At 36.3% G+C, this 72,089-nt stretch overlaps 1 protein-coding gene across 13 annotated transcripts; it reads left to right on the top strand.

The window, feature by feature from the left end:
* The first annotated feature begins 24,969 nt into the window (after positions 1 to 24,969).
* PWWP3B (PWWP domain containing 3B) lies at positions 24,970 to 55,202 on the top strand. Of its 13 annotated transcripts, none has more exons than XR_004282482.1 (5): positions 24,971 to 25,132; positions 27,807 to 27,992; positions 32,160 to 32,335; positions 33,061 to 33,159; positions 34,529 to 34,649. XR_004282482.1 is itself a non-coding variant. In XM_032330307.1 (4 exons), the coding sequence occupies exon 4, from the start codon at positions 51,643 to 51,645 to the stop codon at positions 53,731 to 53,733; it is 2,091 nt and encodes a 696-aa protein (XP_032186198.1). In that variant the 5' UTR covers positions 24,992 to 25,132; positions 27,807 to 27,992; positions 48,772 to 48,906; positions 51,426 to 51,642; the 3' UTR covers positions 53,734 to 55,202. The 13 variants fall into 13 exon arrangements, 5 of the variants coding, with proteins under 5 accessions (XP_032186198.1, XP_032186199.1, XP_032186202.1 ...); XR_004282481.1 differs by having other exon boundaries at positions 24,972 to 25,132; positions 34,524 to 34,649; XR_004282483.1 differs by having other exon boundaries at positions 24,972 to 25,132; positions 32,202 to 32,335; positions 34,524 to 34,649.
* The last annotated feature ends 16,887 nt before the right edge of the window (positions 55,203 to 72,089 follow it).

The following is a 72,089-nucleotide window of genomic DNA, read 5'->3' on the forward strand; positions in this document are numbered from 1 at the left end:
GTATGGATTTAATTCTGGACTCTTAATTTTATTTCACCGATCTATGTATCTATCTTTATTCTAGTACAACACAATCTTTATTACTGTAGCTGTCACCTTTGTGAGGGGGGGATCCTGGTGATCGGAGCAGAAGTGATGGGACTACTGACTGATGATCAGTAGATATCTTTATTTCTTACAATCACTTCTTTTATACCTTCCACAAGATCCGAGTACAAACAAAATATAGATTTATGTGCAGGGCGTAGGCTACTACGTGTGAGATGTGATTTATGCAGGCAATCAAGTGAGACAAGTGAACAACAACAATTATCTCTTAGCTTTAAATGACAATATCTCTTAGCTTTAAATGACAAGAGCAAGTTAAGGACTCTCCACACTTATCAGATCTATCTAAAGGAGGGCATGAAAACACTCTAGGGATCTTCCTATGTTTATTCCAGACATGGGGCCAGAAACACTCTTGCCCTCCATCTCCTGGAGTTTTCTCACAGGATTCTACACGACCCCAGTCACATTGGTGAGGAACTGGGTTGTGTTCCAACAGTGGCTTTGTAGTAAGTTCTGAAGTTGGGAAGCTGAGTTTCCCAACTTTGTCCCTTTCAAGATTTATTTGGCTAGGCAGGGCCTCTTGAAATTCCCCTTTAACATTAAGATCAGCTTGTATATTTCTGAAAAATAAAAAAAAAGACAGTTGGAAATTTTATAAGGATTGCATTGACTTTGTGCATCAATTTGAGGAGTAATGTCATCTTAGCAATATCAAATTTTCTAGTCTGTGGACTCAGAATATATTTCTATTTATTTAGGTCTTCTTTAATTTGTTTCAGCAATGTTTTATATTTTCAGTGTACAAGTCTCACACCCCTTGATAATATTTATTCCTAAGTGCTTATTTTTCTGCTAATTTAAGTGGAATTTTTTCCTTAATTTCTTTTATTTTTGGAATGTTATTGCTAGTATAAAAAAATACAGCTAATACTTGAGTATTCATCATGTATCCTGCAGTTCTGCTGAATTTATTAGCTCTACTAATGGTTTTTGTGAACTTTTAAGGAGTTTTTATACCATATCATCTGTAAATAGAGATAGTTTTAATTGTTTTCCAACTTGAATGTCATTATTCTTTTTTTTTTCTTTTCTAACTATTCCAGTCAGAGCTTCCAGGAAAATGTTGGATAAAGTGGTGAAAGTGGGTATCTTTGTCTTGTTCCTAATAATAAGAACCATTTTGTGATGTTAGCTGTGAATTTTTCCACATTAAGAAAGATCCCTTTTATTCCTCATTTGTTAAATGTTTTTATCATGAAAGGTGATAGATTTTGTCAAACACTTTTCCTGCACCAATTACAGTGATCATTGGGATTTCTCTTCATTCTATTACTGAAGGTCATCCTATTGTTGATTTTTATGTGATGAAGTACCCTTGCATTCCTGGGATAAATCCCAGGATTTGGTCATGGTTTATAATCCATAACGTGCAGCTGGATTCAGTTTACTAATATTTTGTTTAGAATTTTTGCATCCATATTCATAAGACATATTGGCCTATAGTTTCCTTTTTCCCTTTTTTTGTAATGTTCTCATCTGACTTTGTTATCAAGTTTAGCCTCACAGAATAAATTAGGAACTATCCTTCTGTTCAAATTTGTGGAAGAATTTGTAAAGAATTTGTGTTTTTTTTTTTTTTAAATGTTTGGTAGAACTCCCCCATTGAAGCCATCTATTACTGGCAGTTTCTTCTTCCTTGGAGATATTTGACTAATATTTAATCTCTTAACTTGTTACAGACCTTGTAAGATTTTCACTTCTTGAATCAGTTGTGCTAGTCTGTTGTGATTCTAAAAATTTTTTCCATTCCATTTAAGTTATATAATTAACTAGTATATGATTATTCATAACCTCATATCCTTATTTTCTGTAGTTTAGTAGTAATGTCCTGAATTTCACTTCTGATTTTATTAAGTTGAATATTTTCTTTTTGTTCCTAGTCAGTCTAGCTAAAGGTTTCTTAATTTTGTTGATTTTATTAAAAAACACAGTTTTGGTTTTATTTTTCTCTCTATTGTTTTTCTATTCTTTATTTCAATTATACCCAGTATAAATTTTATTATTTCTGTCCTTCTACTATTTTGAGAGTATGGTTTGTTTTTGTTTTTCTGTTTCCTTAAGGCATAAGGTTGGGTAAGTATCAAAAATCTATAAAGAACTTATAAAACTCAACACCCCCCAAAATGAATAATCTAATCAAAGATTGGCAGAAGACATGATTAAACATTTTTTCAAAGATATCCAGATGGCCAGACACATGAAAAGGTGCTCAACATCACTCATCATCAGGGAAATGCAAGTCAAAACTACAATGAGATATCACCTCACACCTGTCAGAATAGTTAAAATAAACAATATAAGAAATAATAGGTGTTGGTGAGGATGTAGAGAAAGGGAGAAACTTCTGCACTGTTGGTGCAGTGGCAAACTGGTGCAGCCACTGTGGAAAACAGTATGGAGTTCCCTCAAAAAGTTAAAAATTGAACTACCCTACAATCCAGCAACTGCAATACTACAGGTTTACCCAAAGAACACAAAAATACTAATTCAAAGGGATACATACACCCCAATTTTTATTGCAGCATTATCTACAATAGCCAAATTGTGGAGGAATCCCAAGTGTCCACTGACTGAGGAATGGATAAAAAAGATGTGGTAAAATGGAATCTTATTCAGCATCCCCCCAAAAAAAGAACGAACTCTTGCCATTTGCAATGACATGGATGGAGCTAGAGAGTATTATGCTAAATGAAGTAAGTTGGTCAGAGAAAGACTAATACTATATGATTTCACTCATATGTGGAATTTAAGAAACAAAACAAACAAGCATAGGGGGAGAAAGAGAGAGGCAAACTAAGAAACAGACTCTTAGCTATAGAAAACAAGCTGATAGTTACCAAAAGGGAGGTGGGTGAGGGCACAGATTAAATATGTTATGGGGATTAATGAATGCACCTGTTGTGATAAGCACTGGGTGCTGTATGTAAATGTTGAATCACTATGTTGTACACCTGAAACTAATGTTACACTGTATGTTAAAAAACTAGAACTTAAATAAAAACTTAAGGAAAAAACAATTTAGGTTATTCAATCATTTTTTTTAAGTTAAACAGCTATGATTTCCTACAATTTGGCTATTAACCATCATTTTTGCTGCATCATATAAGTATTGGTACATTGAATTTTCATTTTCATTAATCTCAAAATCTTTTCTAATATATCTTGATATTTCTTCTTGATTCATTGGTTAAGTGTTTATTCTATAATTTCCACACATTTAAAAATTTTCTACTTTCCCTATTGTTAATGACTTTTTTTGTAATTTGTTTTTATTTATTTTTGGCATAACAGTATTCATTATTTTTTCATCACACCCAGTGCTCCATGCAATCCGTGCCCTCTATTATACCCACCACCTGGGACCCCAACCTCCCACCCACCCGTCAATTCAAACCCCTCAGATTGTTTTTTAGAGTCCATAGTCTCTCATGGTTCACCTCCCCTTCCAACTTCCCCCAACTCCCTTTTCCTCTCTAACTCCCCATGTCCTCCATGCTATTTGTTATACTCCACAAATAAGTGAAACCATAGGATAATTGACTCTCTCTGCTTGACTTATTTCACTCAGCATAATCTCTTCCAGTCCCATCCATGTTGCTACAAAAGTTGGGTATTCATCCTTTCTGATGGAGGCATAATACTCCATAGTGTATATGGACCACATCTTCCTTATCCATGCGTCCGTTGAAGGGCATCTTGGTTCTTTCCATAGTTTGGCAACCGTGGCCGTTGCTGCTATAAACATTGGGATACAGATGGCCCTTCTTTTCACTACATCTGTATCTTTGGGGTAAATACCCAGGAGTGCAATTGCAGGGTCATAGGGAAGTTCTATTTTTAATTTCTTGAGGAATCTCCACACTGTTCTCCAAAGAGGCTGCACCAACTTGCATTCCCACCAACAGTGTAAGAGGGTTCCCCTTTCTCCACATCCCCTCCAACACATGTTGTTTCCTGTCTTGCTAATTTTGGCAATTCAAACTGGTGTAAGGTGGTATCTCAATGTGGTTTTAATTTGAATCTCCCTGATGGCTAGTGATGATGAACATTTTTTCATGTGTCTGATAGCCATTTGTATGTCTTCATTGGAGAAGTCTCTGTTCATATCTTCTGCCCATTTTTTGATATGCTTGTCTGTTTTGTATGTGTTGAGTGTTAATGACTTTTAAAAATATTTTACTTGTTTGTTTTAGAGAGAGAGGGAGAGTGAGTAACAAGCAGACTCTTCACTGAGCATGGAGCCCCACATGGGGCTCAATCCCATGACCCTGAGATCATGACCTGAGCTGAAACCAAGATGCAGCTGAACCATGATGCAGAGGCTCTGCCACTGAGCCACCCAGGCACCCCTACTGTTAATAATTTTTAATTTTATTCAGATAATAAAATTCAGAGAAGATACTTTGTATTATCAGAGAAGATAATTTGTATGATTTAAATCTTTTTAAATTAATTGTTTTTATTATAGACATCCTAGTAGATGTGAAATGGTACATCATGGTCATTCTAATTTGCTTTCCTTTAATGTCTAATGGTGTTCAAATTCTTTTCACGTACTTGTTGGATAGTTGCATATTTTCTTTGAGTAATGTCTTTTCAAGATTTTTGTTGATTTTAAATTAAGTTCTCTTCATTGTTGAGTTGTAAGTATTTGCTTTTAAATGTTTAGGTAAACCCCCTAGATAGATATTTCTCCTTGATAGAACTCTGAGCAAACAAAATAAAGGCATACTTTAACCTGGTTGTCCAGGGAACCATAAGACAGATTAAAACAAAAAACCACAATTCTTTGAAAATATGGCTCATTCTACCCTTTCCAGTATTAGGAATCTATAACGGGAATATGGCCTGTTATCTTCAATGCTACCACTCATCTGGAAATATAAGACTAGAGCCAGGGTAAGTTAAAATGCCCCATAGCTCTATTACCAAGATACAGGGATTTTTGTCATTGTTGTGGTTCTTGATTAACCATTCATCTGGTTGCTGTAAACATTAGATTAGTTTCCAAAGTTCCAATAAAGATCATTCTGACACTTCTTACCAATTTGTGTATTGCTTTTGTGGAGAAACAGAATTTTGGAGTTCCCTAAATTTTCATTTTTATTGACATCACTCTTACTTGGAAATTTTATTTATTGTTGATTCTAATTGGAGTGTGAAATACTGTGTGAAAAGTTTCCAGTTATAATATTTCTCAAGGTTAACCATATTATCTATTTTAGCATTTAGGACAATCTTTTAAATATTCAAATTAGTGATAAATTTAGGTATTTTATATATATATATATATGCATACACACACACACACACATACAATGGCCTTCAAGAGTACAGTATTACCCTTTTACAATGCTGGTGGGATTGCAAACTGGTACAGCCACTGTGGAAAACAGTATGGAGTTTCCTCAAACAGTTAAAAATAAAGCTACCTTATGACCCAGCGATTACAATACTAGGTATCTACCCAAAGGATACAAACATAGTGATCTGAAGGGGCACCTGCACCACAATGTTTATAGCAGCAATATCTACAATAGCCCATCAACAGGCAAATGTATAAAGAAGTCACTAAAAATAATGAAATCTTAACCATTTGCAATGACATGGATGGAACTAGAGGGTATTATGCTAACTGAAATAAGTTAATCATAGAAAGACAATTATCATATGATTTCACTCACATGTAGAGTTTAAGAAACAAAACAGAGGATCATAGAGGAAGAGGCAGAAAAATAAAATAAGATGAAATCAGACAAGAAGACAAACCATAAGAGACTCCTAATTATAGGAAACAAACTGAGGTTTGCTGGATGGTGGGGGGGGGATGGGGTAACTGGGTGATGGGCCTTAAAGAAGGCACTAGATGTAATAAGCACCAGGTGTTATATGTAACCGATGAATCACTTAACTCTACCTCTGAAACTAATACACTGTATGTTAATTAATTGAATATAAAATTTTTAAAGATTTTATTTATTTGACAGACAGAAATCACAAGTAGGTGGAGAGGCAGGCAGAGAGAGAGGGGGAGTAGAGAGCCTGACACGGGGCTCGATCCCAGGACCCCCGGATCACAACCTGAGCCGAAGGCAGAGGCTTTAACCCACTGAGGTACCCAGGCACCCCTGAATATAAATTTTTTTTTAAAATTTGAAGGGGCACCTGGGTGGCTCAGTCAGTTAAGCGTCAACCTTTGGCTTAGGTCATGATTTTGGGGTCCTGGGATTGAGCCCTGCACCAGACTTCCTACTCAGTGGGGAGTCTGCTTCTCCCTCTCCTTTAACCCCTCTCCCCTGTTTACGCTTGTGTGCTCTATTTCTCTCTCTCTCTCTCAAATAAATAAATAAAATCTTTAAAAACATTTTTTTTAAGAGTACAGAGTTAGTTTAATTGGAACTCCTAGTTCCACCAAAATGGAGTAACTCTTTTATTCCCAGATCCTATTGGTTACAACTAAAAGCCCTAGACCTACATAACATAACAAAGAAGCATAGAAAGGCTCTGAAATGTCTAAAAATTACAGGTTGTTTGGAACCTCAGAACTTGAGGAAGACAATGAGGTAAGTTCCCTAAGTGTCTTTTTTGCCTCCCATATTTACATTAAAAAAAAAAACACTACAGAAGGACCCAACACAGAAGCACCCAAAAAAACACAGATAAATAAGCTTCAAGAAAATTCCATTCCCTCTAAGGAAAGGGCCAGGAAAGAGTGATCACCAACAGAAAGTTTTTATCAATACCTATCTTACTACAACCAAACACCAGTGGAAAAATCTATTCCTCACAGTTTACCAGGGATGGAGAAAGTGTTCCTTCAGCACATTCTTCTACCCCATAGAAGCAAGTGAGACTGAACATGGTGCTACTATTTCAGATACTGCCAGGAAGAAGCAGATGACACTCTGATTCCCTTGCCAGCTGCTGTTGGACAGAGTGAGGAGCTAATCTTCCATGTGTCTCCTAGAAGAAGCAAATGCTGTGTAGATTCTCTTGCCTGGGTAGTGTCAGCGGGGTTTAGTGGTGAACCAAATTCTCTTGCCTGGATAGTGTCAGCAGGGTTTAATGGGGAACCAAGCTTCCAAGTCTCCCTGTGAGCAACAAGGTTTAATGAAGTGATGAGAGGCTGGAGCAAATCACCAGTCTGCCTCAATCACCCTGCTAAATAACCCAGTGTTCATGGAGTAAAATGGAGAGATGAACCTCTATATCTGCATGGCAACAATGAGACTGAAGGAGGTGAAGAGAAACAGAGATGTTAGATAATGTACTTGTTTTGTGCCCAGTTGTCAGTGGGGCCTCGTAGGATACTGATACTCCAAACCTACCTGGAACCAATGGTACTGAAAGGGGCAATCTGAGGTAAAGTTACTCAACTGTTTCCCCCACTCCCGCTGTCAACAGTCCTCTGTAAAAGCTGAATTTCCTCCCTAATTCTGAAGTTATTTTTAGTTTTTTAAATTTTGGTAAGTCACTAGTGAAACCATCTGGCCCTGGTTTTCAGTGTGCTGGGACATTTTTGATTGCTGATTCAGCCTCCTTACTTGTTATTGGTCTGCATATTTTCTATTTCTTCATGATTGAATCTTGGTAAGTTGTATGTTTCTGGAAATGTATAGACTTTTCTAGGCTATCCAATTTGTTGGCAGAATTATTCATAATAGCTTTTGTAATTTTGTGTATTTCCATGGTATCTGTTGTAATGTCTTCTCTTTTGTTTATGATTTTATTTGAGTCTTCTCTCTCTTTTCCCTTTTTTCCTAGCTAAAAGCTTGTCAATTTTATCTCTTTCAAAGAGCCAATTCTTAGTTTTGTTAATCTTTATTATTTTCCTAGTGTCAATTTCATTTAATTCTACTCTAATCTTTATTATTTCCTTCTCTCGTCTACCTTCAGTTTAGTTTGCCCTTTTTCTAGTACCTTGAGTTGTGTTAAGTTATTTTTTTAGATCTTTCCTTTTTACTGCTGTGTGTGTTTATAAACTAAACTTATAATCTAAACTTTCCTCTGAGAACTGCTTTTGCTGTATCCCATAAGTTTTGGTATGTTGTGCCTCCACTTTTGTTTGTCTTGACATATTTTTTAATTCCCTTTTTCATTTCTCCTTTTATCCATTGTTCAGGAGTATTGCTCAGATTCCACATAGTTGTAAATATTCCAGCATTCCTCTTGTTATTAATTTCTAGTTTCATACAATCCTGGTGAGGAAAGACATTTGATATTTCTATCTTCTTGAATTTGTTGAGACTTGCTTTGTGCTTGGGAGGAATGTATATTCTGCTGATGTTGGATGGAATGTTCTGTATCTGTCTTTTCAGTCTATGTGTTCTACACTGTTATTCAAATTCATTGTTTCCTTATTGATTCTCTAGATGATCTATCTATTGTCAAGAGTGGAGTATTGAAGTCTCCAATTATTATTGTATTGCTGTTTATTTCTCCTTTTACTTCTGTTAATATTTGCATTATATATTTAAGTGCCCTGAAGTTGGGTGCATAATTATTTACAATCATTTCATGTTCTTGATTAATTGACCCTTTTATCATTCTTTAATGATTTTCTGTGTATCTTGTGACCATTTTTAGCTTAAATACTATTTTGTTTGATATAAGTACAGCTGTCTTTACTTTCTTTTGTTTACTATTTGCTTGGAATAGCTTTTCCTATTTTTTCACTCTCAGACCAAGCTTGTCTTAACACTAAAGTGAGCATTTTGTAGGCAGCCTATCATTGGATATTTTTTAATACAGTTAGTCATTCTATGTCTTTCGATTGTATAATTTAATCCATTTACTTTTCATGTAATTGATAGACAATGACTTATTATTGTCATTTTGTTGATTTTCTGTTTCATACGTCCTTTGTTTTTGTTCCCTCACTTGCTATGTGTTCTTGTAGTTTGCTGAACATTTTAAAGAGGATTATTTTGAATTATTTGTCAGTTCATAGATCTCCATTTCTTTAGGGTCAATTTATGGAGCTTTATTAGCATCATTTAAATGTGTCATTTTTATCTTATTCTTCACAATCCTTTTATCTTTCATTGGTATCTGCACATTTGAATAAGCAGTCTTCTCTTCCAGACTTTATTGGTTTGCTTTGGAATGAAAGGAGCTTCACAAGTCAGTTTAGCTCAAGGTACTATTTGGGTCAGCTGGTAGCATTCAAGGGTAGACAGAACTTGTCATTGGTATCTTTGTTTGGGTGATATTACTGCCTGTGCTCTTGGGGAGTGGAGGGGTACTCCTGCCTGGGCTCCATGGTTGGGTGTACCTATTGGCTGGGTTCAAGCAGGGTTTCATGTTGAGCTCTCTGGTTGGAAGAGGATGTTGGCTGTATTCCAAGGTCAGCTGGGTCCACTAGTTAGTCTCTGCAACCACATCTGATTTGGTGGAGCTTCCATCTGTGCTCCCCAAACAAGCAGATGGTGCCATTGGCTGGACTCTACATTCAAGTGGGGCCACAGGCCAGTCTTCACAGTTGGAAGGGCTTCAGACTATGCTTTGAGATCAAATGGAGGAATGCAGGCTGTACCCGTAGTTAAACAGAGCAACAAACTGGGCTTTGCAATCAGGTAGACTGTTGGCTGTGCTTGGCTGTTGTTCAACGTCACTAGCAAAGGTCTCTGGACACAGATGGGTGGGGCTAGAGACTGTGTCCCACATAGGGGCTAGGTTGCTTTCTTGGTTGTCTAGTCAGCTGGGGCCACAGGCTGTGCTTTCCTATTGCCCAGACTCACTGGCTGAGGTTTCTGCCAGGGTGAGGTCACAAGGTGTGTTCAGTAATAAAGCAAGGCTTTAGGCTTTGCTCTGCCATTGAGTGGGGTTACAAGCTGGGCTTAGTGGTACTATAGGATGGGCTCCAAGGCTTCTCAGGGTCACTTTTCAGTGACCTGGTTATGCAGAACCAGATGCTATCTTCAACATTAGGGCAGGGCTACTGGTTTGGCTCTTTGCCCTAGTAGGTCATTGGATGGGCTCTGCACTTTCCACATGCCTTTGGCTGCACTTCCTGGAGGGTTAGGACTTGGAGACTATGCTTAGCAACTGGGCAAAACTGTAAATTTCCTCCCTTGCCAGGTTGGCCACAGGATGTGTTCCACAGCTTCTGGACATCAGTGGCCATGATTCTCAGAGGGTCAGGACTGGTAGTTGCTTTCAGTAGTTGAGCTAAGGCAAAAGAGTTCCCCTGCCTGGACAAAGACTTACAATGGGCTCCACTGGTATGGCTTTTTTTTTTTAATTTTTTATTTTTTATAAACATATGTTTTTATCCCCAGGGGTACAGGTCTGTGAATCACCAGGTTTACACACTTCACAGCACTCACCAAAGCACATACCCTCCCCAATGTCCATAATCCCACCCCCTTCTCCCAAACCCCCTCCCCCCAGCAACCCTCAGTTTGTTTTGTGAGATTAAGAGTCACTTATGGTTTGTCTCCCTCCCAATCCCATCTTGTTTCATTTATTCTTCTCCTACCCACTTAAGCCCCCATGTTGCATCACCACTTCCTCATGTCAGGGAGATCATATGATAGTTGTCTTTCTCTGCTTGACTTATTTCACTAAGCATGATGCTTTTTGGTTAGGGATCCAAATCAGGAAGAACTACCAACCAAGCTACTTGGCTAGAGGGAGCTATAGCTTCAATTCTGAAATGGGCAGATCCACTGCCTGAGCTCTCTGCTCAGGAACCACTGTAAGCAGAAACATAGCCAGCCCAGCAAGATCTGAATGCTGGTTGCTGTAAGTCCCTGCCCGCTTCTCCATCTCTATCTAATACCCAATGATCAAACTCAACAGAGCCCACCATGGGTCCCCATGAGATGAAACCCACCTCACAGGAAGTGTCCCACAATCCTGGGAGGCTGGATGTCCATCTTGGATTCTCATTTTCTTACTGGAGAAACCGTAAGTTCAGTGGGGCCCTGTCAGTGTGCTGGCCTCAGATAGAGGCAATGTGGTTAAGGTGAAACCACTCTTCTTCTTTTTTTTTTTTTCCTGGCAGAAGTTTTTTATTTGTTTGTTACAAATTCAATTTCTTTAACAGATACAGAGTTATTCAGATATTCTGTTTCATCTTCTTTTTTAATTTTTTATTTCTTTTCAGCATAACAGTATTCATTGTTTTTGCACCACACCCAGTGCTCCATGCAACCCGTGCCCTCTCTAATACCCACCACCTGGTTCCCCCAACCTCCCACCCCCCGCCCCTTCAAAACCCTCAGATTGTTCTTTAGAGTCCATAGCCTCTCATGGTTAGCCTCTCCTTCCAATTTCCCTCAACTCCCTTCTCCTCTCCATCTCCCTTTGTCCTCCGTGCTATTTGGTATGCTCCACAAATAAGTGAAACCATATGATAATTGTCTCTCTCTGCTTGAATTATTTGACTCAGTATAATCTCTTCCAGTCCTGTACATGTTGCTACAAAAGTTGGGTATTCATCCTTTCTGATGGAGGCACAATACTCCATAGTGTATATGGACCACATCTTCCTTATCCATTCGTCCGTTGAAGGGCATCTTGGTTCTTTCCATAGTTTGGCGACCGTGGCCATTGCTGCTATAAACATTGGGGTACAGATGGCCCTTCTTTTCACGACATCTGTATCTTTGGGGTAAATACCCAGTAGTGCAATTGCAGGGTCATAGGGGAGCTCTATTTTTAATTTCTTGAGGAATCTCCACACTGTTCTCCAAAGAGGCTGCACCAACTTGCATTCCCACCAACAGTGGAAGAGGGTCCCCCTTTCTCCACATCTTCTCCAACACATGTTGTTTCCTGTCTTGCTCATTTTGGCCATTCTAACTGGTGTAAGGTGGTATCTCAATGTGGTTTTAATTTGAATCTCCCTGAGGGCTAGTGATGATGAACATTTTTTCATGTGTCTGATAGCCATTTGTATGTCTTAATAGAAGTGTCTGTTCATACTTTCTGCCCATTTTTTTACATGATTATCTGTTTTGTGTGTGTTGAGTTTCAGGAGTTCTTTATAGATCCTGGATATCAACCTTTTGTCTGTACTGTCATTTGCAAATATCTTCTCCCATTCCGTGGGTTGCCTCTTTGTTTTGTTGACTCTTTCCTTTGCTGTGCAGAAGCTTTTGATCTTGATGAAGTCCCAAAAGTTTATTTTCGCTTTTGTTTCCTTTGCCTTTGGAGACATATCTTGAAAGAAGTTACTGTGGCTGATATCGAATAGATTACTGCCTATGTTCTCCTCTAGGATTCTGATGGATTCCTGTCTCACATTGAGGTCTTTTATCCATTTTGATTTTATCTTTGTGTACGGTGTAAGAGAATGGTCGAGTTTCACTCTTCTACATATAGCTGCCCAGTTTTCCCAGCACCATTTATTGAAGAGACTGTCTTTTTTCCACTGTATATTTTTTCCTGTTTCGTCAAAGATTATTTGACCATAGAGTTGAGGGTCCATATCTGGGCTCTCTACTCTGTTCCACTGGTCTATGTGTCTGTTTTTATGCCAGTACCATGCTGTCTTCGTGATCACAGCTTTGTAGTAAAGCTTGAAATCAGGTAACGTGATGCCCCCAGTTAGTGTATAAGAAAGCCTCGGATTTCTGTACATTGACTTTGTATCCTGCCACGTTTCTGAATTGTTACATGAGTTCTAGTAATTTGGGGATGGAGTCTTTTGGATTTTCCTTATAAAGAATCATGTCATCTGCGAAGAGAGAGAGTTTGACTTCTTCATTGCCAATTTGGATACCTTTCATTTCTCTTTGTTGTCTGATTGCTGTTGCTAGGACTTCTAACACTATGTTGAAGGGTGGTGAGAGTGGGCATCCTTGTCGTGTTCCTGATCTCAACGGGAAGGCTGCAAGCTTTTTCCTTTTGAGGATGATATTTGCTGTGGGTCTTTCATAGATAGATTTGATGAAGTTCAGGAATTTTCCCTCTATCCCTATACTTTGAAGCATTTTAATCAGGAACGGATGCTGGATTTTGTCAAATGCTTTTTCTGCATCAATTGAGAGGACCATGTGTTTCTTCTATCACATTGATTGATTTGAGAATGTTGAACCATCCTTGTAGCCCAGGGATGAATCCCACCTGGTCATGGTGGACAATCTTTTTAATGTGCTGTTGGATCCTGTTTGCTAATATCTTGTTGAGAATCTTAGCATCCATATTCATCAGTGATATTGGTCTGAAATTCTCCTTTCTGGTAGGATCTTTGCCTGGTTTGGGGATCATGGTAATGCTGGCTCCATAGAAAGAGTCTGGAAGTTTTCCTTCTGCCTCAATATTTTGAAACAGCTTCAGGAGAATAGGTGTTATTTCTTCTTCGAAAGTTTCATAGAATTCCCTCAGGGAATCCATCAGGTCCTGGGCTCTTGTGTCTTGGGAGGTTTTTGATCACTGCTTCAATCTCGTTACTGGCTATCAGTCTATTCAGGTTGTCAGTTTCTTCCTGGTTCAATTTTGGGAGTTTATAGTTTTCCAGGGATGCATCCATTTCATCTAGGTTGCTTAGCTTATTGGCATATAACTGTTGATAATAACTTCTGATGATTGTTCTACTCCCTTTGTTTTAGTTGTGATCTCTCCCTTTTCATTCATAATTTTATGAATTTGGGCTTTCTCTCTTTTCTTTTGGATTAGTGTGGCCAATGGTTTATTGATCTTATTGGTTCTTTCAAAAAAAACAGCTTCTAGGTTCATTGATATGTTCTACTGTATCTCTGGTTTCTACCTCATTGATCTCTGCTCTAATCTTGATTATTTCCCTTCTTATGTGTGGAGTTGGTTTGATTTGTTGTTGATTCTCCAGTTCTTTAAGGTGTAGAGACAGCTGCTGTGTTCTGGATTTTTCAATTTTTTTGAGGGAGGCTTGGATGGCTATGTATTTCCCCCTTAGGACCACCTTTGCTGTATCCCATAGGTTTTGGACCGAAGTGTCTTCATTCTCATTTTTTTCCATGAATTGTGTCAGTTCTTCTTTGATCTCCTGGTTGATCCAAGCATTCTTAAGCAAGGTAGTCTTAAGCTTCCAGATGTTTGAGTTCCTTCGGAACTTTTCCTTGTGATTGAGCTCCAGTTTCAAAGCATTGTGATCTGAGATTATGCAGGGAATAATTTCAGTCTTTTGGTATTGGTTGAGTCCTCATTTGTGACCCAGTATGTGGTCTATGCTTGAGAAGGTTCCATGTGCACTTGAGAAGAATGAGTATTCTGTTGTTTTAAGGTGGAATGTTCTGTATATATCTATGAGGTCCATCTGGTCCAATGTATCATTCAATGCTCTTGTTTCTTTATTGATTTTCTGTGAAGCCACTCTTCTGACTTTTCTAATGTGGTATTTCCTGGCCTTTGTGGCGCAGGGGTATGTTTCAGTCTCACTCTTGCATTCTGGGACTTTCGAAGTGGTTTCTTGTCTGTGTATAACTGCTAGATGATCTTCTTTTGAGGGGAACTGCTGTCAGAAATGACCTATGTGCATTTTTCTTGAAGTATGTTAGATTCACTCATACAATGAAGTACTATGCACCAATTAAACAAGAAATTACTAATAAATTTGACATGGATAAATATAACAGGATGTTTACGAAAAGAAACCATCCACACAAAAGAATATAAGCTGTATGATTTATACGAAGTTCAAGAAAGATCGGAGAAAACTAATTTATGTTGATACAAGTCTGAAAAACTGTTGGCTCACTAGCTACAACTATTGATTGGAAAAAGGCATAAGAAAACTTTCCATAATGGAATAAGTGTCCTATATCTTGAACTGTGTGGTGGTTATAAGAACGTTTTTATATGTAAACTGATATTGAGCTGTACAATATTTTAATTTTTGAAATGTGTACCTCAACTAAATAAAGTGAAATACCATGGGAAAAAAACATGTTAAAAAGATAAAATTGCTGGGCGCCTGGGTGGCTCAGTGGGTTAAGCCGCTGCCTTCGGCTCAGGTCATGATCTCAGGGTCCTGGGATCGAGTCCCGCATCGGGCTCTCTGCTCAGCAGGGAGCCTGCTTCCTCCTCTCTTTCTCTCTGCCTGCCTCTCTGCCTACTTGTGATGTCTCTCTGTCAAATAAATAAATAAAATCTTTAAAAAAAAAAAGATAAAATTGCTAATTTAAAAATACATTTTGGGAGGAATAGTTAAGATGCCAGAGGAGTATGGGACCCCAAGTTTGCCTTGTCCCTCAAACACCGCTATATAGTTATCAAATCATTCTGAACACCCAATAACTCAATCGGAGGTTTGAGAGAACAAAACCTGCAAGTCTACAGAGAGAAAAATGACCACCTTTTGGAAGGCAGGGGGAGCAGAGAGTTGACTTGGGGGGGATATAGCTGTGACTAGGAGGGATTCAGCTTATGGAGGCTACTGCAAAGTATTATTAGCAGTGGAGCACAACATCTAAACTTTTAGAAGTCTGCTACAGTGAGGACTGGCCTGGCTTAAAGGTGCTCAAGTAGCAAAGTGGGGCAGAACCCTAGGTATGAGAGCATGGTCTGAGGATCCACTGGGTTGCAATAATAAAGGATGGTGCATTGTTCCTAGGCATAAGAGCTGGGAAGCTGGGTGAGAGCAGTGGATCTTGGTGCCGGATTTCTGCTCTCCTTTACCATAAAATTCCAACCACTGCATAGTCTAACAACCACTTTCCTGGGACTGACTGGCAAATGGCAAAAACATGGTGAGACCCTACCCTGGAAGAATAGCACAGGTTTATGCCACAGGAGTCCTTAAAATTTGGAGTTTTGAAACTCTATCTCATGCCTGATTTAAAAAAAAAAAAAAGTACTTCAGACATAAGCAACAAGCAAGGTGAATGCCAGATTCAGATGGAAACCAGGGACACAAGAGGGGTGACTGGTTGCTCTTCTCTGAGGACTCACTGAAGAGGGGGAGGAGGGACTTACAACTCCAGGTCTAGAGAGTGCAGTGCCACAGTATTCATCTCCTCATCAGCACTGAAAGCCTTCAAAGAGTAAAAGAGCACCGTTTAGTGGAAGCCAGAGTGGCTTACATCAAGCCCTATCCCCCCTGTAGCCTGGAGGAGCATTCCCACTGAAATAAGTCCGCCAGAAAATCAGCACAGAGGGCTCCTCTCCCAGAAGACCAGCACAAACCACTCATTTGCACCCAGAATACTGATCAGAGTACTGCAAAGCTGCAGCTCTAGGAGAAATAAAATCTGGCTTCCTTTTTAATTTTATTCTTTCTTTCTTTATTAATTTTTCATTTATTTTCTTATTTTTTCAATTCCTTTTTAATTTTTTAATTATTTTTTAATTTTATTTTACATATGCTCTTCATATTTTTTAAATTGTTTTGTTTTGTTTTTATTTTTATTTATTTTATTTTATTTTATTTTGGGATCTAGATTCTTTTATCAAGCAGACCAAACACACTCAGGATCTGGGGGAGGGGTTGTGTGTGTGTGTTTTTTTGTTTGTATTTTTAAAAATTTGTGTGTATGTATTTCTTTTCCTTTCTGAACAAAATGACAAGACAGAGAAATTCACCCCAAAAGAAGGAAAAGGAAGTAGAACTCATGGCCAAGGATTTAATCAATACAAATATAAGATGTCCAAACTAGAATTTAAAACAATGATTATAAGAATACTAGCTGGGTTTGAAAAAAGCATGGAAGACACTAGAGAATCCCTTACTGCAGAGATGAAAGAATTAAAATCTAGTCAGTCTGAAATTAAAAATGCTGAAACTGAGATAATATATACCTAGGTAGGTTAGTACTAAACACTTAATCATTGTCACTTTGTTTATATGGCTTCATATATGATGACATTAGTCTTCTCCACTTATACCTCTTTTTCAAAAGTTTCCTGGAAATTCTCCGAGGTTTTCATTTCAAGTGAACCATAAAATTGTTTTGATTACTTGTATCAACCTTAGAGGTAGATATTAAGATTACTCACATTTTATATTTGTGAACTCAGGAAACTAAGGTAACATACAAGTTAAGGAACTAACTTACAATCACATGATTAATAAGTGGCAGAGCTGAGAAATAAATTCTTATTTATCAGATTGCCTATTATACTGAGAATATCAAATATGTAAACATCCTGGAATAAACCTCCCTGACAATTTATAAAAGCCAGACAGTGGGCCTTGTGAATATTCTCACACATATATTTTTATGAAAAAATGATGATAACCTCTATTCAATGCACATATAAGAATAATTCTGATATAGCCTTGTCCTTCTTTTATGGGTGCCCTAGAGAGTCAGATGGCTCCTTCTCGCTTTAGAGTCCTCAAGAAAGACCACAGAGGGTCCTGCTCTTGGCTTGTTCATCCCAAGAAGAGCTGTGTCTATACTGCAACTCTAACCTGCTATCTCAGAATGGGACAAGAGTTGGTTGGTTGGTTGTTGTTGTTAATTCCTGTGCACTGTGATAATGCAGTTGTCAGGTCTTCAGCAATTTTACTTTTAAAAAAAAAATCTTACTATTGGGGACGCCTGGGTGGCTCAGTTGGTTAAGCAGCTGCCTTCGGCTCAGGTCATGATCCCAGCGTCCTGGGATCGAGTCCCACATCGAGTCCCACATCGGGCTCCTTGCTCCGCAGGGAGCCTGCTTCTCCCTCTGACTCTGCCTGCCACTCTGTCTGCCTGTGCTCGCTCTCACTCTCTCTCTCTGACAAATAAATAAAATCTTAAAAAAATATATTACTATTAAATCACTCTAAGAGATCTACCTTACAGTTTCACTAGCCATTTACTGTATGTAGGATTTTAGTAACAACTCAGGAACACAAAATCCCCAAAACGAAGCAAACTCAAACTTGTATGCCTGTGAGCAGTGTGTCAGAGGAAGTTCATTTCTCTCCACTGGAAGCACTTTTTCCTTCACCACCATATTCCCACACATTTGACAAGCAATTTCTCAGCCCCCTTGACTCACTGACTAGTTTGTCTTTTTCTGTATCTGAGCGCTCAACTTCAGGAAGTTCTTTTCTCCTGTTCTTGCAATGAAGGTGGGCAGCCAGCATACATTCTTATGGCCATACTATTTGCTTATTATAGGCAGTGTTGGTTATTGGTCCAGGCCTATGACTTAAAATTGTTACATGCTTTGTATATTATCTAATGAAAATTTGCTTTAAATACATTTACCTTTAAGGTATCAAATTTTATTAACTCACAAACAAGGAAACCAAGAAGATGACAAAGTCATTTGAGAGAGAGTGTGCCAGGTCAGAGAGGATTTTGAAATAGAATGATTACAAGTGTGGGAACTAGGGATGCTTACGTAAACAAGTGGGTTTTTATACTATTTAACATTTCCTTTCACAATGTTTTAAACAAATAATGTCCTTAAACACATAATGTTCCAATTATTATCAAGGAAGCTTGTAACTGGATGGTACATGCTATCAGTCAGAAGATAACAAGAAGGTGCATTTAAGTAGCAAATGTTCAGAATATATCTGCCTGAGATTGGGGGTTGGTTTTATCTTCTGGCAATATTGTGTAAATAGGAACATCTATGAGGAAAGCATAAAACATAGTCAACAGAGATTGGAACAGATCACTAAGTAATGTTAGTGCCAGTAATTTTTTTAAAGCTGAAACAAAGACACAGAATATATAGTTGGTCATTTCTTAGCTTGGGGACGATTTCTTTTCTTTGACTGTCATTCCTCTGGTTTCCTCCTCCAAAAAGCAATAATAATTCTCACTTTAACTTACTGTTTGAATAATTATTTTGCACAAATTTTGAATATAACAAAAAGTAGACATATGCTTATTTATATACTGTTATTATCATCATGATCATCAGAAAGTTTTTTATTTGTATTATTCCTTTAAATCAGTTTCCAACATCTAGGAAAATTTTCCAAATAAAATTCCAAAGTATATCAATATTAATGGTAACAAATTAATTTTGTTTATGAACTTCAGCTTTCAGAGTGTGTTCTTTCTACACATAACCTCAGATAGTCATTAAAGTGCATCAATAACATTACTAAATGTACACATTCCTTCTTATTGAATAATTAACAACTTTCAGGATGAGAAACTACCAAGACGTGATAACTTTTGCTGGAAGATTATGAAAGGAATACAAAGCTCTGTTTTATTTGTTTTAAGGATTTATTTATTTATTTATTTATTTGAGAGAAAGAGAGAGAGAGAGCACACGCACATGGGTGGAGGGGCAGAGGGAGAAAATCTTCAAGCGGACTCACAAGTGAGCATGGAGCCCTGCGCAGGGCTTGATCTCATGACCCTGAGATTGTGACATACCCAAAACCAAGAGTCAGGCATTTAACCGACTGAGCCACCTATGTGTCTCCAAAGCTGTCTTAAATGGTCTTTATTACATCAGAAATGCCCTTTACCATTTTTATCTTATTCTTGCCTCATCCAAAGTTATAGAATGAGGACCAAGAAAATCCATCTGTTTGCAGTACCTGTTACTCTGCAGCAGTCCACAGAGTTCACCCCAAATTTCCAAGGTTCCTAACCTGCCGGAAAAGATATTTCCTACCTGAGGCTGAGACCCTTTGGACAACAAAACAAGCACAGTTCCCTGAAAGGTCTATTTAGGCATTGTTCTCAAGTGTAATATTTGTTTCTTGATGGTAGGCTTATTAATTCTAATTCAGTGACTTTACCTTCAAATGTGGCATTTCTTATATGGTTGCAGTTACAAATTTGATTTGATATCTGATAAACTACAGTATTGTTTCAAATACTTTTGTCAAATTCAGATATAGACATTAAGATTACACACACTTTATAGCTGAAGACAATGAGGCACCCCAAAGTTGAGGAACATATTTAAGATTATACAACTAATCTAAGTAGCATAATTGAGAAATAATTCATATCTAACAGTCTGCTTGTCATAATGGAAATATCAAATATGTAATCATCTTGCCATATACCTCCCTGGCAGTATATAAAGAGTGGGCCTTTTGAACAGTCTCCCATATATCTAGAGTCACCATCTTTAAGTCTTTTTATTCCACTGAAAATTCACATTTATGGCCAGTTTTTTACATTAAAATGTCATAATACAGACATATAGGAAATTTTATGTTTCTGGATTTTAATGTACTCCATAGTTTACTACTCCATATTGCAATATTCTGAGGAATTTAACCTGTTGAGTCCCAAAGTTTGATGACATGAGCTAAAACATAGCATTCTTAGCATGGGGCTTTTGGATAATCACTTGGATTTCATACCACTTAAGGAGTGAAATACTGCTGTTACCCTATGATTTCGACAGTTAGAATTTTTAAAAGAGGAGGACAAAGAAGAGAAGAGAAAAGGAAAAGAAGAAAGAGTTTTTTAAAACTCTGCAGTAATAGACTGTCCAAATAGAGAATATCAAGCCCAATACCTTAAACATCCCAATGCAAAAAATCACAATTAGATTTTTCTTATTAATTTCTTTGGGTCCTCCCATAGTCTCTAATTCTTGTTCCACTCCTCTTGAATCAACAGTCTACTTCTTGAAGTTTGTTTCTGGGTTGATATAGTCTTGGAAAACTTGAATTTCCTGTCTTTTATACAATCCATTTCATTGCAGCTCTAAGGCCAACGTTCTTGGGAGTTTCTTCTATTATATCCAACCATCAATTGATAGCTTATGACAAGAATCCTTAGGTTCATGTGTGCAGGGGAGGAAGATACAAGAATGACAGGTTTGGGTTAATTTATTAGAATGATAGAATATATCAGGATAGGAGCCTGGATTTCCCTATTGGATAAAATATGTAAAAATATGGACCTAACCATGACCTTTTCTTAGAGACTTAGGCAATACCTGTTGAAAGTTAGTGTAAAACAATGGAGGACATTAAGATAAGGAAAGGAAAAGTGAATTGGGGTAAATCAGAGGGAGAGACTAAGCATGAGAGACTGTGGACTCTGAGAAACAAACTGAGGGTTTAGGGGGGATAGGTGAGCCTGGTGGTGGGTATTAAGGAGGACACTTATTGCAGGAAGCACTGGGTGTGTTGCATAAACAGTGAATCTTGGAACACTGAAAAAATTTTTAAAAATTTTTTTTATTAAAATTGTACTTAATGTGTATATTATTTGGAGGTAATAAACTTCTGTAATATGAACTGTCTCCAAAAAAAATTAGTATAAACCATTTTATGAATTATGATTGACAAATCTCCAGGGCTTTAAAAAACTTCCTGTAAGGTGTGGACCACAATCATCACTGATAAGCAAGGAATAATGACCTAGTAATAAAATCTTGTACATAAATTTGCAAAAAGTTTTTGTGTCTGCCCATGCACATAAGAACATGCTTCTACAAATCCTGAAGAAGCAGTTGATGAAATATATTTACATCAATAGTATGTTAGCTATACAAAATTAACGTAGAAGTTGATTTTCTCTCTTTGATCTGACAGTTGTTCTATAATGTATATCTGAAAAAAAAATAGTTGCTCTTCTAACACTGTGGATCCAATTACAAAATAAAGGGCACACCAAATATACTTTAGTCTGTTTTTCATTTCTTCTCTTATAAGGTGAGGGAATAAGCCTTTTGTATTATCTTCTAGCCATCTAGAATCTGCCAAAAATGATTTGTGTGTAAGAGACATCTTGACAGTTTTATTACTCTCAATATAGGGTTAGATTTTGGAGAAGAAAATAACAAAAGGGACTGTCTATTAGGAGAAACTGGCAGCTCAATTAAAATTAGAACATAGTTACCTAAGAACAAGGAACAGTTTTATTATAGGGTAAGTTGTTAACGAAGTGAAAATGCAACATTTAAAATAAACATAGCACCTGAAGTTAATAAAATATTGTATGTCAACTATACTTCAATAAAAAGAACTATAAAATAATAAAATAAAATAAAATAAAATAAACATAGCAAAAAGAAGCAGAGGAATAAGTAAAAATTTTAGTTTTCCCTTAAATGCAGAATCTATGAATATGATAAGAGGCAGCATAAAAGGATAGAGGTTAACTATTTTGAGTTGAAAATAAACATACACATGAGGCATACTAAATCTTCTAGCAATCTGTGTAGAATATATGAAAAATTATGTCTATATGATCTCATTGTGAATGTAAATTGTATATTGTAAGATCATTTTTCATTTTAACTGTTTAGTCCTCTCCTTTCTATTATCCCTAGGATGCTCTTCTTTATATTAATGTATTGTTATATGTATATATGTAAGCATACAGACTCAGATACACACAAATGTATTCAAATTATAGAAAGGTTTAACCTTAAGCTTTAAAATATTGTTAACTTCTCAAAATATTATAAGGTGATGCATATACCATATTGATTTTACTATCTTAATTTGAATTAAAGTGAATACTTTTATATGTAAAACTCTAATAAAAATTATTGCATTGCAACTTGGTATGTTTGATGCTTTGTGTCTGTGGATTTTGCTTTTCTTTGGAATTTTCCAGGTATCAAAAATATTCACTTATTATTTTAGAAATCTCAAAGTCAACTAGAGAACTTGGAAATTAAGTCGACATTAAAAAAACCACATTATTGCCATTAAAATTTTGGCTTTGTAGTATTTCATTGAAAACCTATATTATAATACAATCCAAATGGAAAAACTGTAGGTCCACATATTTTGTAGCATTGTCTGAAGTTGGCAAGAACCAATACTTTTGTAAAAACTTGACTTAATATAATTCAGTTTCTCAATATTATCTTAAACATTTAATGAGTAATGGCAACTTCCATAAGCAGCAAAGTCAGTTACATAGGCAATCTAGGAAGTTCAGATTAGTCTTTTATAATACTATAATCCCAAACAATGCAAATCAAGGAGAAAACACGTGGGAGAACTTAGGCGGGTTATGTGTTCCATAAAGCAGACTATTCTACGTATTTTTTATTGTCACCACTGTATAAAATTTGATGATACTCCCCAGTTTGTATTTTTATAAAGTATATAATATACTAGAGTACAAATGATTTTTATAACCATTTTAAAATATTTATAAATAAATGCTTATAAATAAGATGAAAAGAAATGAATTTTGGATATTTACTTCCTAGATCAGACTAGGTGGTCTTCTTTGTGCTCTGGAGTATACGTATCTCTCTCTGTAGAGATTATTTATCCACTACCTGTTTAGTCATGCCACTCTGCTACCATAAGCCCTTAAATGTTCTCTGTTCAACTTTAGGGGATCATGTCGAACATTTCCCAAAATATTAGTCCCAATTTATACTCCAGGAGTGTACAAACCTTTAGTTTCTCCTAATCGTCACCTATACTTGGTATATTCAATATTTTAAATTTTGGTATGTTTATTTTTTAATGTTCCACTGGCTTCTTTTTAAAGCATTTTTTAATACTGAAAAAAATTACAAAATAATACCAAAAACAATAAAAGAGCAACCCTCAGAGTAGAATCTTTTCATTCTTAATAACAGTTTCTCAAGGTCTTCCCATTTTAAATAACAAAGTTTATCAGTTCTCTGTTGTCAATTGTTGCCATGTTTCAAAAAACAATGTTTCTTAGTATTATGTCCTTGATAAACAGCAGAACTGATTCTGCAATTTTGCAAAACTTCTCACGAACAGAAACTGTTTTTAGAGAATTGCAGTATTGAGAAGCATTGGTTTCTGACATTATATTAGAGCTCTTGAGAGAATGTGCTGTTAGAAATCATATCAGATATTATAAGACCAAAATAAATGGACTTTAATCTGGGAGAGATCAAAATGCTTTGTATGCTAAAAGAGCCTCAGAAAAAGCTGACCAGCATTTTCTCCCACTTCTGTTAAGGCTAAACAAATTTTTCTTGCTTGCCCAGTAATGTATTCCCATTCTTTTTGGCATTATTATAATTTTGAGGTTAAAGATACGTAAGTCTCTACCTACAATTGTCACATCTTAGAAATAATGAACAAATTGCAACAACAACAAAATAAATGAAATAGCAGATGAAACCAAAATTCAGAAACCAAAATTCAGCTTTATTCAGAGGGGAAAGTGAATTGCAAAGTACTGCTCATTATGAGAGTGAAATGAAACTAACAGAACCCAAGATTGGAGCAAACTATCCATCAGCCTAGAGGCCTTTCTAGTCTAGAAGTAGAACCTTCAAGGTGCACCATTTATGCTTTCTTCACAGGAAAATGAATATTGGGGATAAGGAAGAACATTGCTAATTTCTTATGGCTAATACCAGTTTCTCTACCCTGGTGGTCATTTCTTTCTTATTGAAATATAAGAACCAGCTTAGGGATATTTTTGTTTATCCAGTCATATGCATTGAAAAACATTTCTATGTTTGTGGTTGATTTTTTTTTTTTACTTTGGCTTATTGTGATTTTACTATTGATACACATATTTTTTTCAATTTTGGTATAACCAGATTTTGTTTCAGGATTTTGTTTAGAAATGGCTTAAGGAAAGAAGTATTAGACCTAAATCAAAGAAGAAATAGATACATTATGCCCCAGATTCAAATACAAAATTGTAAATAATTAATTCTACCTAAAATAAAGTATTCATTCATAACAATCCCAATCAAGACGCAGCATTCTTTCATAGTGGAGCTTGACTAGCAGGTTTCAAATTTACCAGAGACAAAGTATAAGAGAAGGTCTGAAAAAAAATAAGCGTGGAGAATTTTAATGCATCTTTACTTATGAAAAAAAATTTGCTACTTCTATTTCTTTTCTTTTTTGTTGTCAGGAAGTCACCCACCTTAGGGATTTGAATGGAAACTGAACAGACATATGTTGCCATTATGCTTCAAAATTCTTTAAAAGGACCCAATTCTTTCTGTTAACTGTATTGCTGTTTAACTTGTGATTCTCCTCCCTCTAAATGAGGGAAGGACCTCCTGCTTTCTCCATCACAGAGAAGGGGCGGAGCATTCTCTAGAAGCTTGGATGTAAGCTGTGCCTGGGCAGTCTTGGAGGAGGAGCCGCATTACATACAGACTTGGAGGCTTCCGCCCTGAAGAGAAGCTTGGAGGTAATGGCTGTCGTAAAAGCCAGTTATTTTCGGTGATTTCTGGAAACTTTCGAGTAAAGGTGAGAAAAGAAGGGACTGCTGCTTTGGAGTGGAGAGAAAGAAGTGTCGTTTCGTGGGGGTCGTTGTTTCTATGAGGGAATTAATGCCTGAATTTTGTATTCCTTCAGATATTTTAAAAGTCCACATTTTGAAAGTGGGGGAGGTGGTGATCAGATTACACCTGCGGGAAAAATACTTCATGAGGTGCCCAAAACTAACTTCTGAATAGTGCATTTTAGGTTTCAGATGAAAAGCAGTGGTAACAAGGGATAAATGATGAAACAAATGTTGAGAAATAAATCTTTCTTATTTAGAAAGAAAAAAAAGATTGTGATAGTCCCAAATGAAAAATGAAGTTAGTTGGGGTGTTGGCTTTTCATATTACTTTGATTGTATTGTGTTTCTAACAAATCTTACTGTTGTGAAGGAGTTTATATAGTAATGTATAACTGTGGGGATTTAAATAGTTCTGAAAATTAGGAGTTTGGTTGTCAGTGGATTCTCAATGCCTTAGAAGAATTGCTTTTTTGTGGAAGTTCAGAGGACTGTCTTTGTTTACATCCCTACCTAGCTATCAAAAGAATATGTGTTCCTATTTTTACTAAAATCTGAAAAATATTAAGCTAAGGAAAAATGGGCTTATGTTAATATAATAAAACACAACAAACAGTATGTCTAGTAATTAAAGATGTCTAGGAGAAAAAAGAGAGGAAAATTTCCACTTCTTTCTTCCACATTTCACTTAGCATGTAGTACCTGTGTCAGCATAAATAAGAGAATTTTTTTTAAAGATTTTATTTATTTATTTGACAGAGATCACAAGTAGGCAGAGAGGCAGGCAGAGGGGGTGGGGGGGAAGCAGGCTCCTTGCAGAGCAGAGAGCCCGATGCGGGGCTCGATCCCAGGACCCTGGGAATCATGACCTGAGCCGAAGGCAGAGGCTTTTACCCACTGAGCCACCCAGGCGCCCCGAGAATTTTAAAACCTACCTTCCCCAAAATGTATAAATATACATAAACATGGAAAAATCTTCAAATATATGGGTGAATAAATGTAATCTCAGATGGTACATCCTAGTGTATCTATGATGAGGGGAACAACCAAAGGAATTAGACTCAAATGTAAGCAGTAAACAACTCAGTGGTTGAATTAATGATGGTCTATATTTTCTTCTTTGGACTTTACATATCTTTAGAGTTTTTTGGAAACACATAATGGAGCTGAGAGGGAGCAGTCTGTTTTGTTACAGATACTTAAATAGACACCACACACACTCCATTGTCTTTACCTGGAGGTGGATCTGAGAAGGCTGGTTATCTGGTTGCTTGGGCTTTTCTTACAATTCCAGATATTTAGACTCTTGTCCAGACTTTGGTTCAAGTAGAAGGTATGTATTTGTATTTTGATGTATTCTTGAGAAATAATTCAAAAAATTAATGTTTAAAACATATTATAGAATAGTCACATAGGATAGTGCATCCATAATGTTGAATACTATGCAACTGTAAAAAGAATAAGCTAATACAATGAGCTAAATAATAATAAAAAAAGATGTCCATGGTATATTCCAAAAATAAATTGCAGAATGACCTTTATTATATTAATACATTATATGCCAGAAAAATCTGGAAATATGCATGCTACCTTATTAATTGGGATATAGGTATTGTTGGAGAAAGAGAACATTTCAGTCTTCTGTATATCATATTTCTCCATTTTAAAAATCTTACTTTGAAAATAGTAAGCTTGAATAATTCTATTTATTAAAAATGAGATCAAATTTTAGAAATATAGACAACTCTTGTAACAGTAATTCACAAAAAAGTGATGTGGGAAAATATCGATGTGGAGAGACGATCAAGCATGTTCTTGTTTAAAAACCATGCATATGTATAAATATCTGTAGGAAAAATCTAGAAATATGGAGAGAAAACCCTTATATTTTGACCATTATTGTGGAGGTTTGTTTTCTTTGAAAAATTAAAAGATGAAGAGATACAATATGTATGGGAGATATTATAATAAAGACATTAAAATGAGGAATTGTTATTCCATTTTTGCCCAACACAATTCTTAAATCGAGGATGAAAAAGTATGGAAGCCTAAGAAGGCCACTGTCTGGATAACTAGTTCCCACCCTTCCCCACTAAGGATCCAGGTATCTGCAGTTCTCTTTCTAGTCATTAGATGGCTCTTGCCCGGTGTCTTAACTTTTCTCCATGCAACCATTTTTATGAAGTGGACAAACAAAGCAATGAAACATATTTTTCATTAGCAGGTGATGAGACAGTATGTACAGTGTGATTGCAGTTCTGCTGAAATTTTTCATAGGTGCAGAAAAAGCACCCACACTAAGACTGATGTAAGAATTCAAACAGACTGCATTTTTAAAAAGATAGCTACAGAGATTTAGATATAGAAGATGGACAGCAACTATTATTTCCCTTCTTGCCTGTACCCAGATCATACTTTTCATGAGAGAGCTCATTTCATCATGAAGCAAATAACAACTGTATCATAGAGAGCATTTCAAATAATAACCAAAAGGGTGATAAACATGGCATCTGCATAGTAGATGAAATTTCACCTCATTTCCTATGTTTCAGAATGACCCTCATGCTGAAGTTTTGGTAGGGAAGTTTCTTTCCACCTTTTCCATTGAATTGGTTTGATTCCCTGTCTCCTTTGGGACAGTCTAGGTTAATATCAAAGATACACGTGACCTAGGGAATCTGCATGTGATGCCCATTGAGCCCCAGAAAGGCAGTGTGACCTCGGAAGTACTGAGCAGGGAGAAGGCTCTGCTGGACAAGCAGCTGGAGTGACAATCAAGACAGCCAGATCACAGGACCAGATCCTCTACGATCCACGTGACATTGGGTAAGGCTCCTCCCATTCCATGAACTATTTCATGAAAATGTGTTGAGAACCTAGGGTATGTGATGCGTTTGCTTCCTGCTGTATCCATAGCATTTTGAATTAAAAGCTGCATTTCATACTAAAATTATGTTAGGTTGTGAATTAGCAGTACAATTTATTTTGTTTGCTATTCTGTAATTAAGAGTCATAGCTTCTCTTTTGGGGAAAAAAAATCTCTTGTGTTAAACACTATGAAGAAAATTGTGCAAGAATCTATTCAGGCATTACCTGAGGTTTTAGCCAATGGTCTGACTCTCCATTCCTTGACACCTAGGTTGTCATCACCACATACTACATAACATAGTTACAAATATAATTTTAAAACCTGCTTAAGGTCTTCTGACCCTCCTTACATAGACATCTGTATACTCTCTTGAATAGTAGCTTATAATGGTTTAGCACATTTAATTCTTTCCCAACAGCCATCAGGAATGTCTCTCTCTTGAAGTCATACTCTTAATGAGGTTGGTGCTGAATCTTACCCCCTGTGTCCATGAGATCTTTGTTTGCTTTGGACAGATGGAACAGCACTAGCAGTATAGAAAACGCAAAGCCGCACATTCCCTCATGATAATCCAGTGGAGTCCAAAAGGTCCAAATTGTCCAGGAACACAAATAATGTCCCTGACACTGGCTAAGCCTCTCCTGCACTCATTCCCTTCTTATACTACAATAGAAATAATAAAGGCAGGATATTAGGTTTGTTATTGTAATCTTTCTTCTCTGTTTTTGTTCCTCTCTCCCAAAACATGTTCCATGTCTCTCACCTCTGCTGATATTATTTATTCTTCTGATTTTTATCTTATCTTCATTCTCATTGTCCACATTCTTTCTTCTTAGCAAAGTAAACTTTGTGTCTGATCCCTTTTCTTTTCTGCCATGTTTTAATCTAATTCAGTTTTCACTCATTGAACATATTTTATTCAGGCTCTTTTGTGAAGTTTCAGGATAAGAGGCTATAGCAGGTGAGAACCATTTACTAGCCCTAATAAGAGTTAAGGATTCTTTAAAAACACTGCTTTTCTAGAAAACCAGGCAACTAAAACCATATCAGTGGTATAAGGTTTTTCCTAGCATATTGTGTATCTATTGATTGATTTCTTGTCTCTATCTGGCTGCACTGATGGAGCATGAGAAAATTCAGTTTCTCAATGGTGAAATTGGACTTCTTTTGCCCCGTTTCCGGTACTTCCTATCTCATCTGTCTCTTACTGCACACTTAGACAGGTAATAAACTCTTTTTTATTGTACCATTAAATATGATTTAATATTTAGACAACCTAGGTTAGTATCAGAGATAGATGTGACTCATGTGTCTTTCTTAACTATGCTATCTAGTGTAGGGAGATGACAACTTAGCATAGTTGTCAAGGATTTGATATATTTCTCTCTGCTGAACTAATAAAGGTCTCAAACCCACAACTGTCTGCCTGCAGACAGTTCAAACCCTGTTCAAACCCTTCAAAAACATGACTCTGTCATAATGCCTCCATGACAGATTCTTAAAAGAAAGACATTGGATTCTGCCAATAGAAATCTGTATCTCCTCACTGAAGACCACTTGACATCCTTTATTCAGATTGGCTAGCTGAATAATTTTGACCCATTCTGACCCAGCTGTTATGTGTATCTGGAAGAATGATGGCTTCTTCTTTCTTTAGAGTCCCCAGTGCAGATAGTTTTCTTTCTCTTGTTTGCTAATTACAGGAAGAGCTGTGTCATACTGCAGCTCTGTTATTCCAGCCTGAATAATCAGAGGTAGCAGGAGGTAGCAGTTGTGTTTACTTGTTCACTGTGATAATGGATGAGGTTGTAGGGGGTCTCACCAAATTTACTTACATTTTATATGTTACTTGTGTTTTTTAACCTAGCAAAACATTATGTTAAGAGAACTAACCCCCTGAAAGATCCATTGGCACTGTGTAGGTTTTAGCACTTCCTGGGAAATAGCACTCTAAGTTAAAAATCTAAATTTAAGTCTTACTTTATGGAATGTATTGTGCACACAAAAGCTCAGTGAAAGAGGATAGAGAAACAATTTTCTCATATTGAATTAGAAGTAGCAAACAACAAAAGCACAAGAACAAGGAGTTGCCAAATGTAAATAAGGATGGAATGAACTGGGGCGTTTCTCTACATAAATGACTGATTTTTCAGCCCCTGCCCTGGAATAGCTGTATCTTCAGGGGAAGATACTGCCAAGCCCTGCAACACAAAAGAGATATGTCATCTACCGCATAACCAAGTGAATGCTATCATGCAGATATGGTCAGTGCAAAAACAGAGTGCAGAAAAATATTTTTTAAAATTTGTGTTGATGTGTGAATATACGTCAAAGATGGAGAGTTCATAGATAAGTCTGATAGTTATGAAGGTGGTTGTAGTTCACCAGTGTGTTCCCCAGAACTGACAGGAAATTAAGCAACGCTCACTCTGGGGTTACATTTATCAATTTCCTCACAATCTGAAGGTAAATGACATCATTTCTGGTTCAGCCAAAGACTGGGGATTCCAAGCCCAGGAGGCAGTGAATACTGGTGGAGAAAGAACACATCCTTTTGTTTGGGAGTCAAACAGACTTTGGCTTTAATTGTTTTGCCCTCTTCCCAGCTTCATGACCTTGCCCAAGAGCCAAAGTGCCCATTTCCTCATTTTCTGGTCAACTGTCCATTGTATTATTTCTTCGTGTCTTTGTAAGTGAAATTAGGTAGAAAAATCCCATTGCTGTTTACATTTGCGTTTCTTTGATTATTAGGGAAGGTGAATATCCTTCATGTATCATTTTTTTTTAAAGATTTTATTTATTTATTTGACAGAGAGAGATCACGAGTAGGCAGAGAGGCAGGCAGAGAGAGAGAGGAGGAAGCAGGCTCCTGCTGAGCAGAGAGCCTGATGCGGGACTCGATCCCAGGACCCCGAGATCATGACCTGAGCCGAAGGCAGCGGCTTAACCCACTGAGCCACCCAGGCGCCCAATGTATCATTTACTTTTAATTTTTATTTTGATTGGGTTTTGAGAAGCCCCACTGAATAGCACTTTCCTTTCTCCACAGAACAAATTGATATAAAACCAATAAAGTTGCAGGTGGGAGCCAAAATATCAGCTCTTGTACAATGGCAAGATAAGTTGCAGGGCATTGATTATTGTGAGAATCAAGTGAGCCTTATAACACCACATTTAAACAAATCTACCCAACAGCCTAGAGGCTTGCAGCTGCACAAAAAGGAGAGAGAAACATGTAGTTAAATTACTTGAGCTTGCTCACAGGAAGTAAATAGGAGCAGGGTAGAACTATCCCCACAGAACATTGTAGATTGCTGAGCTCCTGGGTGACTCAGTTGGTTAAGCGACCAGCCTTGGCTCAGATCATAATCCTGGAGTCTCAGAAACAAGTTACACATCGGGGTCGCCTGCTTCTCCCTTTTACCTTTCTGCTCTCATAACATCTCTCTCCCTCTCAGAAATAAACAATAAAATCTTCAAAAAAAAAGAATATTGTGAATTGCCTATTTATACCTTTGCTTATTTTTTTCCATTCTCCTGTTTGTTCTTACTAATTTGGAAGCTCTACTTTAGTTGAGAGGTTTTTTTTTTTTTTTTAATTGCAAATGGTTTTGTGAAGTTTGTCATCCTGTTTTCAACTTTGTTTTTTTGTGTTTTTTCCATGTTTTTTTTTTTTATTTCAGTATATTCGGATACAGATCTCTTTTCTTTAAAGATTTTGATGTTTTATGTCTAAGGAATGACTGTACTTGAAAAAACTAGAAAACATTCTGAAGGATAAATGAGACATGCCATGTCCCAGGGCCAGAGAAATAAAATTACAGAGATATAATTCTTCACAAATTAATGTATTCATTCACGGCGATCAGAAACAAGAATCTAACAGGTCTTTTTAATGGACAATGACCAGCTGGGTCTTAAAATCTGGTAGAAATAAGGTGCCAGAAAAGGCAAGAAAAATATGCAAGAGCTATTTGTAACTGGATCTTTATTTTATGATAAAGGGATTTGCTAAGTCTTTTCAGGAAATCACCTTACCCCTGTGGTTTGAATGGAAATTAAAGAGACACATGTTGCCATTTCACTTTCAAGTCTTTTAAAAATGAACGTTTTTCCCCTTTAAGTGAATTTCAGTTAACTTGGCGATTCTCCTCCCTCTAATTGAGGGAAAGGCCCCCTACTTTCCCCATCACAGGGAGGGGGCGGAGCATTCTCTGAGAAGCTTGAAGTGAGCTGTGCCGGGCCAGTCTTGGGGGAGGGGCCGTGTTTCACGAGGCTGCAGCTGACAAGAAGCTTCAAGGTAATGGCTGTCTTAAAGCTAGTTATTTTCTGGGAATTTCTTCGGGCTTTTGTGTTATGGTGGAAAAAAAAAAACGACAACAGACGTTATTGCCTGGGAGAGGTGGGAATGGAATAAATATGGTTTGGGGAGAATTGCTGTTACTGTGACAGAATCAATCCCATGAAAATTTAGTTTCTCTCAATATTTTATGAAGTCCACAGTGTGAGAATGGGTGATCAGATTACAGCTTCTAAATTAAGACCAGTGAGGCAAGCTGTTCATGTTAATTTTTACATAGCATTCCATGTTTCTATTTTTGTTACAGATTGTATTATGTTTTGATGTAAACATTTATTATTCTACACAAAAAGTAACTAATAGAAAAATATAAGCATAAAAAGTGATTGACAAGTACAAACACAAATATAAATGTATGTGAACGAATGTGGGAGGGATTCAGATATGCTGTTGAGTGACATTTGTGTAAAATATATGCATTTTCCTTAAAGAGAACTAGACTCCCATGTTAACAGTCAGCATCTCTGAAGTGTTCAGATTACTGAGGATTTCAAAATACATTTTTATTTGGATTAGCATTTTTAGAATTGCTTTATTTCATGATTATTTTTATAATGAGAAGAGCACAGTGACGCTGCAACAGTATACCTGTTTGGTTTCAGACACATAAACATTCACAGACACGACAGACATGCAAACATACCCCTCTTGTCTTCTGCCAATAGTGGAAATTTTCCTGGACCTGATCGAGCTCATAGCCTGGTTGCTCTGTTGGCTACCGCCCTGCATGTGTCCTCCTTGCAACTCATTCTTTCAGACCACAGGTATGGCTGTGGTCAGCAAGAACTATTTTTCTATATCTTTTAAGTCTATTCAGGGGGTTTGGTTTATTTCTGTTAGCAGTTTTAAAAATATCATGTGACAAGGTGCATCCTCAGAATTGAATGCTATATAGCTGACAGTTGAAGTATGAACATGTAGTGATTTGAAAAAAAAATGTCTGAGAAGTAGTATTAGGTGAAAATGGAAATTGTAGAATGGCAAGCACTATATTATGTCATTTAAAGATAAAAGACTGCCTTAATGCTCTATGTCTAACAAAATCACCAGAAAATATAAGGCTGCCTGCTAATGGGATTGTGTGGTTGGAGGCATAAGACAGTCTTTACTATCTTTATGTAAAAATAATTCTTAATATATATTTAGTCATTTTTTAACAGTAGCAGAAAAAAGTTTGAGATAAAATGTTACAAATTAGGGGGGAAATTACATTTAAAATCATTCATAATCAATGAAAATACTTATTGATATGGAAAAACTTTCAAACCATGTGCTTGAGCATGGTGAAAAGCTGGTCTGAAATTATATACATTCATGCGTATTTGTAAATAAAGATTATGGAAAAATATTCAGGAAAAAATAATACTAATTATTTTTCTAGAATTACACTTTCTTTTTATAAATCATCTTTTCAATTTTCAGTAACTATGCAATTTTTATCAGCCCATTAGAAGTAAAGACATTAGCATTCAATGTTTTGCATAATGCATAACAAAACTCTAAATTTGAGCATGGTATATTCTAGAAGCCTGAGAAAATTGCTGGCTTGGCAGCATGTAGTTCCCACCCTTCCGTAAGAAGGTTCTGGTAGTAATAGAGTGCAGTTCTGGCACTGGTCACAAGATGGCGCTTGCCAGACTCTCCAAATTTTCTCCAAGCAACTATTTTTATGGAGTGTGCAAACAAAGACATGAAATGTATTTTGTATTACCAGACTATGAAACGGCACGTAGGTATGATTATAGCTTCGTTGAAGAAAACTGCGTGTCCAGAAGAAAGAGCCCCACATGAGAACTGATAGGAGAACTCAAAATGAAAGCATTTTTTTAAAGTAACTACATAGAATTCGGCCTATAGAAAACAGAAGGCAATTGTTATTTCTCTTCTCTTTTGTCCTCACATCACCTTTTCCTAATAAAGATGATATCAACATGAAGCAAATAACAACTGTATCACAGATAACATTTCAATAATAACCAAAAAGGTAATAAACATGGCATCTACATTGTAGATGAAATTTCCTCATTTCCTGTGTTTCAGAATGACCCTCATGCTGAAGTTTTGGTAGGGAAGTTTCTTTCCACCTTTTCCATTGAATTGATTTGATTCCCTGTCTCCTTTGGGACAGTCTAGGTTAATATCAAAGATACACGTGACCTGGGGAATCTGCATGTGATGCCCATTGAGCCCCAGAAAGACAGTGTGACCTCGGAAGTACTGAGCAGGGAGAAGGGTCTGCTGGACAAGCAGCTGGAGTGACAAGACAGCCAGATCACAGGACCAGATCCTCTACGATCCACGTGACATTGGGTAAGACTCTTCCCATTTCATGTTAGAACATGGTTCCAAGTTGAGAATATGCAGTACAATTTTTTTTTTTCCTAGCTCGGGAGCCATAGCATTTTAAATTTTAAATCATATATTCTAGTGTTAGGAAAGAATTATCTTAAACTTCTAGAAAGGAATTATATAAATGGAAATCTACTTATGGAAGACTTGCAGGTTTCTGCCAACTGCTTGACTCTCAAGAAATCTTTGAAAACTACCCTAGTCACTAGGTAGCTATGGTAGCCATTCCAAATATCTAACTTCTAAGCTCATCTTCTTGATGAGGTCATTGTGCTATTGTCTGAATCCAGGAGACACAAACCCCAGTATCTACATCTGATTGCCTTGGGTAGATAGGGCAGCACTGGCAGCTTTAAAAAGTTAAGATTACCCTAGGGGCACCTGGGTGGCTCAGTTGGTTAAGCATCCAACTCTTGATTTCAGCTCAGGTCATTGACTTAGGGTGGTGATCTCTGGGTCATGAAACCAAGCCCTGCATCAGGCTCCGCTCAGCGGGCATCTGCTTCTCTCCCTCTCCCTCTGCGACTCCACCCTGGCTGTGTGCTCTGTCTATATATATAAGGTAAATAAATAAATCATTTTTAAAAAGCTAAGATTACCCTAGAATAAACCTCAAGAGGCCCCAACGTACCAAAACATCCAATAATAGAAATGGTCTCCCTGACACATTCCCCAACACCCCCCATCTCCTACCATACACACCCTCATTCATTTCTTTTATCTAATAGCTATAATAAGTATTACATAGTAGGACATTATAGAATTACTTCTCATTCATTGAATTTTCACATATTTTCCCCCAACCACATTTCTTTGCTGCCAGGCATATATTCATCTTTTTGTATGTCTTCTCCATTTTCATTGTCCACCTTCCTTCTCCTTTGACAGAAGAAATCCTTTTGCTTATTCTCTTTTCTCTTCGCCTTGTCTTTAGTGACTATTTTCTTACTCCCTCATTTATGTGAATATTTCTTATCTCCCATTCAAAATCAATTACTAACCTTCCTCACAAGTTTTCAGGGGGATATGTTTAAGCACTGAATGCAAAAAAATTATTTGTAGCCCTGAGGCAATAGAGGCCTGTAAAATCACAGTTTTTGTGGTTAGCTGGGCAGTCAGACACAGCCCAATGACCTAAGGATTTTTCTAAATGATTCAGAGTTCACTGATTGATTTCTAGTCTATATCCAGATATACCAATCAATCACACCCATGTTCAGATCTGCAGTGATTCATTTTGAACTTCTTTTATTTTGCCTTTCTGATGTTCTTACCTACTCCTTGCTTCGCACTTCAACTGTTACTGAACTTTTACAAATGATTTTAACCAGTTCCTTTTTTTTATTAATTCCAAGAAGATTGTAGTAAAGCTCTGTTTACTACATGCTCTAATGATGAAGTTGTGACATTCTCATCAAACTTTATTTTATTTCTTTTAATATATTTTCCATTCCATCATTCTGAATCTTAATTTCCTAGCAGCTTCACCCATTGGCACTATGTAGGTATTAGCATTACCTGGGGAATACAAAATCTCCAGACATGGCAGTTTTATCTTCTTGTGATCTCTAGGTCACTGATGGTACTTTTTCCTTTTTTCCCCTCTCTGTCTGTTCACATACATTTGGCCAGAGATTATGAAATCTTTTTGTCTCTGGCCATGATTCACTCTCTGGCTAGCCTTTTTCTTACCTGGCATATTCATTCTTAGCAAACTTTCTTCTGATGTTCTTCCTCTTCAGGTGGGCTGACGTTCAGCCAAAGAACATTAATAATAAGATTTTAACTTTGTTTATCACCAGTTTCTGTTATTTGTTTGTGCCTATGCCTTAGGGGTCATTCGATATTTTGTATATCCATGAATTATCTATAATTCCTTGCTTTACCAGTGCTCATGGCTCCCTCATGGTTTTTACAAGTGTTCTAACTGAACAATTTCTACTCTTTTATATGAACCTTATACACTAAAGATATTGATATTTGTTTATTCTCAAGCCACACTATCTCCCCTTGGCTTCTACTTTCTCACTGGGGACGTAATTCTTAACCATATCTCTATATCCAGATTATGACACTTAGGCTTCTACTCCTTCCTTTCCTTCCATTCACATAGTTGAGTGGCATGTGAAAACTTCAGTGTAGTTAAAGTCTCTGCTAATGAGGATAAGTTTCACAAACTGTAAGGTGCTGATGTCATCTGGATTCTTGACATTTATCCTGTGTTAACTAACTTCTAATGAAGGGATATTTAGTGAGTATATAAATTTATAGAAAGAGATACATAACTGCATTAAAAGTCATGTGTCTTAGGTAACTGCCCAGTATTTTAAAGTGAGTTCATAAATATAAGTTAGCAAAAATTAAAGATATTTAAAAAATTAAACTTCTAACATATTCTTTGTACCCTCCAGAAAATATTTTTATACATATCTTGTGGTACCCACAATCTATGCTGGTATTCGTGACCCAAAGTACAAATCAAACTCTTGTATGTATTCCCATCATTCTCACGGTGAAATACAAACTTCTTATATTGGTTATATTCTGATTTTGAATGCCTTGTTAAGGCTCAGGTTTATTGAGATATGATTTACATGGAGTTAAATTCACTCTTTTAGGTGTATAGTTTGATGAGTTTTGTCAAAGGTCTGTAGTCATGTAATAACCAATAGAATCAGGCTATAGATATAATTCCAAAATGTTCCCTCTTGCCGCATTGTAGTCAGTACTTTTTACCCTCATTCCTGATGACCACTGATCTAATTTTTGTCCCTACAGGTTTTTATTTTCCAAAATATCTTATACATGGAGTCATATAATATATAGTTTTTTTACATCTTGTTTCTTTCACTTAGCATGATGTTTCTGGTGTTTACCCATATTGATGTATGTATCAGTACTTTGTTACTCCGTTTTTCTACAATTTGTGTATCTACTTATAAGTAGATTTATAATTTTAGTAATTATGATTAAAGTTGTTATAAACATTCCAGAACAGATCTATGTCTGTTCATAAATTTTTATTTCTCTTGGATAAATACCCAGGAGTGGAATTCCTGGATTACCTGGTAAGCCTATGTCCAACTATATTAGAAACTGCCATACTGTTTTATAAAGTAGCTCTGAGATCTTGTATGTTCATCAGCGGTGTATGCATTCTAGTAGCTCTGCGTCATTGCCAGCAGTTGATACTGTCAGGTTTTCTCTCTCTCTCTCTTTTTTTTTTAAAGATTTTATTTATTTATTTGACAGACAAAGATCACAAGTAGGCAGAGAGGCAGGCAGAGAGAGAAGGAGAAGCAGGCTTCCCACTGAGCAGAGACCCCAATGTGGGGCTCGATCCCAGGACCCTGAGATCACAACCTGAGCCAAAGGCAGAGGCTTAACCCACTGAGCCACCCAGGCACCCTGGTTTTTTCTCTTTTTAATATAAGCCATTCTTATAAAAGTGTTAGTGATGTCTTACTGTGGTTTTGCTTACATATCCTTAATTATTAATAGTGTTGAGCATCTTTCAGTGTGTTTATTTGATATTCATATACCTTCTTTGATGATGATCTATTTAAATTGGGGGTCCATTTTTTACTGGGTTGTTAATCTTATTACTGGATATATATTCTGGATAAAAGTTCTTTATTAGATATGTGTTTTGCAAATATAACCTCCTGTGGATTTTCATTTTATATTTTTAAGAGAAGTTTTCAAGTCCAATTCATCAATTTTTTATATGGTCTTAGGTAAGGGGCCAAGATGAATATTTTTACTTATAATGTCCAATTTTTCCAACACTATTTGTTGAAAAGACCATTTCTCCATTTAATTACCATTGTCAAAAATCTATTGACCACATTTGCTGGTCTATGTGTGTTCTATTTATCTGTACATCTATTTTATAGTATATAATCTATTTTATAATATAATACACTATAATGATTAATAATTGATAACTAATAATGTACTTGAATGCTATAGTCAACTTTTTAGGGGAGGGGAAGAGCAGAGGGAGAGGGAGAGAGAATCTTAAGCAGGCTCCACACCCAGGGGAGAGCCTGATGCAGGGCTCAATCTCATGACCCTGAGGTCACAACCTGAGCCAAAATTAAGAGTCAGATACTTAACTGACTGAACCACCCAGGCCCTCTTGATAGCTGTAGTCTTAAAATCAGATAGCATGAATTTTCCACTTTGGTATTTCTATCCCAAAAGTGGTCTGCCTATTCTAGTTCCATTATTTTTCCATGTACACTGTACAGATATCTTTTCAATTTCTTCAAAAAGTCTTCTGAGATTTCGGTTGAGATTGCAATGATTCAACAGATATGTTTGGAGGGAAGTTACATCCTAAAAATAGTTAATCTGTCAGTCAGTGAACATGATATATTTCTTCATTTATTTAGGTCTTCTTTGATATCTTTCGTCAATTTTTTGAGGTCTTCAGCATACAAATGTACACATATTTGTTAGATTTGTCTTACCTTAGTATTTCCTAGTGTTTTTTTTTATGATATTATAAATGGTACTTCATAAAACTTCCAAACTTTAGGGGCGGCTGGGTGGCTCAGTCATTAAGCATCTGCCTTTGGCTCAGGTCATGATCCAGCCCTGCATCATTCTCCCTACTGTGCGGCAAGCTTCCTTCTCCCTGTCCCACTCCCCTTGCTTGTGTTCCCTCTCTCGCTGTGTCTTTCTCTGTCAAATAAATAAATAAAATCTTAAAAAAAAAACTTCCAAATGTCACTATATAGAAATAAATTGGGGCACCTGGGTGGCTCAGTAGGTTAAAGCCTCTGCCTTTGGCTCAGGTCATGATCCCAGGGCCCTGGGATCGAGCCCCGCATCGGGTTCTCTGCTCAATGGGAAGCCTGCTCCCTCCTCTCTCTCTCTGCCTGCTTGTGATCTTTGTCTGTCAAATAAATAAATAAATAAAATCTTTTTTAAAAAGAAATAAATTGTTTTATATTGACCTTACATCTGCTGATACTGATAAACTACCTTATTAGGTCTAATAGCTTTTGGGGGGAGTTGTCTACATGGATCATCATGTCTGCAAATAAAGACAGTTTTGTGTCTTCCTTTCCAATATGTATGCCCTTAAATTACTTTTCAGGCATTACTGTATTGGCTAGTATCTCCAATATAGTGTTGAATAGTATTGGTGAGAGTATACATCCTTTCCTTGTTCGTGATGTTAGGGGAAGAACTTTCCATATATCATCATTAAGTATGATGTTAACTTCAGGCTTTTTAATAGATATCCTTGATCATATTGAGAAAGATCCTTTTAATTCCCAGTTTTTCGAGCTTTTTTATCATGAGTGCCTATAGCATTACATAAGATGCTTTTTCTGCATCAGTTGAGATGTTCTTCTTTTCCCCCTTTGGTCTGTAATACGGATATGGTAAATTACATTGATTTGCAAATGTATAACTATCTTTACATTCCCAGGATAAATTTCATGTGGTCATGATATAGTATCCTTTTTCCATATAATTGGCCTTTTTCTAGATAATTTTCTGCATCATTTCTATACCTAACTAATATCATTGGATCCATTTGTTTGTTTATGAGAGACATTGATCTGCAGTTTACTTGTTATGGTTCTTTTTCTAGTTTTGGTATCAGGTTAATGCTGATATCAAAATATATTGTAGATTGTATCCTTCTTTTTTTACTTTACCTTTTTTCACTATTGTCATCTCTCTTGCATAGGGTACATTATTTTAGCTTATTAGCTAAATTTTTTATTATTAGCTAACCTCTGATTTGTACCTGGAGTTGGTTTTTGGCAAGAGATATATTCTTGCCCCTTCCTCATCAGTAGCTGACCCCTGCTTTTATTCATGTAGGACCCTGAACCTAACTAAGGGTTTCGTACCCCACCTCAGGGGCAGAGGTTTTGTTTTGTTTTGTTTTTAATTTATGTTATTATGTTTTGTTAGTCACCATACAGTATGTTATTAGTTTTGGATGTAGTGTTCCACGCTTCATTGTTTCCGTATAACACCTGGTGCTCCATGCAATATGTGCCCTCCTTAATACCCATCACTGGGCTCACCCATCCCCCTACCCCCTACCCTCTAAAACCCTCAGTTTGTTTCTTGGAGTCCATAGTCTTTCATGGTTCATTCCCACTCTGATTTCTCCCCCTTCATTTTTCCCTTCCTTCTCCTAATGTCCTCTGTGCTATTCCTTTGTGTTCCACAAGTAAGTGAAACTATATGATAATTGACTTTCTGTACTTGACTTATTTCACTTAGCATAATCTCCTTAGTCCCATCCATGTTGATGCAAAGGTTGGGTATTCATCCTTTCTGATGGCTGAATAATATTCCATTGTGTGTATGGACCACATCTTCTTTATCCATTTGTCTGTTGATGGGCATCTCAGATCTTTCCATAGTTGGGCTATTGTGGACATTGCTGCTATGGACATTGGGGTACATGTGGCCCTTCTTTTCACTACATCTGTATCTTTTGGGTAAATACCCAGTAGTGCAATTGCTGTGTCATAGGGTAGCTCTATTTTTAACTTTTTGAGGATCCTCCACAATGTTTTCAGAAGTGGCTGTACCAACTTGCATTCCTACCAAGAGTGTAAGAGGGTTCCCCTTTCTCCACAACCTCTTCAACCCTTATTGTTTCTTGCTTTGTCAATTTTTTTACCATTCTGACATGTATAAGGTGGTATCTCAATGTGGTTTTGATTTAAATTTCCCTGGTGGCTAATGATGTTGAACATTTTTTCATGTGTCTGTTGGCCATTTGTATGTTTTCACTGAAGTGTCTGTTCATGTCTTCTGCCCATTTCTTGACTTGATTATTTGTTTTTTGGGTGTTGAGATTGAGAAGTTCTTTATAGATCTTGGCTATCAGCACTTTATCTACAGTATCATTCACAAATATCTTCCCCCATTCCGTGGGTTGCCTCTTTGTTTTGTTGACTATTTCCTTTGCTGTGCAGAAGCTTTTTATCTTGATGAAGTCCCCAAAGTTTCATTTTTGTTTTTGTTTCCCTTGCCTTTGGAGACATGTCTTGAAGGAAATTGCTGTGGCTGATGTCAAAGAGGCTACTGCCTATGTTCTCCTCTAGGGTTTTGATGGATTCCAGTCTCACATTGAGGTCTTTCATCCATTTTGAGTTTATCTTTGTGTGTGGTGTGAGGGAATGATCGAGTTTCACTCCTCTGTATATAGCTGTCCAATTTTCCAAGCACCATTTACTGAAGAGACTTTCTTTTTTTCCATTGGATATTTTTTCCTGCTTTGTTGAAGATTATTTGACAGTAGAGTTGGGGGTCCATGTCTGGGCTTTCTATTCTGTTCCATTGGTCTATGTGTCTGTTTTTGTGCCAGTACCATGCTGTCTTGATGATCACAGCTTGGTAATAGAACTTGAAATTAAGCAACAGATACCCCCAGCGTTGTTGTTGTTGTTGTTGTTGTCATTGTTGTTTTTAACATTTCCTTGGTGGTTCAGGGTCTTTTCTGGTTCCATAAAAATTTTAGGATTGTTTCAGCACTTTGAGAAATGTCATTGGTATTTTCATCAGGATGGCATTGAAAGTATAGATTACTCTGGGCAACACAGACATTTTAACAGCGTTTATTCTTCCAATCCATGAGCATGAAATGTTTCCCCACCTTTTTGTGTCTTCTTCAATTTCTTTCATGAGTGTTCTGTAGTTCCTAGAATATAGATCCTTTGGCTAGGTTTATTCCAAGGTATCTTATGGTTTTTGGTGCTATTGTAAATGGGATTGATTCTCTAATCTCTCTTTGTACAGTTACATTGTTGATATATAAGAAAACAGCTTATTTCTGTGCACTGATTTTGTATCCTGTCACATTTCTGAATTGCTGTATGAGTTCTAACCATTTGGGGTTAGAGTCTTCTGGGTTTTCCATATAAAGTATTGTGTCATTTGCAAAGAGAGAGAGTTTGACCTCTTCCTTGACAATTCGAATACCTTTTATTTCTTTTGTTCCCTGATTGCTGTTGCTAGACCTTCTAGTACTATGTTGAACAATAGTGTCAAGAGTGGGCATCCTTGTCATGTTCCTGATCTTAAGGGAAAGGCTCTCAGCTTTTCCCCATTCAGAATTATATTTGCTCAGGGTCTTTCTTAGATGGATTTTATGAAATTGAGGAATGTTCCCTCTATCCACATATTGTGAAGAGTTTTAATTAGGAAAAGATGCTGTATTTTGTCAAATGCTTTTTTTGCAGCAATTGAGGGGACCATGTGATTCTTGTCTCCTCCTACTTATGTGTTCTATCACATTGATTGATTTGCAAATGTTGAACCAACCTTGCATCCCAGGGATAAATCCCACCTGGTTGTGGTTGTGGTGGATAATCCTTTTAATGTACTGTTGAATCCTGTTAGCTAGGATCTTGTTGAGAATCTTGGCATCCATATTCATCAGGGATATTGGTCTGAAATTCTCCTTTATGGTGGTGTCTTTATCTGGTTTTGGGATCAAGATAATGCTGTCCTCATAAAAAGAGTCTGGAGGTTTTCCTTCTGATTCTATTTTTTGAAACAGCTTCAGGAGAACAGGTATTATTTCTTCTTTGAATGTTTGGTAGAATTCCCCAGGGAATCCATCAGGTCCTGGGCTGTTGTGTTTTGGGAGATCTTTGATCACTGCTTCAATCTCATTACTGGTTATTGGTTTATTCACATCATCAGTTTCTTCTTGTTTCAGTCTTGGTAGTTTATAGGTTTTCAGGAATGTATCCATTTCTTCCAGGTTGCTTAATTTATTGGCATATAGCTGTCAATAATAATTTCTGAAAATTGTTTTTATTTTCTTGGTGTTGGTATTGATCTCTCCCCTTTCTTCCATAATTTCATCAACATGGGTCCTTTCTCTTTTCTTTTGGGTAAGTCTGGCCAGTGGTTTATCAATCTTATTACTTCTTTCAAAGAACCAGCTTCTAGTTTAGTTGATGATTTCTACTGTATTTCTGGTTTCTAATTCATTGATCTCTGCTCTAATCTTAATTATTTCCCTTCTCATCCATGGATTAGGTTTAATTTGTTGATTTTCCAGATCTTTAAGGTGTAAAGAGAGTTTGTGTATTCAAAATCTTTCTTTCTTTCTTTCTTTCTTTCTTTCTTTCTTTCTTTCTTTCTTTCTTTCTTTGAGTGAGGCTTGGATGGCTATGTATTTTCCTCTTAGGATCACCTTTGCTGTATCCCATAGGTTTTGAACTGATGTGTCTTCATTCTCATTGGTGTCTACGAATTATTTAAGTTCTTCTTTGATTTCCTGGTTGACCCAAACATTCTTGAGCAGGATGGTCTTCAGCTTCCAAGTGTTTGAATTTCTTCCAAACTTTTTCTTGTGATTGAGTTCCAGTTTCAAAACATTGTAGTCTGAGAATATGCAGGGAATAATTTCAATCTTTTGGTATCAGTTGAGAACTGATTTGTGACCCAGTATGTGGTCTGTTCTGGAGAAAGTTTCATTTGCTCATGAGAAGAATGAGTGTTCTGTTGTTTGAGGGTGGAATGTTCTATATATTTCTATTAGGTCCATCTGGTGCAGTGTGTCATTCAAAACTCTTGTTTCTTTGTTGATTTTCTGCTTAGTTGATCTATTGCTGAGAGTGGCATGATGAAGTCTCCTACTATTAATGTATTCTTATCAGTATGTCTCTTTATTTTTGTTAACAGTTGGCTTATGTAGTTGACTGCTCCCATGTTGGGGGCATAGACATTTACAAGTGTTAGATCTTCTTGTTGGATAGACCCTTTAAGAAGGATATAGTGTCTTTCTGTATTTCGAATTACAGTCTTTAGCTTAAAATCTAATTTGTCTGATATGAGAATTGCTACCCCAAATTTCTTTTGAGGTCTTCTAGCATGGGGCGTGGGGCAGAAGTTTTTTACTTCTCCTTCACCCCCTACCCATCCAGCAGCAAAGGATCTTTGCTTTTGTCCTGGGGATAGGAAGGTTTCCTGTCTCTCCCTTCCTGGATATGTGGGTTTTGCTTCTACTCTTCCCCCAGAAGCAGTGGCTTTTTACCTGTACCCAGGAGGGAAAGGTTTCTTGCTTCTCTTCTGGTGACTTAAGGCTTTTGCTTTTCATAATTGAAGGGTTTGGATAAGTGTATGGTGCTGTGTGTCTGTCTGCCAGCAATAGCTTTTTGCCCTCTACCTACCTCAACCACTGATATGGGCTCTTTTTGATCTCCTGCTTTGGCCCTAGTTATGTGTTTCTGGTTAAGGACTGAAAAAGAACTTGGCAGTGAGTGAGTGTATAAGTATCTGGGATGCCAGGTATTCCAAACTATACTAGCCCATTAAGAATTTAAGAATTCATTAAAATTTCAGCTGATTTCTTTTTACCTGCTTGCATGACAGCCATCTCTGCCCCATGCTTTGCCAAAAGTAAAGCAGTACATGTGTCCTTTAATGGGGCTTGTCACCCTCTGTAAGTCAGTTTACCAGAGTTCTCTGATGGGCTCAAGGAATGTTACAATTTTGTAGATTATCTAGATTTTTATCATTGTTTATTTATGGGTGACATTCTCTTATGCTTTTTCATATCCTAAGTGGAAGTGGAAGTGGTACTTTCTAATAATGTTATGTATGGGTTATTTTTGTTTTCTTTGTTATTAAATATGCTTTAGAAAGAAGCAGATAGTTTCTAAAGCATATTCATAAATGGATTTTTATATAATGTTTATGAAATGTTTCTAGTTAAATTTATTTTTTAAAATTATTATTAGTTAAAATCATTTTATAGTATCCTATGTAATACATGACTTCTTTGTATACACTTCTTTGGATTTTACACATGTATAGATTCATTCATATAATGAGTACCACCGTCAGAATACAGAAGAGTTTCATCACCCCACAACTTTCTGTGCTGTTCTTGTATATTGCCACACCCTCCCCCATCTGTAATTCCTGACAGTCAATGATCATATGGTCATCACTATACTTTTCTCTTTTTGAAAATGTCTATAAATGGAATCATACAGTATTGTGGCAGACACAACCAAGGTGGCTCACCTCCTTCTGTAATTCCCCCTCTTGAGAAGTGTGGATAGATCCTGTGACTTGTTTCTAATCAATAGACTTCAGCAAACATGATGGTAATCATTCTTATGATTATATTAGGTTGTATAAGATAATTTTATGTTAAATTAGATGCAGAACCAGGTATGGAATTTTAAGTTCCATGATTCCCATTACATAACCATTTCAAATTCATTAATTAACTCACCTATTCATCCAGGCACATTTACAGACAGTTTTTATTTGCAGTGAGGTAGGTACAGTGTATCTTAGTGATTAAGAGCATGGATTCTGAAGTCAAAGTACCTGGATTAACGTTCTGTGCACCACATGCTCTCTAGATATGCTGGTAAATGTCCATTAACCTCTAAAGCCTTACCTCTGAAATGGGAATACTCATAATACCCACTTAACAAGAGTTCATGGATCAACGGAGATGGTGTATACAGAGATCCTGACAGAGCATATGGCACATGATTAGAAACACTTTTGGCTTCTACAATCTTTGTCATTATTATGAATAATACTACTGTTCTTAGGCAAAAATGAATTGGTTACAGGACTCTCGTCCATGAAATAACTATCTAATTATTAAATGAGATAATGTGTCAAGTGTTAAGAACAGGTTTAGATACTATTAGATCTATAATTAGTATCTATCTTCATTATAATAGTAGTAATAACAGGCTTTATTATTATTGGTTATCATCCTTCTCCTCTTATTTCTACAGAACAGTGAAATAAAAAATATAATCCAAGGAATTTTTTTTTCTCCTTTGCATTTTGTTTGGAAAATAGTAAATTAGTATTTCCTGATATATGTGCAATATAGAAAATAGACAAATGAAAGAAATTAGGGTTTTGATGTAATGTCTGTACTTTATTTGCATTTGTTTCTTTTTCCAAACATGTGAAATGAGAAGACAGAATAAGAAATATTTCATTATAAAATATATAACTGAATATATATCTTTATTTAAATAAAGACATATTTACGTTGACCTGATAATCCTCTTTAAATTATATAGTAATACTTTGAAAGCTTTGAAAAGATTAGTTCTGTAATACAAATGATACTACTTTTGTTAATGATTGCAAGATCCACTATTTTGTTCTACTACTAGAAAGAGAGACTGGAAAACAGTGACTTAGATAAGATGGAGTTTATTTTGTCACTGAGTTAAAGTGTTTGCAAGGAGCTGGCCCCATTATTCAGGGGTTCAGGATCTTCCATCCCTAGTGAGTTGCATTCTTTTTCTAAGTAATTGGGTCCAGAATGACTATTTGAATTCTATCATGGTCAGCTCCTAAGGGGGAAGCAAGAGAAAGCGGGAACATGAAAAAAGCCTTAGTTGACTCTTTACTGCATTTGGAGGTACCTTCTCTAGAACCTTTACAAATATTTCTCCATACATTCTTTGGCAAGAAATTTTGTCATTTGACAGTAGCTTATATAGTAAGGGAATCTTGGAAAAGTAATATTTTAAGAGTTTACACTGCATCCTGAATGCAACTGGGGTTCTGCAAATGAGGATGAATGCAAACAGTAGACTTAGCATGAGAAACTAAAAGTTTCTGTCCCAGTCATTGTAACTATGATACATGGTTGTAAAAAAAATTTTTTTTTTTTACAAACAAAGGAAATCTATAAAAGATTGAAAGGGAAAACTTGTGGCAGAGAGAATGCTATGGGAGTCACCAAACTCTGTTTCATTTTTCTCCTGGGTCACAGTGAGACTTCTTTCCCTGGCCTCTATGGCTGGGTTATCTAGTTGATTGTGACCAGCAGTGATGTTTGCTAGCCCTACCCCTAAAACCTGCCACAAGATTCTCCAGCCTCCCTCTTCATAAGATTGTTAGCCAGCTGCAAAAAATGCAGTGGAGAACTTCAAGGCTAAAGAAGATGGTACAGTCATAGATGGAAGAAGTTTGAATCTCTTAATGACTGCTAGGAAGAGTGATCCCTCCCATTCTAGACACTCAATGACCTACATTGTACTTTGACATCAGGAAAACAAACTTCTGTGACTAAGCCTCTGAGATTTAGGGGTTGTTTATAGTACAGAACATTACATACTTTAATTATTAGAGCCCTCAATAATACGCCAGTCTAGAGATGATCTTCATTAATTTATTGGTACTTATTGTTCCAATATTAAAGCTTATATAAAAGCAGATTTTTATAATACGTATATTCTATGTTATATGATACAGAGCCAAATAAAACACTTCATCCTTAAATATCTTCATTCCCAAAATTATCACTAATTATATAGAAAATGGTTTTCTAAGTTAAACCAGAAATCTAAATTTAAATTCAACACAGGAGAATTTTAATGAACAAAATTTACAAAATACATTTCAGACATATAAATAAAGACATGTAAATTTTGAAAATTTAGTTATCCCCACATTGAATAGCCTGAGTGAAAAATACCAACAAAATATAAGAAGGAATTTCCAATTATTGATGAAGGTATGTAAAATGGGTACTTTCCTGCCAAACCAGGCCTTTTTTTGACTTTAGTCAAAAGTAGCCATGTTTGTGAAGAATTCTCTGAAACTTTCCTAAAGCACTTAGCAGAAGAACTGAATAAAAGGAAAGACTTGCCATGTTCTAGAAACTGAAAAAAAAATTGTAAAGAAACCATTCTCTCTAAAATATGTACTATTTTAGTGCATTCCCAGTCACAATCTAAATGAGCTATCTTAATGGAGGTTTATCAGCTGGGTTGTAAAATTTACCTGTAAAGGTAAGGTGCCAGCAAAGGCAAGGTAAAAAATATGTTAGGAATATTTTAAACTAGTCTTTTGTTTTTTAACAAAGTGGTTGCTAACCTCTTTTTATCAAAATATCACACACCCTCAGACTTGAATGGAAATTAAATGGACACTTGCCATTTCACTTTAAACTTTTTGGGAAAATAAACGATTTCTACCCTTTCATACTTCAGCAGGTTAATTTGGCAATTCTCCCTTCTCTAATTCAGGGAGGTGCCTTCTGTCATTCCTATCACAGGGAGGGGGCGGAGCATTCTTTGAGAAGCTTGGAAGTAAGCTGTGCCTGGCCAGTCTTGGGGGAGGAGCTGCATTTCACCAGTCTGCAGCTGACAAGAAGCTTCAAGGTAATGGCTGTCTGAAAGCTAGTTATTTTCTAGGGACTTCTCAGGACCCTGGAGTAAAGATGAGGAAAATAGGGAGGGTGGTCTTAGAGTGGTGGGGAGGGTATATGCTTTTGAGAGAACTGCTGGTGTTTTGAAGGAATTGATCCTTTGGAAATTTTTTATCTCCCAATGCTTTAGAAGTCCACAGTAAGAGAAGGGGTGATCAGATTACAGTCTCTATATTAAGGCTTCTGTGCTGCATAGCCGTTCATGCTAATTTACTGACTTGATATTCCATGTTTATATTGTTAATTTATTGACTTGATAGTCCATGTTTATATTGTTAGACATTCTGTTATTCTTTGACTTTTTAGGTATTTATTAATCTACACACAAAACATGATAGATAAAAATATTTGACAGCTTGGGGGAAAATACTTTAAATAGATTGCCATATAGAAAGATTATGTATTTGTCATCTGCACATGAGTATGGAAAGGGGAACATGTATGTAGATGAGTGAAGCCATTTGCACATACCCATGCATGTATATATGTGTGAGTAGAAGAAAATTTGGGAGAAAATAAAAGATGCTAGCATTTCTGGGTGGCCAGGTTACTATTTTAATGTTATTTCTCAGTCTGTTTCAGCATTTTTAGAGTAGATTTCCCATGATAATTTTTATAATCATGAAAGAAAAATAAAGCTGAAACAACATACCCATTTTGTTTCAAACACATAAGAATTCATAGACACATGCAGACATGCAAACATACCTTGTTTTTTGCTGATAGGGGAAATTTTCCTAGACTTAATCAGAAGCCACGTAACCTGGCTGCTGTGTCTGCTACAGTCCTGCATGTGTCCTCCTTGTAACTCATTCTTCCAGACCACAGATATGGCTGTGGTCAACAGGGCTGTGGTCTGACAGAGAGGAAGAGTGGTTTGTTTCTATAAGCACTTCTTAAAATGATTATCCAGCTTGATTTAATCATACAACAGAATACTGTGTATCTGGGGAATAGAAACATGAACTTCTACATCTAGTGATTTGAAATGTCTGAGAAATAGGATGACGTGAGCAAAGCAAATTATAACATAGTATTTATCATATGAGCTCTCTTAAAATTAAATATGTAGGTTAATGACAGGTATGTATGCTACTACTGGACTTGCAACAAGGCTGAGAAAAACATGTCTGTCACAGTATTAATGAGATTACCTGTGTGGTTGGAGAGACAAGTTCTCTATTTAAAATACTGTTAGGATGTTATTATTATATTTATTCATTTACTTGGTTTACATCATCAGGGAAATATATTGACATAAAATGTTGCAAAGCTGGGAAAAAGCCTCATTTAAAGTAATTCATACAAAATAAAGTGGAAAATACTTTTTTGTGTGGAATGATGTTCAAACTCTTCTCTTAATTGAGATCTAATGATGGTTTGAAGTGATATGCATTCATTTATACACATAAAAAATTCTGGAAAGATAGAAAATATTCCTAGTGAATATTTGTATAGAGCTGTACTTTATTTTTCATATATCTTTTTGTACCATTTCAGTTTTTAATAAGCTTCTGTATGTTTTATAGCCAGAAATATTGTAATTGAAGACATTATAATCTTGTTATAATCCTACAGAACAAAACCCTTGGGCCTAGAACAAAAAATTATAGAAGCCTAACACAGTTCCTTGCTGGCTAAATGTGGTTCCCACCCTCTCTAGAGAAGGATATGATAGTGATTGCGGCACTGTCTGTACTTCTTGAGGAGTCTGCAGTTCTGGCTTTGGTCACAAGATGGCACTTGCCAGGTTTCCCGAAATTCTCCAAACAACCATTTTTATGAAGTAGGGAAAGCAATGAAACATATTTTGTATTTCTGAACTATGAGACAGTATATCGAGTGTAATTAAAATTCTGTTGAAAAAGTTATATATTTAAAGAAGGAAAAATCCACATAATGGTCAATGTGAGGATTCAAACAAAGCTCTGTGGTCTGACTCATAGTAGACACAGGGTAATTGTTACTTCCTTTCCCTCTTCTCCTCACCTCACAGTATTCCTGAGACCAATTATTTCAACATGAACCAAACAGATTAACAGTATCACACAGAGAGAATTTAAAATAATAAGAACAAGAAGAAAAAGAAACATATCTAAATTACAGATGAGATTTTATCTTAGTGTAGAGTCCCCCTGCCCTAGGTATAATATAAGGGGCACCAAAGTCCCATGGTATGTAATAACATAGAGTTCCTGACACACCACTTCAGCCTCATTAACCTCTGAAATATGTACACAAATTTACTCCTTAATATTCTTGTGCAATAACAAGGGCATGTTCTTGAATTTGAGATATTATAAAACCATTTCTCCACTTCTCATTCCCCCAGCTTACATTATGTTGCATTTTTCTCCTCACCAAACATTGTTCTTTCTTTTACCTCATCTTTGTTTGCAGCTGCTCACTTCTACTTTGGCAAAATAATTTTATTTGCTGATACTTTTCTTCTTTTCCTTTTCCATATTCTAGTATCCTCCATATTGTCCCATTCAAGCAACGCGTTCACGCATCCTTGGGAAATTCAGCTGGAGAAGAACAGGCCACACAAGCTGTGTACCCTTTGTAGTTCTAGGACAAAAGAGGCTTTGGTCAGAATATAGCTTTTGGTAGAAATTGCCTTATAGTGTCAAGAATAGCCAAACACCTCAAGTTCTGCTAGTAACATTTTGGCACACACTAAATCATAATGGATGCCGAGTATGTTCTGTGCAATTGGAAAGACCAGTTATGGCCAGCAAAAGTTTTATCTAGATCTGAGATGTCATCAAACAGCAAGAGAAAAAAGACATTTTCCCTAGAAGTTCAAATACTCTCACTGGATGAAAAAATTAAAGTGGAAAGCACAGAAACAAAGATTCTAAATAAATCTCAAATTGAAGCCCTTGTCTCCTCACTAGAAGCACAGTCAGAAGTCAGTTCTCCACCTAGAGAGGAAACAGCCTATGAAAGGTCACTAAAAGTGGCACTGGATATTCTGAATGAAAAAACAGATTTGAGTCAAGCAAGCAGTTCAGATGAAGAAGCAACCTCTACTCTGTCTCAAAATGATCCACAAAATCTTTCTGATTCACCCCCTCGTAAGAAGTATCGGAAGCATGAAGGAGATGGAGACTTATCAAAGTGTCTTGAGGAAAGTGAAAATGCAACATCCCTGTCAGTAGCTAATTTAGAGAATAATGATTCCCTGTGTGATGATAAATCGCGGATGCATGCAACCATTGATACTCTTGCAAGTGAAATGGAAACAAAGTCATCAGAAAACTCCAGCTGGTATGAAACTTTTCCTTCACTTTCAGAAGATGAGGATGAAAAAGAAAGCAAGAAAAAGATTGATATCTTGGCAGTTATGCCTCTGTATTCCACAATCAAAGAAGAAGACATATGTGTTAAAGATGAAAAGTTCACTCCAACTTGGTCATCAGACACCTTCATTGTTCCCAAAGCTGTGAAAGAGGAGGCACAGGATATTTGCCCAGAGACCCTGGCTGTTTCCTCTGAATGCTCTACCTTCTCAGAGAATACTGAAGATCCAGGAGAGGGTCCCTCAAATCCGTGCTCAAGTACCAGCCAGAATCAACCTGTTGAATCAGAAGCAGGTGCTGCGGCATCCCCCAGGCATTGTTCATGGGAATGTCAGGTTTCACTTAGTGCCTCTAACCGTGTCCTGGATTATTCACTCCTTCTTAGGAATAATGAAGGAAATCTTCAGAGACTGGAATTTGAAGAACTTGGGGAAGAACTTCAAGCTTCTGATAAGTCAGCACAGCTAAATCCTATTGATGCTTCCATATTAGATGACAATGAGGAAGATGAAGAACTTCCACGCTTTGTTTTTAATTATGAACCTCGTTCATTTGAAACAGGAATGATAGTCTGGTTTAAATATCAAAAATACCCATTTTGGCCAGCAGTGGTGAAAAGCATCCGGAGAAAAGAGAGAAAAGCAAGTGTGCTTTTTGTTGAGGCAAGCATGAATCCTGAAAAGAGAGGCATTAGGGTGCCTTTTAGAAGATTAAAGAAATTTGATTGTAAAGAGAAACAAGCACTAGTGGATAAAGCCAGGGAGGAATACAGTGAAAGTATTGACTGGTGCATCTCGCTGATTTGTGACTACAGAGTTAGACTAGGTTGTGGTTCTTTTGCAGGTTCTTTTCTTGAATATTATGCTGCTGATATTAGTTATCCACTTAGAAAAGTAATCAAACAGGACACCTTTAGGAACTTATTTCCAAAGTTGCATAATGAGAATTCTGCAGAACAGATGGTTGTCACTTCCCAGACCAAGAAAATGTCCTTCCAGAAAATTCTTCCTGACCGAATGAAGGCTGCTCGGGACCGAGCCAACAAGAACCTAGTGGATTTCATTGTGAATGCAAAGGGAACAGAGAACCATCTTCTAGCCATTTTAAAAGGCACAAAAGGGTCCAGGTGGTTGAAGTCATTTTTGAATGCAAATAGATTCACTCCCTGTATTGAAACATACTTTGAAGATGAAGATCAGTTGGATGAGGTTGTGAAATACTTACAAGAAATCTACAAACAAATAGATGAAAAAATGCTGACTCTGATAAGAGATGATAAAATTAAATTTATCCTGGAAGTTCTTCTGCCAGAAGCAATCATTTGTTCAATTTCTGCTGTTGATGGATTAGATTATAAGGCAGCTGAAGCAAAGTATCTAAAGGGACCATCTCTAGGATGTAGGGAAAGAGAATTATTTGATGCAAAAATCTTATTTGAAAAGAGACGGAAACCATTAACAAATGAAACTCATTAAATCTCTTGAGAGTCCAGACCATAACAGGAAACTTTCATAGATACTAGCTTTAAAAAGTCGCTGAACAGTTCTAACATATATTTTCCAGAAACGGGAGAGTTTGGATACTGTGTTCACTTTTTTTTTTTTTTTTTTGCCATCTTTAAGATTTGCGAGTATTACTACATCTTTGTTTCTTTTTCTTATGCTTCTTCAAAGTCAGTTTTATTAACATATATCAGCAGTTCTACTTTCCCATACATTTTTAGAATGCATAATTCCTAAATTATTTTTACGGGAAAGTACTGTTTTGTTTTTTGACATTTTTTGTGTCTCTGCTGTATGGTTAAATACAGTGTGCACAATCAGTTTAATATTAAAATTGCACTGGTGTTAGATATTAAGGGAGATAATTAGAAAATAGTCTAAAGGACATCACTTATATATTTTTTGCTTAATTTTTATAAAATATTAGGTTTTCTCTTAAGATAGTTGAATTATTTTTCCTGCCATGCCTATTTATTTTTGGAAAAAAATAACTCTGAGACATGGAACCAAAGATAGAGAGATGCTTTGCTATATATTATAACTAACTGCAATTGCCTTTGCAAAAAAAAAAAACAGTCTAATTCAAAATAAAGTAAATAGATTAACTGCATGCAGTCTATATGTGTGTGAATAACATCTCAGCATGCAGAAAATAATTTTGGCAGCCTTTAACAGGATTGCTCATTTTATGTTTCCCTGAAATTCCATTTATGAGAGTGTCTGTTATTCAGTAGCTGAATGGTTTCTTAAAACAGGCTTTTGGCTGTCTTCATTAGTAACAGTGACAGTATCTTAATATAGCCTTCTGACCGTATGTGGAAGGCAGCTAGAGTCATTGTATTCACGGTTGACTACTCTAGATGAATGAGTCCAGGCCTATTGCTTAAGAGCCATCTAGTTTGATATAAACTATAGAAAATGCAAGCACTTTGTTCTGAGTCTTGTATCTCTGAATACATAGTCATTTGTTTCAAACCAAGCAATCTTTATCATCTGGTTTATTTGTAAAATAGTTCACGTTGGTTCCAACAATATAAATGCCAACTGGTGAGTCATTCCAGGCTACTAGAAAGAGTAGATGGACCAGAATCTGTGAATTTGGAAATGGGTCACAGATAAGGCCTCCATTTGGCCAAAGTTGACAATTATCTGAATCTGTTTTAAAATAAACAATTAAAAGTTAATGTTTGAAGCCAGTGAAGTGTTTATTCTAACTTGAAACAAGACTTCAATGAGAATAAATGTTAGGGGAGCTACTTTATTTTAAAACCTTGACATAAATATAAATGCTAAAGACTTAACATGAAACTGTCTGCATTTTTACTTAGTGAGACAAGTGTCACTCTTGGGTTTTTGTTTTGTGTACACATGGCTGCAAGTTTATGTAAAATTTGCAAATTTGATGTTTTGATTTGCAATAAAGCTATTATATCTTTCACCTTGGATGGTCACTTTGTCATATTTCAGATTGTACAGCTTCATAAGTGGTGTTTCTGTGAAAAGAAACATACACACACATATATATTATAATTTGTTTGAAATTTTTGCCTGTTGTAGTCATAATTTTAACACTTGTTATATGTTATCATTCTAAATAAATATTCATTATCATGATTGATTTTGTATTATTTTAAAGGAAAGCCATCTAAATTGTATAAGCTTCAGATTCCACAGAACCTTATTTGGACCCTGCCTGACAAAGACGTAGTCTCCTTGGGCGTACAGCCTATACCAATTCACATAGCTTCCTCATGATCCTGAGACATATTTGACAACAGAAATCACTACATTATATGCAGATCTTATACCCTGGGAAAACACTGTATTTACTCTATAAAATTGTGTTCCTTTCATTCCAATCTGTTACCCACCTTCATTTTTCTCAGTAGAGCCAACCCTATCACTTGGTTCTAATATTTTCTTTACTACCCCATTCATTCATTCATACAAATCTAAGTCAGAAGAGCAGAAATGTGTGGTTCAAAGCCCAGCTCTGAACATTTAACGTGACCCAAATGAGAGGGTCAGATTTAGGGTGAGTCAGATGACAATCTAATTTCTAAAATGGGTAGGAAGCGTTACATCACAATAGAAATATTTATTAATCTTATTGATCATTTAAATTTGAAAACCAGAACCCTACACTTCCCCATATTTGGGAGTTCCTGGATATGCAGTTTGGAGTAAAGGAAGAGTACACAATTCCTCTTGGGATTTCATATTATGACATTTATTGAAGTGAGGAAGATGTTCCTCAGACGTATATCTATATTCTCTTTGGGGTTTTTGAAGATTTTATTTGAGAGAGAGCACAATTGAGGGGGGGAAGGAGAGAAGCAGGCTCTCCACTGAGCAGGGACCCCCCCACAAGGGACTTGATCCTAGGACCCTGAGATCATGACCAGAGCTGAAGGCAGCCACTTAACTGACTGAGCCACCCAGGTGCCCTATCTCTAATCTATTTTCCCTGGAAGGGCAGAGAAGAGACTACTATGACTCTGCGGGTGAAGCGATGCACATTTATTTCATTTTATTTTTTAGATTTCTCATTTATTTAGATGGAGAGCATGAGCAGTGGGTAGGGCAGAGGAAGATAGGGAATCTCAAGCAGACTCCACGTTCAGCATGGAGACCAACATGGGGCTCTATCTCACAACCCTGAGACCATGACCTGAGCTGAAATCAAGATGCTTAACTGACTGAGCCACCCAGGCACCCTGGAGAAACACATTTTTTTAGAAGGTCAGTGTTAGCTCTCCTCTGCCAACCAAGATTAAAAGTAAACTATATTGCAATAAAGGTAAGATTCTGGAATGACAGTACCCAGGTGGTGGCACAAAGCTTTAGGGACAAGTTGGGCATCATTATCGTAATGGAAAAGAAGGTCAGAGTGGAGTGAGACTATTTTGACAGACAGAAATCTGTGGCAATGCCTTGCAGATAGTATTCCAAAGCTAAATGTATGGACAGCTGTCTGCGGTATTATGTCCTTTGTGCAAAAAAAAAAAACAAAAAAAACAAAAAAAACAAAAAAAAACACTAGACTTGGCAAGCCAAAGTCTGATGTTAGCAGCTGTGGTGGAATATCATGATCCCCCACCAAGTTATCAGATATACAGTGCAAGTAGTCCCACTACTGAGGACATATGACTTAGCATATCTGCTAGTGCTAACAGTATCTATGTGGATAAGAATGTACTCTCTAGTCTTCTAAGCCATAATATGGGAGCTCCAACACAGAATTCTGAGGTTCTGAACAAAATTCATACACCCTATATCAGTAAATTACTTGTTATAGATTAAAAAATATCTCATTGTATGCTATTAAAGGCTTAGTAACTATAGGGCACCTAGCTAAGAGACAACAAAGGGCATATACAGGAGCTTCCCACCATAAACTGTATCAAACAGTTTGATAGAGTTTGGCAGGTTTAAGAGCAGTCCACCCTATGATGGAAATACTACATTCAGGATCCAACCCAAGAAGGCACAAATAAATCAGAAGATTTAACAAACCAAGATGTTATTGACTACAGTTGCAATGATGTCCCTCATGAGTTATAAGGTGATCTATGGCCAGCCAATGGAAGAGGAAATTATCAAGCATAGTGTACAGATATGTCAGCACATTAAATATTGATGATAGTTGTAAATGAATTGCCACCATATTTCAGCTTCAGTTGGAATAGCCCCAAAGAATAATGTTGAAGGGAAAAATGTTCCAGTTGGCAGAGCTGTGAGCATTACACAAGATCTTCCACTTTTAATGGAAGGAGTAGTATCTTGAGGTCATGTCCTGAACTGTGAAGAATGATTTGCTATGTGAAGGTCTTGGAAGGAGAAGAGTTGGAAATTGAAGATAAGAAAGCTTAAATAAAAGGCATGTAGATGGACTGTGGGAATAGAAACAAAGCTTATGCATCTCTATGCCTTGTATTAATGGTCATCCAAGCAACTGACTGTACAGAAGACACTGACCCAAGTGGTTCTGATGGCTCATGCTGTGGATGTGAAACAGCTTGTGTCCTCAATCATCTTAGTTTTGGCACAGGGTATGATGAATTTTCATGATGGCAGGGATGGAGACTGAGTGTAAGCTCAGTAACACTGGATCTGACTCCAAGGGTAATTAAGTTACTGTCACTGCTGAATGTATAATTCCCCAAGAGAAACCTCTGATTCTGGGCCCTCAATTCTGCACCTTCCTTCAAAGATATCATTTAGTGAGCTACGTCATTCCATGTTAAATACACTGCACTCATTCTATCTTAGAATAGGTCGTGGCAGTTAATTGTCCTCATGAAAATGCATACCAACTTTGGACCCATAGGATCACCTCCACTTGCCTGTAGTGGTGTGAAATTTCATAACACATTTTTGTTTGACTTTTCCACCTTCTTTGTTTCACCACTTATTTTCCTCACTCTGACTCACTAGAACCATTTGCCAAATGAACTATTCATGCAGAAACTTATATCGCACTCTCTTTTAAGGGAACTCAGACTAAGATAACCAGCAGTAATTACGTATATTTTATAAAATATAAGTAGGTGCTATGTCAAAAGGTGTTAAAGATTTTAAGCTTATTCATAAATGAAAGCTATTAAAAGTAAGTGTTCCAGGGGAGCCTGGGAAAATGACAGAGTAAGAGGACCCTAAGCCCACCTTATCCCATGGATACAGCTAGTTAACACACATCAGTATAAACAACTTAGAAAATTACCTGAAGACTGACAGAACAAACTCCACAACTAAAAGTAGAGAAGAGGCCACATCAAAGAGTGTAAGAAGCGTAGAGACTCATGGGGAGCTAAATAGACAATAGCCCTCTGTGATGGGAGAGGGTCAGGCACAGAGAAGGGGATAAACAGACTGTCACACCAGGGGGCACACACAGGGAAGAAAAATCTCCATAAAATTTGGCTTTGAAAGGGAAAGGGACCAAATTTTCACAACTTCTTAAAACCAACAGAATTTAAAACCGGGAATTTTAAAAATCAGCAGACTTGTCTCTGCCATAGTTTAGAGGACAAGAGGAAGCTGAGAGCTTCTTAAAGAGACAGCAGGACAAATAAACCACAGAGATACAGCCTAGAAACAACAGTTTGAAAAGCACCTGGGACACACAGGAGGAAGAGTAGTTTACTCATTCCAGAGCGTATCTGAGAGGGGTAGAGATCACAGGAAGGCCTCTCCAGGAAAAAAAAGTAGCTGGCAGGCACCATTTCCCACCCCTGCCTCCCAGCATAAACACATGACTACTGCTGGGAACCCACACAGTATTGGAATTCACTATCAAACTTGCTAAAAATATGCCCCACCCACCCTCAGCTTCCACTGATCTGCCTTTCCTAGTCCTGCTTACCTCAGTTCCACCTCTGTGAGTACCCTCCTCCAAAAGACCAGTACAAACATTGCCAACACTATGTCTCCTGACCCATGCATTTTTCAGGGCCGTCGTTCCACTGGCAGCAGCGGGGGCAACAGAAGCTAGTCCCGCAAAAGACCAATAGGCAACTTGTTGAAATTGTTTGCACGAAGCACATGGTCTATGCAGAACTCCCCAGGCCAACCCTAGTCCTGAGAGCCACAGTAGCAGATATTTCATAAGTAGACCAGCAGGCACCATGCTAAAACCATGTGCCCCATTCTGGCCCAGTCCCAGCAGCAGCAGCACGAACCCTTCGATACACTCTCAGTTGCAGCCCATCCAAAGCTATACCATAAGACTGACAATGTGTAAGCAGCTCCAACAGGGACCAGCACTACTCCAAAGCGACTCATGCCCAGGGAAGAAGAAAAGATAACTACACACATCAGTCCCACTGTAGCGCCAGTAGTGGGAAGGAGTTAGAAAACTGGTCTGAATGCAGGTCCCACGCACCAATGAAAACTTCTCAGGAAATGACACAGGGAAAGTGCTCTGCAGTTTGGTACTATTGAATCTTTGGCAAAAGCCTAGCCTGACTCAACTCAAACTCAAGATGACCCCAGACTGGTCCACTTACATGACAGGAACCAAATACTGCTCACATAGGCAAAGAAAGTCACACAACTGACTAGACTGAAAAAAAAAATAACCAAGGCACAACCGTAAGGTACACAAAACACACATAGAAGACACTGGTGTACTGTCAAGTTCTAGTGAACAGGAGACACTGCACTGCAGGCCACTACAAGACCTCATCTTCATAAGGCAATTACTTTCAAGAGCAAAAGACATAGCTGACTTTCCTAATACAGAGAAACAGACAAATAGATTTAGACAAAAGAGACAGAGGAATATGTCCCAAATGAAAGAACAGGACAAAACCACAGAAAGAGACATACATGAAATGGAGATAAGTATTATTCCTGACAGTGAATTTAAAGTACTGATCATAAAGTTACTCACTGAACTTGAGAAAAGAGTGGAAGACATTAGTGAGACCCTTACCAAAGTAACAGAACGTATAAACAAGAAGCAGTCAGAGATGAACACAATAAATGAAGTAAAAAATATAATAGATGGAATAAATAACAGGCTATAGAAAGCAGAGAAATAAATTAGCAACCTGGAGGACAGAGTAATAGAAAGTAATCAAGCTGAGCTAGTGAGAAAAAAATTATGCAAAATGAGACTAGATTTAAGGAACTCAACAAATCTATCAATTGTAATAACATTTGCATTGTAGGTTTTCCAGAAGAATAAGGGGGGGCGGGCAGAAAATTTACTTGAAGAAGTAATAACTGAAAACTTCCATAATCTGGGGTAAGAAACAGATACCCAGATCCAGGAGACAGAGCTCTCCCAACAAAATCAACCCAAGGAAGGCCACAGCAAGACACATAGTAATTAAAATGGCAAAAAGTAATGATAAAGAATTTTAAAAGCAGCAAGAAAAGAAAAGTTATGTACAAAGGAAGCCCAGTAGACTACTGGTGGATTGTTCAGCAGAAATTTTGCAGGCCAGAAGAAAATGGCTTGATATATTCAAGGTGCTAAAAGAAAAAAATCTGCAGCAAAGAATACTCTATTCAGCAAGACTACCATTCAGAATAGAAGGAGAGATAAAAGAATTCCCAGGCAAACAACAGTTAAAGGAAATCACACCCACAAACCAGCCCTAAAGAAATGTTAAAGGGAATTCCTGGAGGGGAAAGGGAAAACCATAAGAAAGCCTAAGAAAAGTAGGAAGGAGAAAAGCACTAAAAATGAGTATATCTGTAAATATTAGTCATGTCTCCCAAAATAAAAGGATGTAAAGTATGGCAACATATACCGAAAGCATGGAGGAAAAGGAATAAAGAATGTTCAGGGGATCCTGAGTGGCTCCATCAGTTAAGCGTCTGACTCTTGATTTTGTCTCAGGTCACAGTCTCAGGGTTGTGAGACTGAAACCCATATCAGGCTCCACACTGAGCATGGAGCCTGATTAAGAGTCTTTCTCTCCATCTCCCTTTGCCTCTCCCCTCCCCCATTTCCTCTCTTCTCTTAAAAAAATAAAAAGAATGGGTTCAAACTTATGCGAACATCAACTTAATTTAGACTGGTATATTTAGAAGATTTATATACAAACCTAATGGTAACCACAAATCAAAAACCAGTAATAGATATACAAAACAAGGAAAAAGGAAACTAAGTATATCACTAAAGCAAGCCAGCAAACTGTGAGAGAAAAGAGCAAGAGAAGAAAGGATCAAAGAACTACAAAAACAACCACAAAAAATTAACAAAATGGCCAAAAATATATGTAACTATAATTATTGGAATGTAAATAGACTAAACACACCAATCAAAAAACATAGGGTGATGGAATGGATTTAAAAAAAGGATCATGTACACACAGCCTACAAGAGACACAATCTGGGGGTGCCTGGGTGGCTCAGTGGGTTGGGTCCTCTACCTTCAGCTTGGGTCCTGGTCTCAGGGTCCTGGGATCGAGCACTGCATTTGGTTCTCTGCTCAGTGGGGAGCCTGCTCCCCTCCCCTGCCTGCCTCTCTGCCTACTTGTGAGCTCTGTCAAATAAATAAATAACTTTTTTAAAAAGAGACACAATCTTCAGGTGCAGATTGAAGTGAAAAATAGAGAAACATTTCTCGTCCAAATGGTTGTCAAAAGAAAACTGGGGTAACAATACTTAAATGAACTACTTTAAAACAAAGACTGTAACAAGTGACAAAGAAGGTCACTGCATAATAATAAAGGGAACAATCCAACAAGAAGATATAACAACTGTAAATACTTATGCACCCTATGTGGGAGCATCCAAATATATAAAACATTTAATATTGAATATTAAGGAGCTAATCTGGAGGAGATTATGCTGACTGAAATAAGTCAAGCAGAGAAAGAAAGTCAGCTATCATATGGTTTCACTCACCTTCCACAAGGACCTTAAGGAATAACATGGAGGACATAAGAAAAAGGAAAGGAAAAGTGAATTGGAGTAAATCAGAGTGGGAGACAAAGCATGAGAGACTGGACTCTGAGAAACAAACTGAAGGTTTTGGAGGGGAGAGGGGTGAGGGGATGGGTGATCCTGGTGGTGGGTATTAAGGAGGGCACATATTGCATGGAGCGCTGGGTGTGGTGCATAAACAATGAATCTTGGAACACTGAAAAAATGAAATTAAATTTAAAATATAAAGAATAAACCCTTTTAAAAAATGAACTAATCAATAGTAACACAATTATTATAGGGGACTTTAATACCACACTTACATTGATGGACAGATCATCCAAACAGAAAATCAACAAGGAAACAATGAATTTAATGACACACTAGACCAGATGGATTTAAGAGATATATTCAGACTACTCCATCTTAAATAGCAGAATATGCATTCTATTGAAGTGAACATGGAGCATTCTCCAGAACACATATATTGGGCCAAAAAAAAAATTCTCAACAAATTAAAAAAGATTGAAGCTATACCATGCTTTTTTTTTTTTACTTCAACACCATAAAACTAGAAATCAATCACCAAAAAAAAAATCTGAAAATATACAATTACATAGAGTTTAAATAACATACTACTCAACAATGAATAGATAAGCCAAGAAATCAAAGAAGAAATGAAATATTACATGGAGAGAAACAAAATGAAGCACAATGACCCAAAATGGTTCTATGTAAAAATGGTTCTAAGAGGGAAGTTTATAGCAATACACACATACATCAAAAAGCAAGAAAAATCTCAAACAACCTAACCTTACACCTAAAGTAGCTAGAAAAAGAACGAAGTTCAAAATCAGCAGAAGGAAGGAAATAATAAAGATTAGAGCAGAAATAAATTATATAGAAACTGAAAAAAGAACAATAAAACTGATCAATGAAACCAGGAGCTGATGTTTAAAAAGATCAACAAAACTGATAAACCTCTAACTGCAATCATTAAAGAAAAGAGAGAGGACTCAAATACACAAAATCAGAAAAGAAAAAGGAAAAATAACAACTGGCACCACAGAGATACAAAAGATTGTAAGAGAATACTATGAAAAATTATATCCCAACAAATTTAACAACCTAGAAGAAATGAATAAATTCCTAAAAATATATAACTTACCAAAACTAAAGGAGGAAGAAATAGAAAATTTGAGCAGACCAATTACGAGCAAAGAAGTTGAATCAGTAATCAACAAACTCTAAACAAGCAAAAGTTCAGGACCACACAGTTTCATGGGTAAGTTGTACCAAACATTTAAAGAAGAGTTAATACCTAGTCTCCTCAAATTATTCCAAAAAATAGGACATAAAGGAAAACTTCCAAATACATTCTTTGAGGTCAGCATTATCCTGATACCAAAAACAGATAAAGAAGCTACAAAGAATGAGAACTACAGGCCAATATCTCTGATGAACATAGATGTAAAAATACTCAACAAAATATTGGCAAACTGAATCTAATAATACATTTAAAAAATAATTCACCATGATCAAATAGGATTTATTCCAAGATGCAAGGGCAGTTCAATATTCACAAATCAAGCAACATGATACATCATATAAATAAAAGGATAAAAACCCTATGGGCACTCCAACTGATGCAAAAAAAAAAAAAATTTGGCAAAGTGCAACATCCATCCATGATAAAACCCTCAACAAAGTAGGTCTAGAGGCAACATACCTCAACATAATAAAGGCTTTATATGAAAAACCTATAGGTAACATCATACTCAATGGTGAAAACTGAGAGGTTTGTTCTTAAGTTCAGGAACAAGACCACTCTCACCACTTTTATTCAACATAGTGCTGTAATTCCTAGCCACAGGAATCAGACCAAAAAAAGAAATAAAAGGCATTCAGATTGGTAAGGAAGAAGTATAAAGTTCACTATTTGCAGATGACATACTATATATAGCAAACCCTAAAGACGCCACCAAAATCTACTGGATTTAATCAATGAATTCAGTAAATAAATATACAGAAATCTATTGCATTCCCGTATGTTACTAATAAAGCATCAAAAAGAGAAATTAAGAAAACAATCCCCTTTACAATAACAGCAAAAATAGTAATGTATCTAAGAAGGGCACCTGGGTGGCTCAGTCATTAAGTGTCTGCCTTAGGTTCAGGTCATGATCCCAGTGTTCTAGAATTGAGCCCCATATCAGGCTCCCTGCTTGTTGGGAGGCCTGCTTCTCCCTTTCCAACTCCCTTGTGCTTGTGTTCTCTCTCTATCATAAATAAATTTTATATATATATATATATATATATATATATATATATATGAATAAACTTAACTAAAGAGGTGAAAGACCTGTACTCTGAAAACTATAATACATTGATAAAAGAAATTGAAGATGACACATGGAGCACTGGGTGTTATATGAAAACGATGAATTGTGGAATGCTACATCAAAAACTAATGATGGGGGCACCTGGGTGGCTCAGTAGGTTAAGCCTCTGTCTTCGACCCAGGTTATGATCTCAAGGTCCTGGGATTGAGCCCTGCATCGGGCTCTCTTCTCAGCAGGGAGCCTGCTTCGCCCTCTCTCTGCTTACTTGTGATCTCTCTCTCTGTCAAATAAATAAATAAAATCTTAAAAAAAAAGAATGATGTACTGTATGGTGACTAACACAACACAATTTAAAAAAAAACCTGCAAATTCACACACACACACATACACACACACACACACACAAAACAAACATTAAAAAAAAGACAGAGAAACCAACTTGAAGGGAAGGCATTGCAAAATTCAGGCCAAATTGAACATTGAAATTAATAATGGTAATAATGGATTGCAACCCATTGAATAAAATAAGAAGTTGTGAGTTCAAATGGATTTAAATAAATCAATGGACAAATTTTAAAAAATGAAGATGACATAAAATAATGGAAAGACATTCCATGCTCACAGATTGAAAGAATGAATATTGTTAAAATACCTATACTACCAAAAGCATCTATACATTTAATACAATCACTACCAAAATACCACCAGCATTTTCCACTGAACTAGAACAATCTTCAAATTTGTATAGAACCAAAAAAACCCAGAATAGCCAAAGCAGTCTTGAAAAAGAAAAATAAAACTAGAATCATCATAACTTCAGGCTTCAAGTTATATTACAAAGCTGTAGTAATCAAAGCAGTATGATACTGGCACAAAATAGGCACATAGATCAATATAACAGAATAGAAAATACAGAAATAAGCCTACAATTATATGGTCAGTTAATCTTTGACAAAGGAAGTAAGAATATACAATGGGAAGAAGACAGTCTCTTCAACAAATGGGGTTGAGAAAACTGTACAGCTACATGCAAAAGAATGAAACTGGATCATTTTCTTACACCACACACAAAAAATAATTCAAAATTGTGTAAAGACCTAAATGTGAGACCTGAAACCATAAAAATCTTAGAAGAGAGATGAGGCAGTAATTTCTCTGACATCAGCCACAGCAACTTTTTCTAGATATGTCGCCTGAGGTAAGGGAAATAAAGCAAAAATAAACTATTGGGACTACATCCAAATAAAAAGTTTCTGTTCAGCAAAAGAAACAATCAACAAAACTAAAAGTCAACCTACTGAATGGGAGAAGATATTTGGAAATGACATATCTGATAAAGAATTAGCATCCAAAATATATAAAGAACTTCTACAACTCAATACACACACACAAAAAAACCCCACAAATAATCCAATTTAAAAATGGGCAGAACACGTGAATATTTTTTCCAAAGAAGATATCCAGATGGACAATAGACATATGAAAGATGTTCATCATCACTTATCATCGGGAAAATGAAAATCAAAACTACAATGCATTATCAGCTCACAGCTGTCAGGATGACTAAAATAAAAAATTCAACAAACAACAAGTTTTGGCAAGGATGTGGAGAAAAAGGAACCCACTTGCACTGTCAGTGGGAATGTAAACTGGTGTAGCCACTATGGAAAACAGTAAGAAAGTTTCTCAAAAATTAAAAATGAACAAACAAACAACAACAACAGCAACAAAAAACTACTCTGTGATCCAGCAACTGCACTACTGGATATTTACCCCCAAAATACAAAAACACTACTTCAAATGGGTACATGTATTCCTGTGTTTATAGAAGCATTATTTACAATAGCTAGAATACAGAAGCAGTCCAAATGTCCATCAATAGATAAACGGATAAGAAAGAAGTGGTGTGTACACACAATGGAATATTATTCAGCCATAAAAAGAATGAAATCTTGCCATTTACAATGACATGGATGGAACTAAATCATTCAATGCTAAGCAAAATAAGTTAGTCAGTGAAAACAAATACCATATGATTTAACTCATGCTGAATTTAAGAACCAAAACAAGCAAACAAAGGAAAAAATACACAGAGAGAGACAAACCAAGAACCAGAGTCTTAACTATGGAGAACAAAATGATGGCTACAAGAGGGGGGATAGGATGGGTGATTGGGTGAAATAGGTGACAGAGTTTAAGGAGTGTGCTTGCTATGAAGAGTGGTTTTTGTATGGAATTGCTGAATCACTATATTGAACATCTGAAACTAATATAACACCGTATATTAACTATACTGGAATTAAAATGAAAACTTAGTAAATATATAATAAAATAAATGGGTGAAGGGGAACAAGTGTTCCCTTACCATGATTAGCACTAAGTAATGTATAAAATTGTTGAATCAGGGGTGCTTGGGTGGCTCAGTCCATTCATTAAACGTCTGACTTGATTTCTGCTTAGGACATGATCTCAGGTTTGTGAGATCGAGCCCCACATTGAGCTCATGCACTGGGCATGGAGCCTGCTTAAGATTCTCTCTATCCCCTGCCCTCTGTCCCTCCCCCTTCCCTCTCTTAAAAAAAAAAGAAATGTTGAATCATTATATTGTATATATGAAATTAATAAAATGCTGTATAATTATGTTTGAATTAAAAATTATAAAATCATACTATTTTTAAAAATTAGAACTAGTCTACAATTCATGAATCACACTACAGGGTATAGAATATGAAAACACTAATTTGGAAGGACATAAGAACCCCTATGTTTATTGCAGTGTTATTACAATATTACAATAGACAAAGAGTAGAAGCAGCCTGTGTCCATCAATAAATAAGTTTATATATATATATATTTATATATATTTGTGTATATATATTATACATGTATATAATATATATATGGAAAGAAATATTATTCAGCCATAAAATGGAATGGAATCTTGCTATTTATACCAGCATGGATGGAACTAGAGAGTACAATGCTGAGCAAAATAAGCCAGTCAGAGAAAGAAAAATACCATATGATTTCATTCAGACATCAAATTTAAGAAAGAAAATAAAGGAACAAAGAGACAAACCAGAATACAAACTCTTAACTATAGAGATCAGATGGTTACCAGAGGGAAGGTAGGTGGGGGGATTGGTGAAACAGGTTTCACCTTGGAGATTAAGAGTACACTTATCTTAAAAAAAATAAATAAATAAAGAGTGCACTTATCTTGGTGATCACTGAGTAATGTATGGAAGTGATGAATCACTATATTTTACACCTGAAACTAATATAATATGATGGTTTTAACTATACTGGAAGTAATATAGATAGATGATAAACTGGTAGATGATTGATAGATAGATAGATTTCCAGACTTCCATTATATATATATATATTCTGGATTGGATGGAGTCATACATTTCCTCCATTCCTCCTGCCAAAATCAATCACCTAAATTCTCACCTTAGAAAAATAAAGAAGAGTACATTATGTCTGAAACAAGCGAAAGAAAGAAAATATATAGTAGAGCATAAACCAACAAAATTGAAAACAGGGCAATAATAGAGTAAATCAATGAAACCTAAAGCTGACCCTTTGAGAAGAACAATAAATTTGATAATACTTTAGCCAGGGTAAGTAAGAGAAAGAGAGAAGACAAATGACCAATATTAATAATGCAAGACAGGACATTACTACTGACCCCATGGACATGAAAAGGATAATAGAATATTATCAATAATACAATACACACAAATAACTTAGATGAAATGGACCAATTCCTCAAATAATTTGAAAGAAATTTCTTCTTTTTACGATACTTTCTTTTCACTATCACTTTCTTTTTACTATACTTCATATTTTAAATTAGGATTCACTTTTTTTACATGGAAAAGTACTGGTGTCAGATATTAAACTAATAATTTTCAAAATTTTGTATATATTTTCCTGAAATATAAATTGACTTTTTCCCATTTTTTTCTTCATTGATATAAACTGTTGATTTTTAAACATAATTCATAAAATTTTTCCAATTATACCTATTTATTTTTGGAAAAATGTCTTCCAAACGTTAGGTCAATGACAAAGATGCTTTCTTAATTATTATCACTAACTCCAATTGCCTTTGCAAGAGAACAGTCTGAAATTAAAAAATAAAGTTAATGCAGTATCTGTCTTCAGTCTTTATGTATGTGAATGAAATTTCATCATGTAATAAATCATTTGGCAACATTGATAAAAATTGTTCACTCTCCCTTTCCTGAAATTCCATTTATGGAAGTATCAATTCTTCAATGGCTGAATGACTTCTTAAAATAGACAGGCTTTTGGCTGTCTTCCTGAGAGTGACTGGATCTTCTTAATATAACCATCTGACAATATGTGGAAAGTAGCTAGAGTCATTGTATTCATTCTCTGGCTACTCTAGAATATGAATCCATATTAAGGCTAACTGTTTAAGATTCTATCCAGTATGCTATAAACTGTAAGAAATATAAGCACTTTGTTCTGACTCTTGTGTCTCCAAAAACATAATCGTTTGTCATAAATGAAGCAAGCTTTATCATCTGGCTTATTTCTAGAGTAGCTCTAATAGGTTCTGATAATATAAAGGCTGACTGGTAAGTTATACCAGGCTGCTAGAAGAAGTAGATGGACCAGGATCTAAGAATTTGGAAATGTATTGTAGAAAAAGCCATTTAGCCAAATTTGACAAATATCTGAGTATGGTTAAATATAAATTAAAAGTTAAAGTCTGAAGCTCATTGTTTATCTTAACTTGAAACATTAACTTTTGTGAAAATAAATGTTTGAAAAACTATTTTATTTTTAAAACTTGATGTGAAAATAAATACTTAGGGGCTTAATTATGTTTTTAATCTACTATCATAGATCAAGTGCATCTCACATATAATATCATTTACATATATTTTTTTCACAGTAATGACTATGGTAGTTGAATTTGTGGGGAGAATGAGACCACTTTCCTAATTTCCCCTCACTTTACAGAAGCCCCTTTAATAAAAGTTATAGTGCATTTTCTATTAGATGGGTGACTGTCCACTTCCCTTTTAATCAGCGAGTTAATGTTTTAAGAGGAAGACAGACTTATAGGAAAAATAATTGCAAACACAAATTATAATATGTTATACCCATTTTCAGTGTTGATTTCAAAGTGTGATGGAGAACTTAAAAAATTTATTCAAATGGCACTGCTGCAGTTGTGGAGTAGGGAAGTCCAAGTCTCTTTCATTCTACTGAAGCAAACTATAAGCTTGCAGAAACTGTCAGAATAAACATTTTTGAAATTCTGGAATCTAATAAATACACAATAGCAACCCAAATGGCTGTTGACAGAAGAATGGATAAACAAAATGTAAGATAAATAGATCGATATTTTAAGATTTATTTATTTATTTAAGAGAGAGCGAGTGAGTGGGGTAGGGACAGAGGGAGAGACTCTCAAGCAGACTCCCTACTGAGCACAGAGACCAGTGCGGGGCTTGATAGCATGACCCATGGATCATGACCTGAGCCAAAACCAAGAGTTGGATGCTTAACCGACTAAGCCACACCAGTGCCCCTTTCATTACTTTTATTGTAAAAACTAAGAACTCTGCTAATCTTAGGTCCCAAAGATTTTCTCCTGTGCTTTATTTTCTAGAGATTTTATAATTTTGTGCTTTATAAAGATTTTTCATTTTAAGTTAAAATTTTAAAGAAGGTATGATATTTAGGTCAAAGTTCTTTTCTTTTTTTGTCTGTAAATGTCCAATTATTCCACACCATTTGTTGAAAACCTCATCTGTCTTCTACTGGATTATTTTTACGTCTTTGTCAAAGATCAGTTGGGCAGCATCGTTGTATGTGTCTATTTCTGGTTGTCTATTCTGTGGGGTTGAGCTATATATCTGTCTCCCTACCAGTTCAATGATAAGTTAATTACTATATAGAAGATAAAGAAAGAGCTAGTGGTATAGAGGTAGCAATAGAGACAGAGATAAGTAGATAGACATGATATAGAGACAGCGCACACACAGACAACATTGGAAAGAGTGGTGTTATTCTTTTACAAAATAGTTTTGGGTATGTTAAATTCTGTGCCTTTATATATACAATTTTTTAGCCCATTTTATTTTATTATTTTTTAATTATATCAATTAACATAAAGTGCAATATTGGTTTCTGGAATGGTTATCTCTATCTAAAAAAGTACTAATATTTTTATGGAATTGAAATCAATCTATAGATAAATTTGGGGAGACTTTATATCTTTACTATGTTGCTTCCAATCCATGAACACATTAAGCCTCTCCATTTTAGGTCTTCTTTGATTTCTTTCACCACATTTTGTAACTATCGGCATACAGATCTTATACATGCCTTGATAAATGTATACCTAAGTATCTCATTTCATTTGAAGTTATAATAAATTATATTGTTTTTTTTTATTTTGGTTTCAGCATGTCTGTTCAACATACAGATGTACAATTGACTTTTGATTGTTGATCCTTTACCCTATGACCTTGATGATCTGACTGATTAGTTCTAGGCAGGTTTCACAGACCCACACAATTCCTTTGTATGAGTAAGTAAGTGGTAACAGCTATTATGGTAAAGGATTAAAAATGTATGCTCATGAAAGGGCCTAGAAACTGTCACTAGAATGACACATGCACTAGAGGGACACATGCACTAAGTATCATCATACCAAAGTCATGAGGCTCAGAGTATAGATGGTAATTAAGAGGATTTAAATATACTGGTAGTAAATATAGGCACCTCAGGTAAGACATAGTGATTGGGGCTGTTAATCATTGCCAATTTCTAAACTTAGAAGATAGCCATCCTTCAAGTGACATTCTCCAATAGAAGAAACTGTATTCATGAGTGGGTCTTCATGAGTGTTTAAACAATGTGATTCTATGATTAACCTCTTAAAAGAAGATTTTTTCTCAGTGAATTTATGATTAGACTTTATCATATAAACAAGTTGCATACAATAATTGGCAATACTGAAACCAAGATTTTGTTTATGTACCTTCTTTGCACCAAATGCTGTATAATTGTTGCTATGGTCTTTGGCAGCATCATGTGCTGTGTTCTTGGAATATTATTTTCCATGGGATAATTGCCTTACAAATCTGGAAGTTGATTCTGCTTTCTATTCATACCCATGATGAGCTCCCTAGAATGTCCTTCAGGACAATGGGGATTTTTGTCTAACTTATTTCTGCTCCATATCTAGTACCTTAAACATTGCCTGGCACATAAGAGATGTTGAATGTATAAATATATGTTATATGAGTTGAATGAAAGGGTAGTATGGAAATCAAATCTCTTGACACCTGTTCTTTCTTTGTATTTTTTTTAAAAATAAAGCCCATGAGAAACTTGTCACTCAACTCCTATGATTTCTGAAGACTTATAAATTGGGAGGGTTAGTCAAAGTGTACAGTTATGCAAGATGAGTAAATCTTACAGATATATGGTACAGCATAGTGCCTGTAGTTAATATACTGTATACTTAAAACTTTACTAAAAGGTTAGAACTTATGTTGTGTCTTTATCACAAAAAATAATAATTAGAGAGGATGGATGAAACTTTCGAAA

The sequence above is a fragment of the Mustela erminea genome, chromosome X (genome assembly GCF_009829155.1).
Source record: "Mustela erminea isolate mMusErm1 chromosome X, mMusErm1.Pri, whole genome shotgun sequence".
Lineage (NCBI taxonomy): Eukaryota > Metazoa > Chordata > Mammalia > Carnivora > Mustelidae > Mustela > Mustela erminea.

Coding starts and splice junctions, on each gene's coding strand:
- PWWP3B (XM_032330307.1), top strand. CDS start 51,643: ATGGATGCCGAGTATGTTCTGTGCAATTGGAAAGACCAGTTATGGCCA.